Below are 60,948 nucleotides of genomic sequence, written 5' to 3'. Positions count from 1 at the left end.
TTAATTGAGAATGACATAACGAAGGAATTGCCCACACCTGCCCATGAAATAGCCTTTGAGTCAATTGTCCAATTACTTTTGGTCCCTTTAAAAACAGGGTGGCACATGTTAAGGAGCTGAAACTCCTAAACCCTTCATCCAATTTTAATGTGGATAGCCTCAAATGAAAGCTGAAAGTCTGGACTTTATGTCCATGTCCATTATATAACTATAATTTGAATATGTTTCAGTAAACAGGTAAAAAAAACAAAATTTGTGTCAGTGTCCAAATATATATGGACCTAACTGTATATAATCAGTAATATGGTCAAGTCAATATATTCCTGCTATAAGTTTTTTTTTATCTTATTTATTTATTTTAAATTAAAGTGGCTCTGTAGCGCAATGGATAGCGCATTGGACTTCTAAGTAATGCCTGGTGGAGAAATTCAAAGGTTGTAGGTTCGAGTCCCACCAGAGTCAATGCTTTTATGAAGAAGAGGTGGTTAAAGTGACGGACTGCTCTACGTGCGTGTTATTAGTACAATAGATAATATCTCTGCTTGTCATGTGGAATTACAGAATTGAAATGTCCGAGGAAGAATTAAATGTGTCTAAAGCTATTCTATACCTCAGCAAGATCGCACTTTGTACAAAAAAACAACTCTAAAGTCAATTCGTGCAGCCATCGATAGGATTTTAAGAAGTCCGCTGAAGCGGAAATTATTTTGTCGTATGTTTTGTATAAAGTTTTTATTTATGGAATTTGCAAAAAATTAAAATTAAAATGCTCTTTCTCAAAATCCAGTCAATGTGGATAGAATAAAACAGTTATTCCACTCAATCTCATAGTACCTTTTGACATGTTGAACCTTAATACGGAGCGAAAAGTGAAATCTCATCTCATTATCTCGAGCCACTTTATCCTTCTACAGGGTCGCAGGCAAGCTGGAGCCTATCCCAGCTGACTACGGGCGAAAGGCGGGGTACACCCTGGACAAGTCACCAGGTCATCACAGGGCTGACACATAGACACAGACAACCATTCACACTCACTTTAGAGTCACCAGTTAACCTAACCTGCATGTCTTTGGACTGTGGGGGAAACCGGAGCACCCGGAGGAAACCCACGCGGACACGGGGAGAACATGCAAACTCCACACAGAAAGGCCCTCGCCAGCCCCAGGGCTCGAACCCAGGACCTTCTTGCTGTGAGGCGACAGCGCTAACCACTACACCACCGTGCCGCCCACGAAAAGTGAAATATAAAGTGAAATGTTATAGTCTCGTGGGTTTATAGACTTAATGTGCTTGTTCTAATATATTATTGTTTCTATAGTAACAGCTGACACAGAGTATAGCAGATAATTGCACCACATAAGCTAAGCCGAATAAACAGATTAAAAAACCTGCTGTTATTTAACAACATAAAACATATACAGGTAGTCGCCGACTTACGACCTATGCGACTTACGACCGATCGACTTTACGACCGTCTGGTTATGACTGGCAAGTGTTTCCCAGCTGAGCTAGCTGAGCGTATGACAGTTTCCGCCCCAGGTCCCGGCAGCGCCTCTCACCGCGTACAACAGTTTCCGCCCCAGCTCCAGGCACATGCGCAGTCTCTCTCTCGCGGTCCCTCGCGCACTCCGTCATACAGTTTCCGCCCCAGCTCCTGGTTTATGAAACGAGCAAATGCTCCCGCCAGCCCGAGCGCTGCAACAGCTGATGATGATGTAGACGACCCACAGCCAAGCACTAGTGATGCCAGCGGTCACTAAATTTTGTATTTTGCTATGTTTTACATTTGTATTTTGGTATGTTTCAAACTAAAATGTTTTCTATTTTTCACACCTGTATTTCGTATTTTTTGTTTTGCACATACGGTATTAAACGAATTGTACTGTACGCAGTGTAGTATGCAGTGTTTGACTTAAACCAAATAATGAGCCAAGGTAATGAAATAAGAAAATGTTGATAAAATAAGACTTTAAGATGATTACAATATCATTACACATCACAATATACCGGTACTTACGTTCATTTAACATAGGCCGACTTACGACCAGATTGGTTTACGACCAGTCAGTCGTAACCAAACGCAGTCGTAAGTCGACGACTACCTGTAATCAGTAATATGGTGACGTCAAGTCAAGTTTATTTGTATAGCGCTTTTAACAATAGACATTGTCGCAAAGAAGCTTTACAGAATTTTAATGACTTTAAACATGAGCTAATTTTATCCCTAATCTTTCCCCAATGAGCAAGCCTATGGTGACAGTGGCAAGGAAAAACTCCCTCAGACGACATGAGGAAGAAACCTCGAGAGGAACCAGACTCAAAAGGGAACCCATCCTCATTTGGGTGATAACAGACAATGTGATTATAACAGTTTTAACATGAAGTCAGCTTCGTTGATGTTATAAACTCTTCACTGATGGAAACTCGAATGCAAATCTGTTCATGACAACTGCAGTCCTAAAGTTAGCAAGCCAACTGTAGTCCTCAGCTAATAAAGCTGTAAGTGTCCAGAGCGTCCTCCAGGTGTGACTTTCAACTGTTCACATGGGGCCGTCCTCTACAGGAGCAATGCGATGAGACTCCAGCCAGACACAGGGCATCAGGATGGATTAGGCAGGTCCGAGGAGCAGAAGAGATCAGCATCTCAATCTCAGGATTGACATGTAACTCGGGGGGGAGAGAAAGAGAGAGAAAGCAGAGGTTGTTAAGTATGCCCAGTGTCACCTGATGAGTAGGAACAGTATACATTTTGAAGTTTATGTACCGTACCATTTACGGAAGAGTCTCAAGTGTCAGTTTTTTGTAAGAGCCACTGCAGGAACTTTGCAGAACTTTGGAAACATGGCAAGCTTTACTGCACTGTGGCTCTGTAGCGCAATGGATAGCGCATTGGACTTCTAAGTAACACTTGGTGGAGTGATTCAAAGGTTGTGGGTTCGAGTCCCACCAGAGTCAAGGTTTTATGAAGTGGAGGTGGTTAAGGTGTTGAACAACTAGTTCATTGTGTTTGACTACCATCTTTGTCTTGCCTTCAACACCTTGTTGGTATAGTCAGCAATATCTCTTCCTGTGGAAGACCATAGTTTGATTCCTCCATGGGGATCTTTGGGACCAAAAGGTTGTTGGTTTGATTCCCTGGACCAATGGGAAAATATGTGAGTTGGGAGAGCGAGCATCCATGGCTGAGGTGCCCTTGAGCAAGGCACTAACCCCTAACTTCTCCCTGGGCACTGCAGCACTGCTGCCCACTGCTCTGGGTGTGTGTTCACTGCTTCAAATGGGTTAAATGGAGAGAAAGAATTTCATTGTGCTCTAATGTACATGTGACAAATAAAGGCTTATTCTTATTATTAGTCTGATTAAGTTGAAGAAATGCTGGTGAGGAAATGGTTCTTTATACCTCCAAAAATAGAAGTGATAGCAGGAAGTAATTTGTTTTATGGACAATCTGAGCAGTAGTCTGTGATTGATGCACCCGGTTGATGCCAATAATGAACAAACTGAATAAAGCCATTTAACCTTTTGACATGTTGAACCTTAATATGAAGTGAAAAGTGAAATATAAAGTGAAATGTTATATTCTCGTGGGCTTATGGCATTAATGAGCTTGTTCTAATATATTATTGTTTCTATAGTAACAGCTGACACAGAGAATAGCAGATGATTGCACCACATAAGCTAAGCCGAATAAACAGATTAAAAAAACCTGCGTTATTTAATGACATAAAATATATAATCAGTCATATGGTGAAGTTTACGTAACATTTTTGAAAGAGTCTCCAGTGCTGTTTTTTTGTAAGAGCCACTGCAGGAACTTTGCAGAACTTTGGAAACATGGCAAGCTTTTTGGCTCTGTAGTGCAATGGTTAGCGGAGCGCAAGTGGCCAAGTGGTTAGAGTGCTTGACCGCTAAGCGAATGGTCCCTGGTGCGAGCCTCGGCTCGATGGGGATCTGGGGCTTGCTCCCTGTCCACCCAGCAGTGAATGGGGACCTGGTGGAAACACTGGGGAAGTTAAAGGTGGCGAGGAAAGGAACTGGCCACCCTACCTCACTATGCTGATGGCCCAGGACAAGTGTGCTCTCTAACAGGCACTCCCCCAATGTACAAATTGTATATGGGACTCCCCTTTGCCTTTTGCAATGGTTAGTGCATTGGCCTTCTAAGTAATCTTTGGTAGAGTGATTCAAAGGTTGTGGGCTTGAGTCCCACCCGAGCCAGGGTTTTATTGGATGACTAATCCATTGCACATCTGTGTTTGAATCCCAGCTTCGTCTTGCCTTCGACACCTTGTTAGTATTGACCCTTCCCACTCACGTGACCTTCGTAAACGCGACCGCCATTTTGGACATGAAGTGGACTCTTAAGATCCTGACGTTGGTGAAACTTCTCAAGGCTGGTTTCTGCCCGTCATTTTTGTGGAGACGTCAGATACTTGAACACACTGGGCACGTAGTCCGGAGATAAGGGGTTGTTGCTTTTCTTGCCTGCAATAACAACAGTAATGACACATTAGCAATGCCGTACAGAAATAACGGTTTATGGCACAGACCCTTTCGGTTCTCGCTCATCTAGCTGCTACAATGACTGCTTAGACTGCAACAATAATACCTAACACACATTTAAGTATCCGTCGTAAAGACGTGAAACTCATCGAGTGACGAGTGTGTTCATTGATAAGCTAACACAATCTAAAAGTAGACATACCATCACACTGCCCTGGCGCTGTGTACAGTTTACCTTCTATGGTTTGTGCACTCACTATTTGCCATTACTTTCTCCAACCGTTGTTACAGATTACAGGGAACGGCCTGGATTTAAGAGACAAATACATGTTCCTCTTGTTTTGAACACTTATTTGTAGGACATTACCTCTGATCTGTCCTACAGTCTACCAACAGCAAAGGAACACAACGTTAGCTAATGTCGTTAGCTAATAGCTACTACAGAAGAACAAAGAGGTTACAATGGGTTATTTTAACCTATTTGGTTACACACTCGCCGCCACAAAATGTTAACAGCAATGTAATGCCTTTTCTGGCTAATTTTATTCATCTTACCTTCAACAAAGTGGTCACTACACAAGCGCTGGTATGCGGAGGGCTGCCAATCTTTCCTGTTAATAGCCGCTATCCATCTTCTCCGTCGGTCAGCATCTGTCGGGATCCGATAAAATGATAAATCTTGCCTTGTGTGTTGATGGTTACTACATCCAGGTGCACAACAATATAATGGCATGATGGAAGTCTTGCTGAAAGTAAAAACTTTCTTTGATGGCTATATTCCTTTCGATGCTTCGCCATTGTTCCTCGTTGTTGGCTGTGGTAGACTACTGGTAGTTCATGTCCAAAATGGCGGCCGCATTTGTCGTGATGTCACGTGGGATGGGTCAATAGTTGGCAATATCTCTTCCTGTCTTGTGGAAGACTAGGGTTTGAGTCTCCCATAGGCGAGATTAGCTACATTTTACAGGGTAGCCATGGCCTAAAGGTTCGCGAAGTAGCGTTGGGACCAAAAGGTTGTTGGTTTGATTCCCTGGACCAGCAGGAAAATATGTGGGGGGGAAGTGAATGAACAGCACTTTCCTGTCTCTCTAGGGCTGAAGTGCCCTTGAATTCCCCTCCCTGGGAGTTGCAGGTGCATATGTGTGTTTGTTCACTGCTTGAGACAGGTTAAATACAGAGAATGGATAGATGCCTTGCTTAAGGGCACTTGATCCATTCCTGTTGGTTCAGGGACTCAAACCAGAAACCATTTGGTCCCAAAGCTGCTTCTCTAACTATTATGCCATGGCTTCCCCCTTATTGTTTCAATAGTAACAGCTAACACAGAGACACAGAGTATAGCAGATAATTGCACCACATAAGCTAAGCCGAATAAACAGATTAAAAAAACTGCTGTTATTTAATGACATAAAATATATAATCAGTAATATGGTGAAGTTTATGTAGCATTTTTGAAAGAGTCTCCAGTGTTGTTCTTTGTAAGAGCCACTACGTTTTCCACCTCGGAAACATGGCAAGCGTTCGTGTTTTTTTTTCCCCTACACTTTTCTAAGCTTGCTTTCTCTTTATCACGGCTCTGTAGCGCAATGGATAGTGCATTGGACTTCTAAGTATCACTTTTTGGAGTGATTCAAAGGTTGTGGGTTCAAGTCCCACCAGAGTCAAGGTTTTATGAAGAGGTGGCTAAGGTGTTGGACAACTAATCCATTGTATGTGTGTTTGAATCCCATCTTCATCTTGCCTTCAACACCTTGTTAGCGTAGTCGGCAGTATCTCTTCCTGTAGAAGACCAGGGTTTAGTCCCACATGGGGAGCTTAGCTACCTTTTATAGAGCAGCCATGGCCTAAAAGTTAGAGAAGCAGCTTTGGTACCAAAAAGTTGTTGGTTTGATTCCCTGGACCAAAAAGTTGTTGGTTTGATTCCCTGGACCAACAGGGAAATATGTGGGTTGGGAGAGTGAGCATCCATGGCTGAGGTGCCCTTGAGCAAGGCACTAACCCCTAACTGCTCACTGGGCACTGCTGCCCACTGCTCTGGGTGTGTGTTCACTGCTTCAGATTGGTTAAATGCAGAGAAAGAACTTCACTGTGCTCTAATGTACATGTGACAAATAAAGGCTTATTATTCTTATTATTAGTCTGATTAAGTTGAAGAGAGGCTGGCGAGGAAATGTCTCTTTATAGCTCCAAAAATAGAAGTGATAGCAGGAAGTAATTTGTTTTATGGACAATCCACAAAGGGCAGCATGGTGGTGTAGTGGTTAGCGCTGTCACCTCACAGCAAGAAGGTCTGGGTTTGAGTCCCGTGGCCGGCGAGGGCCTTTCTGTGTAGAGTTTGCATGTTGTCCACGTGGGTTTCCTCCGGGTGCTCCAGTTTCCCCCACAGTCCAAAGACATGCAGGTTAGGTTAACTGGTGACTCTAAATTGACCGTAGGTGTGAATGGTTGTCTATGGTGGGGTTTACATTAGAGCAGATCATCAGATTAATGTTTTTAAAACGATTAGCGTGCACACAGCAACACCAATACACGATTCGCGTGCACACAGCAACACGGATACGCTCGGCTCCGCAGGCATCCTGCGCTCCAAATCACTCCGCCCTGAACAGCGAGTGCCCTCTGGAGGGTGCGCACTCCGGCCCTGCGCAGCTCACAGAGCGCGCGAGTATAGCGCACGAGCAGTGATTCGGGACTGAGCCGCTGTGTGTGTGATCTCAGTGCATATCACTTACCACTTGCAAGTGGAAGGATGGCAAGCCTAAAGACAATCATAACTACACAATGATCAGTATTTGCAGTATTTTCATACTTTTATACTCTTTAATGAAAGGTGATACAAGGCGGAAGTTTTTCAGCAGTCGCGTCACATGACCAACGCCAGCGAATCAGGAAGGTGGATGTCACAGTGACGTTGTCCAATGACGACGCCAGCTAGAGCTCAGCACAGCGTATCCGCATATTCTGAATGTCTACACAGCACCGGCTCAGACACGATCTGGATTGAATACGTGGACCCTGGCGGATTCATGTTTCCCGGCGTTTCCAGGCGTTTTAATGTAAACGGACAGTGCATCCGCGAAGAAAAAGAGACAGATACGGTCTAATGTAAACTTGGCCTATGTGTCAGCCCTGTGATGACCTGGTGACTTGTCCAGGGTGTACCCCGCCTTTCGCCCATAGTCAGCTGGGATAGGCTCCAGCTTGCCTGCGACCCTGTAGAACAGGATAAAGCGGCTACAGATAATGAGATGAGACAATCCACAACATCAAGTATAAGTGGATAAAACATGACATTATAAGCATTAGCAGACATTCTAATCTATTAGCACTACTGTTGCGTGGCTCTGTAGCGCAATGGATAGTGCACTAGACTACTTAGTGGAGTGATTCAAAGGTTGTGGGTTTGAGTCCCACCAGAGTAAAAGTTTTATGAAAAAGAGGTGTTTAAAGTGATGGCCTTCTACATGCATATGCTTGAATGCCATCTTCAGGAGACCTCACCAATGATTCCTTGTTAGTATAGTAGACAGTATCCCTGCTTGTCATGTGGAAGCCCAGGGATTGAGTCCATTCCTGTTAGTCCAGGGACTCAAACCACCAAACATTTGGTCCCAAAGCTGCTTCTCTAACTATTATGCCATGGCTTCCCCCTTATTGCTTTTAGAGTAACAGCTAACACAGAGACACAGAGTATAGCAGATAATTGCACCACATAAGCTAAGCCGAATAAACAGATTAAAACCGTGCTGTTATTTAATGACACAAAATATATAATCGGTAATATAGTGAAGTTTATGTAACATTTATGGAAGAGTCTCCAGTGGCATTCTTTGTAAGAGCCAATACATTTTCCACCACAGGAACTTTGGAAACATGGCAAGTGTTTCTTTTTTTTCTATGCTTTTCTAAGTTTTTTTTTTTTTCTAGCTTAGTGTAGTGCAATAGATAGTGCATTGGCCTTCTAAGTAACACTTGGTGGAATGATTTGAGTCCCACCAAAGTCTAGACTTTTTTGGATGACTAATCTATTACACATGTGTGTTTGAATCCCATTTGTCTTTTCTTCAACACCTTGCTAGTATAGTTGGCAATTTATTTTCCTGTGGGTTTGATTCCCCCATGGGGAGAGTACAGTCAAAAAGTCAAAGAGTCCCATATACATTTTCGTACATATGTTGGGGAGTGCCTGTTAGAGAGCACACTTGTCCTGGGCCATCGGCATGGTGAGGTAGGGTGGCCAGTTCCTTTCCTTGCCGCCTTAACTTCCCCAGTGTTTCCACCAGGTCCCCATTCACTGCTGGGTGGACAGGAGGCGAGCCCCAGATCACCGTCTGAGTCGAGGCTCGAACCAGGGACCGTTCGCTTAGCGGCCAAGCGCTCTAACCACTTGGCCACCTCGCGGAGAGTACAGTAGCTACCTTTTATAGGGCAGCCATGCCCTAAAGATTAGAGAAGTAGCTTTGGGACCAAAAAGTTGTTGATTTGATTCCCTGGACCAACAGAAAAATATGTGGGTGGGGAGAGTGAACATCCATGGCTGAGGTGCCCTTGAGCAAGGCACTAACCCCTAACGGCTCCCTGGGCACTGCAGCACAGCTGCCCACTGCTCTGGGTGTGTGTTCACTGCTTCAGATGGGTTAATTGCAGAGAAAGAATTTCACTGTGCTCTAATGTACATGTGACAAAGTCTTCTTTTTATTATTATTATTTTGTCTGATTAAGTTGACGACAGAACAAAGAGACGGTGGTGAGGATATGGCTGTTTATAGCGCCAAAAATAGAAGTGATAGCAGGAAGTAATTTGTTTCATGGACAAGCCACAACATTAAGTGTAACTGTAAATGGATAAAAAGTATGACATATCATTAACAGATTAAAAACTGGAATTGCAAGAGTATTGGGCGTTTGCATATAAGGGGAATAAAGTGCTTTGGGACAGACTGTTAGAAGGAAAATAATTCTTCAGGGCAGTGCATAATACAGTACCATCTTATTGCTGAATATTTTCTGATTAGTGTTTTAAACCTTTACAGCTTGTTCAAGCTCATGATTAGACTTCATCATCTGCTTGAAATGTCCCTCACTTGAGTCGATTTGGAAATATTCCAAATTAATTAACATAATGATATTGCAAAGGGACCATTTATAGGAATGCTTTAAAGCTTTAGGATGCTATAAAGATATAATGCTATGAAGATAGAAATCCCTTATATTTAGCTTACTCCAGGTTTCCATGTCAACTATGGTGGTGCAGTTAAATGACCAAAGTCTCATGACCCAGAGACCACACTGAACTTTTATTTAACATGTTGACATCTGGAGTTACGGTTATGAGTGATTGAGTTTCAGTTTGCTTCACACCACACAGGGGCATAAGCTATGCAGCCTTGGCTATAGAAGTGATTTCTAGATATAGCCAGTCAACTTGATTCTCGAAGAATGCAACGTGACACAGAGTGACAGCACTGGTCTCAGCACAGCAGCTGGCTACGCAAGGAACTTTGTGCTTGCTGGATTTTGTGGCCTGAATTTGCTTCCAGCTCTGAAGACGCCAGCAGGATAGGACAACAGAACAAGACAGAAAATGCCAGGTAAGTGCATGATTCAAGTAGAAATGGTTTACAGTTCATTTTTCTGATCTCAGACAATTCACGTGGTCCACAAAATAAGAAATGGAAGTCAAAAGACTGTACTCTCACTCATAGCGTATGTATCTAAGATCTAGAAGCTAACATCAATACAGTTAGGTCCATAAATATTTGGACAGAGACAACATTTTTCTAATTTTGGTTCTGTACATTACCACAATAAATTTTGAACAAAACAATCCAGATGCAGTTGAAGTTCAGACTTTCAGCTTTAATTCAGTGGGTTGAACAGAATGATTGCATACAAATGTGAGGAACTAAAGCATTTTTTAAACACAATCCCTTCATTTCAGGGGCTCAAAAGTAATTGGACAAATTAAATAATTGTAAATAAAATGTTCATTTCTAATACTTGGTTGAAAACCCTTTGTTGGCAATGACTGCCTGAAGTCTTGAACTCATGGACATCACCAGACGCTGTGTTTCCTCCTTTTTAATGCTCTGCCAGGCCTTTACTGCACCGGTTTTCAGGTGCTGTTTGTTTGTGGGCCTTTCTGTCTGAAGTTTAGTCTTTAACAAGTGAAATGCATGCTCAATTGGGTTGAGATCAGGTGACTGACTTGGCCATTCAAGAATATTCCACTTCTTTGCTTTTATAAATTCCTGGGTTGCTTTGGCTTTATGTTTTGGGTCATTGTCCATCTGTATTATGAAACACTGACCAATCAGTTTGGCTGGATTTGGCTGGATTTGAGCACACAGTATGTCTCTGAATACCTCAGAATTCATCCAGCTGCTTCTGTCCTGTGTCACATCATCAATAAACACTAGTGACCCAGTGCCACTGGCAGCCATGCATGCCCAAGCTATCACACTGCCTCCGCCGTGTTTTACAGATGATGTGGTATGCTTTGGATCATGAGCTGTACCACGCCTTCACCATACTTTTTTCTTTCCATCATTCTGGTAGAGGTTGATCTTGGTTTCATCTGTCCAAAGAATGTTCTTCCAGAACTGTGCTGGCTTTTTTAGATGTTTTTTAGCAAAGTCCAATCTAGCCTTTTTATTCTTGAGGCTTATGAGTGGCTTGCACCGTGCAGTGAACCCTCTGTATTTACTTTCATGCAGTCTTCTCTTTATAGTAGATTTGGATATTGATACGCCTACCTCCTGGAGAGTGTTGTTCACTTGGTTGGCTGTTGTGAGGGGGTTTCTCTTCACCATGGAAATTATTCTGCGATCATCCACCACTGTTGTCTTCTGTGGGCATCCAGGTCTTTTTGCATTGATGAGTTCACCAGTGCTTTCTTTCTTTCTCAGGATGTACCAAACTGTAGATTTTGCCACTCCTAATATTGTAGCAATTTCTCGGATGTTTTTTTTTCTGTTTTCGCAGCTTAAGGATGGCTTGTTTCACCTGCATGGAGAGCTCCTTTGACTGCATGTTTTCTTCACAGCAAAATCTTCCAAATGCAAACACCACACCTCAAATCAACTCCAGGCCTTTTATCTGCTTAATTGAGAATGACATAACGAAGGAATTGCCCACACCTGCCCATGAAATAGCCTTTGAGTCAATTGTCCAATTACTTTTGGTCCCTTTAAAAACAGGGTGGCACATGTTAAGGAGCTGAAACTCCTAAACCCTTCATCCAATTTTAATGTGGATACCCTCAAATGAAAGCTGAAAGTCTGGACTTTATGTCCATGTCCATTATATAACTATAACTTGAATATGTTTCAGTAAACAGGTAAAAAAAGAAAATTTGTGTCAGTGTCCAAATATATATGGACCCAACTGTATATCAACAAATGTATAAGAGTTTGTTCAAAGAATATCTTCATAGCAACTACTCCAAGTTCACAGAAGGCTAGTCTATTTTAATAACCTTTTTCATATAGCTTACTGAATGAAGTGTTGCTATTGAAAGCATGAACTATATAATTAGTTTTTAGTCTGCATGCCAACATAGATCTTCAGTTATTATGACCTTGATTGCCATCCAGTATTTGGTGACATTTCATTCATGTAGCAGCCATCTGTTTCTTTGGTCTGCTAGAGAGAAGATCAGAGAGACAAGACTGCCATTAAATTTCCAAAGACTTCAGACTCATCAAGCTTGCGTTAAAGGATATTTAACAGTTATTCCACGCAATCCAGTCGTACATGAGCTGATAGCCGACGAGTCGCGTCACACCAAGTTGGCTAAAACCCATGTATGACAAGATTGAGTGGAATAACTGTTTTATTCTTTCCACATTCACTGCATTTTGAGAAACAGAGCATTTTTATTTTTATTTGTTACAAATTCGATAAAGCCCTGTGATGACCTGAAGACTTGTCCAGGGTGTACCCCACCTTTCACCCGTAGTCAGCTGGGATAGGCTCCAGCTTGCCTGCGACCCTGTAGAACAGGATAAAGCGGCTAGAGATAATGAGATGAGATGAGACAAATTCGATAAATAAAACTTTATACAAAACGTCTGAAAAAATAATTTCCGCTTAGGCGGACTTCTTAAAAACCTATTGATGGCTGCAAGACTTGACTTTAGCGTTGTTTTTTTGTGGAAAGTGCCGTCTTGCTGTTGTGCCGAGGCATAGAATATCTTTATACATTTATTTAATTCTTCCTTGGCCATTTCAGTTCTCATCTCATCATCTCTAGCCACTTTATCCTGTTCTACAGGGTCGCAGGCAAGCTGGAGCCTATCCCAGCTGACTACGGGTGAAAGGCGGGGTACACCCTGGACAAGTCGCCAGGTCATCACAGGGCTGACACATAGACACAGACAACCATTCACACCTACGGTCAATTTAGAGTCACCAGTTAACCTAACCTGCATGTCTTTGGGGGAAACCGGAGCACCCAGAGGAAACCCACACAGACAACATGCAAACTCTGCACAGAAAGGCCCTCGCCGGCCACAGGGCTCAAACCCAGACCTTCTTGCTGTGAGGCGACAGCACTAACCACTACACCACCGTGCCGCCCCCATTTCAGTTCTGTAATTTTCAAACTTCTTTGAGCTTTTGAACCAGTCCAAAAAAATTCAACATAGTTTAATGCTGAAAGACAAAGAATGTAAACAAACCGTTGAAATGACAGTAAAAATTTGTCAAAAATGCAATAATAATAATAATTCTTAAAAAAAAAGATACGTTCTTACCATTAAATACTTTCGTTACATATTTTGCTGCTTTTTAAAAATTTTTTTAGGGTTTTGTTTTTGAGTTGAGTTTTTATTTCGTCCTCGGTTGGTTCAGCAACATGCTCCGCCATTTTGTTTTTCTCTACTCACGGTATATGAGCTGATATCCTAGTAGTAGAGTAGCCAATCAGAGCGCACAATTGCTCATATCCAGTGAATATGGATAGAATAATTTGTATTAATAAGCTATGGCAAGAGGCATTTGGACTTAATAAAGTATCGCTGACATTGTCATTTCTGTTCAACAATCCGCCTGGTATGAGAGAGCGGAGGAGAAAATACTGATGTTCTTACACAAGTATATTCTATCTAGATAATTAAAGGAGTAGTTCCAAGACCACAACTACAGGGATTTCACTAAAATATTGTCTGTGCATTGTCTGATGTATTTGTTGGCATCATTACAGTGATTGGATTTAAAATTTCCTGCTTCAAATGCAACCAATAACGTGACTCAATGCTAATTTGAAAAATTTCTTCTTGTTAACAGCTATCACTCCTCCCCCACCCCCTTCACACACACTGGTCTGGTCCTGGTCTTGACTCGGTCTCGCCCTGCCTTGGTCTTGGTCTTGACTTGATCTCAACCCCTCAAAGTCTTAGTCTTGTCTTGGTCTCGATACATTTTGGTCTTGGTCATGACTTGGTCTCAGTTTAGGTGATCTTGACTACAACACAAACTATGCTGTCCACCAAAAATCAGGGACCAAACAAATAGGGGATTAGTTAGAGAAACAGCCAAGAAGACAAGGGTAACTCTCAACAAAATGCTTCCACCACCGTGCTTCACTGTGCTTTCATGTTCTTGAGCAGTGTTGAGCAGAGCTTTGCACCGAGGCCAATAAGTTAAATTTTGGTTGCATTAGACTTCAAAAGCTTTTCCCACATTTGCCAAGTGTTCAATATTTATTTTGACAAACTCCAAATGATATTCCATAAGGCTCACCACTATTCTATAAAGCCCAGCTTTGTGGAGTGTCTGAGTTTTGGTTGTTGTATGCATACATGTCAACCTATACGGAATGTCCGTATTTTATACGGATTTGATTCAATAAACGTAGTATACGGGCGTATAAATAGTTATACGGATTCTTTAAAAAAACTTCAATATTTATTTAGAGCTATAATCAATTCCCACGATGATAAAAGAGCGCATAACATTTACAAACGTACTGTACACCACAGAAAGCACAAGACAGCCAGTAAAGAGTCTTATGAAATCACGCGTTATCTTGTGGTAGCGAGACTTCGTTCCACTTTTGATCATGCGCACACCGCATTGCGAGAATCCCGCCAACCGGGAAGTCATAGACATATAAACATAGACGCCGCCTTCTGCATAGAATCATACGTCATCCTCGCTGCCATATTGGATGTGGCAAAGTGGAGATTCTTCAACCATCTCTGGTATAGCGTCTAGACAGTAGCCGAGAATAAAGATGCCTCATTCATGTGCTGCGTTTAACTGTACCAACAGGTTTACCGTCCAAACGAGATCACATGGGATTACCTTTCACAGGTGAGACTGGAAAAATACTTTTCATTGTATTTGGTCATTATAACGTAATTTTACGAACAGATTTTTCTGACTTTGTGGCTAATATGAAGTCTCGCGCATAATATCCGCTTGGTGAAACCTGTCTCCAAACAACGAAGTATTTCCTTCATAACTACGCTGATAACACTGTGTGTTTTTGTCAAACATTGGAGCTTTGTATTCATTCTGAAGGTTTATTGTTATTAATATTGAATAAAAAGTAACTGGGATATATCATTGTTAATTATCATTCAAATTTTAGGTAAATTATTTTAATTTGCATCTTATACGGATTTTATAAGGGAAATACGGATTTTGGAGGTTGGTTATACAGGTTTGATTGACCAAAGGTTGACATGTATGTGTATGAACAGTTTCCTCTAACCGAGTTGTGGATCTCTCCAGTTTCTTCAGACTTACCCTTTTCATTTCATGCCTATTAACTATTTTCTTGTCTGTCATTCTGTATTAGAGGTTAACCAGGCCTTTGTGACCCTGGCTACTAGTGATGCCTACTGCATGGGGAGTCTAGTGGTGGGCAAGTGCTTGCGAAGGCATGGAACAACTCGAAAACTGGTGGTGATGGTTTCTCCCAGCATTAGCACAGAGGCACGGTAAGAGAGTACTTAAAGTGAAAATGGCTTCTTAATGAAAAAAAAAAGACAGTTAAAACCAGCGTTACTTCATTTGTGCGTGGTTAACTGGTGCCCGTTAGCTGCCAAACATTATTGTGTGCATTAAAAACAGGTGGAAACAAGTATAACTGAAAGAGGCCCTTATACTTTATAAAATGTGTTTTTGTAATGAAATCACTGGAGTATTTATGTGCATTCTTTTAAGAATCTGAAAGTGTTGAAACTCTGATTGAAAATATAATGTTGCATTGGGCATTTGACAAACGTTATTTGTGAAAGTTTTTTTGCATCATAAAACATTAGAGCAAATCCTGTTCTGGTATGCAAATGCAGGCCATGCAACTCCAGTTTACTATTTAAAAAATATCGATCCAGCACCTGAACTGGTTTGTCACTCTTGGAGAACTTCTATGTAGAGTTCCTTGAAGGGGAAGAAGAAGAAGCCTTTATTTGTCACACGCAAGCACAGTGAAATTCATCCTCTGCATTTAACCCATCTGAAGCAGTGAACCCCCCCAAAGCAGTGGGCAGCCATACTACAGCGCCCAGGGAGCAGTTAGGGGTTAAGTACCTTGCTCAAGGGCACTTCAGCCCAAGGCCACCCCATGTTAACCTACCTGCATGTCTTTGAACTGTGGGGGAAACCAGAGGAAACCCATGTAGACATGGGGAGAACATGCAAACTCCACACAGAAAGGCCCCCCTGTCAGCCACTGGGCACGAACCCAGAACCTTCTTGCTGTGAGGCGACAGCACTAACCACTACACCACCATTCCACCCAAGAACCCCCTACAGTAAAGAACCAACTTCCCCTTCCCGTGCGAGAACCTGCTCTTCCCAGGCAGTCTCCTGTCCCAGTACTAACCAGGCCCTTGAGGCACAATGGGTGGCATGGATCTCCCTTTCAGTAGCCTTCAGCCTCTCACCTATTATATAGCTAGGGTTACAGTGGGGGGCTGGTACTCTGGTAACCACGAGAGCTTGACTCCCTACTCATATCTGTATTGCAGCGTGCCTCATGGGTCTTTGATATGACCCAACCATGAGTAGAACTTGAGATCTCACTAACCACTAGGCCAGATCTCACTAACCACTAGGCCATCTCACAGTTAGGGTTCAACTTTCTGTATGGTACTACAACATCATGACTTGTCCAGGGTGTACCCAACCTCTTGCTCATAGTCAGCTGGGATAGCCTCCAGTTTCCTTGCGACCTTGTACAGGATAAGTGGCTATAGATAATGGATGGATGTCTGTCATGGACCCAAAGTGCCAGTATGCATCCACACACCAACTAAACTTTTGTGAAAGTTCTTCAGGAAACTTAAATCTGATACTAAATCTTGAAACTTACTTCAAACGGTGTTTTCCTTGTAGGCTATCTATACACTCTCCATACACATCTCCTTGTCTCAACGGCTCTGTCTTTGTTCTCAATTGACAGATGTCAAAATAAAAGCATCTTTCAACAGAGATGTCAATCAGCATCAACTGCCAGAAATAGCGAATTAAATTTTGGGGTGGCACCTGGGGTGGCCAGTTAGTCCAGTGCCACCCTGGACGCCCCTCTAGCGCTGCCACTGACTGTACCCTTATTGATACAACACGTTTAACAATGAACCTTAGTCAAAGGGAACTCAAAAATGTATATGGCTTTAAAATGTTACTTATCAAAGATATCAACAACTAGATTACAGCTGTTATGGGTTCTATAAAATAACACCAAAAGCCTGTACAATTTTGAGGTGCAAATATTCCCTTGGGTCAAATAAACACCTTTATGTCTTTAGAAGAAAAATTGCAACCTAGAATCAATAACTGTCCCAACAACCTAGCTCTTAGTATGCATGTTTTAGGGGGGAGTGTTTCTAATCAGTATATTCATACAATCTGAATTTCTTGATTCAGATTACATGATGCATGATGCACATGTCTTTTATTGTTGGCTAAAAATGGACCTGTGACTTTATTATTTAATATACAAGTAAATATACAAATAAAGACAAGTTCTGGGTGACTAATCATTCATGCACAGCTGCTGCCTTGTATTTGTGTCCAGTTTATCTTTAGAAGATGTCTTTGATGAGGTCATAGTGGTGGACATGTTGGACAGCAGGGACAGGACTCACCTCTTCTGGTTGGGACGTCCAGACCTGGGCGCCACTTTCACCAAGCTTCATTGTTGGACACTTACACAGTACACCAAATGTGTGTTCCTGGATGCTGATACACTTGTGAGTAGTCATTACCTCGCCCATGATGGAGTAAGTGGGGTGAGGTATTGTAATCAGTGCAGTTTGTTTGTGTGTCTGTCTGTTAACAATCTAGCATCTAGACGGTTGCACCAATTGACTTCAAATTTTCAGGATGGGTGGGCAATGGTCCATAGATTACCTGATTAAATTTTGGGGGTAACCGGGTCAGGCCACTGGAAAGGTCAATCTGTTGGTCAAAATAACATTTTCCATTATAACTCAAAAACGGTTTCCGATAGACAGATGTTTACAATTGTGAGCATATAGGAACTCCCATATGGCCTTTCATTTGGCACCATGACCTTTGACCTTGAGTGACCTTGAAAGGTCAAACTCAAGGTCATGGATTTTCAGAGGGCTGCAATTTGAAAACGGTTGATAGTAGACAGATCATCAACTTATAGAAAGTGCCATATGGGCTTTCATTTGGCACCATGACCTTTGACCTTGAGTGACCTTGAAAGGTCAAACTCAAGGTCATGGGTTTTCAAAGGGCTATAACTTTAAAATGGTTCATGATAGCCAGATGTTTACCATTACCAACATATAAGAAGTCCCATATGGGCTTTCAGTTGCTGCCATGACCTTTAACCTTGAATGACTTTGAAATGTCAAACTCAAGGTCATGGATTTTCATAGGACCATATCCTGACAGCTGATGATTGAGAAATATTACCATTATCAACATATAGGTATAAAATAAGTGCTGCCGGGTGAGGTTTGTTTTGTCTGGCAACATTTGTTATGAGATAATTTAATGCATCTGTGGATTGTATCGTTGAGTATTGACAATTTGGAAGAAAATAATTCAGGCAATGATAAACTCTTAAATTAGGTCTTTGTTTGGTTTATCTCTTGAAGAAAACAACATTATCGATTATCACAGTGGGAATTTAGACTCAAGGAGACTGCATTCACATGGATTAGTGATTTATGGTGAAGTTGGTACATTGTACCACTCAGTGCAAATATTCCAAGATACTGTATGGGGCCACCAGTTCATCTACGCAATGTTTATTCTAAAGAGATATGAAGTGCGATATGGGAATCAAGAATGATCATTCATGTACACAACGTCCCAAATACAGTTCCTTTGCCGACAAAGCAAACAGAGAGACATGACATTAGGATAGATCTGTGTTTATAAATCCATGACAAACCAGAAAGATGGTCTGAAATGCAGAGTTACTGTAAATGCATTGTTATATGGAAATGAGAACATATTTGAATGAGCACACTAATACAAACCTGTAATTTGCCTAGCAGCTGGAACTACTGTCAGACCTGCAATTATCTAAAATTAATCTACACCTTCAGACCAATCCGATTCAAGAATATCCAGGATTTATTCTGCCCACATTCACTGGATAAGAGCAATCAGGTGCTCTGATTGGCTACTCTACTACTAGGATATTAGCTCACATACTGTGAGTAGAGAAATACAAAATGGCGGAGTGCACCAAGACAGATATATCACTTTATCAAGTATTTAAAAGAAACAGAAATTTCCCTTAATATCTCCTGTTCCACACTCCAGTCCAGTTGGTGGCGGTAATGCACCTTTAAGTTGGTTTGCCAACCACTAAAAAAAACCTTAAAGAAGAAGAAGAAGAGGAAAATGTCGGACCATGTTACCGAACCAACTGAGGATGAAATAAAAACTCTACTCGAAAACAAAACCCCAAAAAATACAAAAAAAGGCAACTAAATATGGAATGAAAGTATTTCATGGTAAGAACGTATCTTTTTTAAAAATATTTTTCAAGAATTATTATTATAGCATTTTTCACAAATTGCTACTGTCATTTTGCCGGTTTGTTTACATTCTAAGCGGAAATGATTTTGTCAGATATTTTGTATAAAGTTTTTATTTATCGAATTTGCAAAAAAATACAAATAAAAATGCTCTGTTTCTCAAAATCCAGTGAATGTGGATAGAATAAAACAATTATTCCACTCAATCTCGTTGTACGTGGCTCATAGCTGACTCGGCGCTATGCACCTCGTCAACAATCAGCTCATGTACGACTTGATTTTGTGGAATAATTGTTCAATGTGCTCTTGCAGGTGCTGTGTAATGTCGATGAGTTGTTTGAACGAGAAGAGCTCTCTGCGGCTCCGGATCCAGGCTGGCCCGACTGTTTCAACTCTGGTGTGTTTGTATTCAGACCGTCACTGGAGACCCACTCACGCCTGCTGGAGCATGCCAAGATGTGTGGCAGCTTTGATGGTGAGGTTGAGGTAGAAACAGATGGAGTGGAGGAGAAAAAGAGAATCAGGAGTAGGATTAGAAGGATATACTATAGCCACAGGATATATAACTAGGGTAGTGGTTACTGAAGATAAAGGAATGAATGATTTTTTCATGCTTAGCGCTATTTAAGATTTTAAGGTTGAGAAAATATTATAAAACACCCATACAGTCACAAGTATGGTTTTAATATTGTGTTTTCTTGTTTGTTTGATTGACTTTAGGAGGTGATCAGGGACTTTTAAACACCTTTTTCAGTGACTGGGCAATAAAGGACATCAATAAGCATCTACCATTCATTTACAACCTTAGCACCAATGCAATCTATACCTATTTACCAGCTTTCCACAAGTACGTGTTCAACAGAATGATCATGAACCATTTTCTGTGGCTGTGAAAGCAAAATACTTGAGCAAACATGCTAAAGTATATCTTAAAGGAATATTCTTGCATTTATGCAATTACCATGGAGAAGAATTTCAATACATTTCTCTGTATTGAAAAAAAAATCACTAACTACAGAAGTCTAATGGCAGTTGTTGAATTTTATCAGAAAAGGAAAGGAAGAATTTTTTTGTCTGTGATTGTGTGCTGTTGTGTAGGTACGGGCATCAAACAAAGATCGTCCACTTCCTGGGAAGGAACAAGCCTTGGCATGTTCCATACAAGCAGCAACCATCCACTGATGTTCCTCAATGGGATTCCAACAGGAACTTGGAGAAATATGTGAATCTGTGGTGGGCGGAGTACTACGGTCCAACAAAAATGCATGCAGATGATGTAGATGAGCTTCAGGAATCTAAACCGATTGAGCAACTAGGCATGTTGACAGCTGCACCATGTTCCACCCATGTGGCCACTTCACCTCATGTAAGGCTACAATCTTGCATCAGTGTGAAACATTTAAATTTTTAAAAATGTAAGAAATGTTTTGAATGCCTTCCTTGCCATTATACCAAGCACTGCTGAATTCTTGATTCTGATTGGTCAGAAGGCATTCATTTATTTTCTATAACAGGGACTTGTATAGTGGCCATTACACATAAACAGATGAAAGAAATCAAAGTCAAAGTTCTTCCCATGCCAGGACCTGGTCTCCCCAGGCAGTCTCCTGTCCTAGTACTAACCAGGCCCTTAAGGTGCATTGGGCAGCACCGATCTCTGCTTCTATAATCCTTGGCCTCTTGCCTATACAGCTAGGGGTACAGTGGGGGACTAGTCCTCTGGTAACCTAGAAAGTCTGACTCCCCACTCACATTTGTATTGCAGCGTGCCTTGCCAGATAGCAGTAGGTACCATTTTAATGATTGTCTTTGGTATGACCCGACCACAAGTAGAACTCACGACCTCCCGATCAAGGGGTGGACACGCTAACCATTAGGCCAGCTCATGGTAGAATCAAGAAATATGTACATGTTTATACTATTGTGTGATTTTTTTTTTTGGAATGAGATATTTCTTGAGGCTATGGTCACACTACAGCTCACGATAGGTTTGTGAATACAACCCCGATTCCAAAAAAAGTTGGGACAAAGTACAAATTGTAAATAAAAACAGAATGCAATAGTTTACAAATCTCAAAAAGTGATATTGTATTCACAATAGAACATAGACAACATATCAAATGTCTAAAGTGAAACATTTTGAAATTTCATGCCAAATATTGGCTCATTTGAAATTTCATGACAGCAACACATCTCAAAAAAGTTGGGACAGGGGCAATAAGAGGCTGGAAAAGTTAAAGGTACAAAAAAGGAACAGCTGGAGGACCAAATTGCAACTCATTAGGTCAATTGGCAATAGGTCATTAACATGACTGGGTATAAAAAGAGCATCTTGGAGTGGCAGCGGCTCTCAGAAGTAAAGATGGGAAGAGGATCACCAATCCCGCTAATTCTGCGCCGACAAATAGTGGAGCAATATCAGAAAGCAGTTCGACAGTGTAAAATTGCAAAGAGTTTGAACATATCATCATCTACAGTGCATAATATCGTCAAAAGATTCAGAGAATCTGGAAGAATCTCTGTGCATAAGGGTCAAGGCCGGAAAACCATACTGGGTGCCCGTGATCTTCGGGCCCTTAGATGGCACTGCATCGCATACAGGCATGCTTCTGTATTGGAAATCACAAAATGGGCTCAGGAATATTTCCAGAGAACATTATCTGTGAACACAATTCACTGTGCCATCCGCCATTGCCAGCTAAAACTCTATAGTTCAAAGAAGAAGCCGTATCTAAACATGATCTAGAAGCGCAGACGTCTTCTCTGGGCCAAGGCTCATTTAAAATGGACTGTGGCAAAGTGGAAAACTGTTCTGTGGTCAGACGAATCAAAATTTGAAGTTCTTTATGGAAATCAGGGACGCCGTGTCATTCGGACTAAAGAGGAGAAGGACGACCCAAGTTGTTATCAGCGCTCAGTTCAGAAGCCTGCATCTCTGATAGTATGGGGTTGCATTAGTGCATGTGGCATGGGCAGCTTACACATCTGGAAAGACACCATCAATGCTGAAAGGTATATCCAGGTTCTAGAGCAACATATGCTCCCATCCAGACGACGTCTCTTTCAGGGAAGATCTTGCATTTTCCAACATGACAATGCCAAACCACATACTGCATCATGGCTGTGTAGAAGAAGGGTCCGGGTACTGAACTGGCCAGCCTGCAGTCCAGATCTTTCACCCATAGAAAACATTTGGCGCATCATAAAATGGAAGACAGGACAAAAAAAGACCTAAGACAGTTGAGCAACTAGAATCCTACATTAGACAAGAATGGGTTAACATTCCTATCCCTAAACTTGAGCAACTTGTCTCCTCAGTCCCCAGACGTTTACAGACTGTTGTAAAGAGAAAAGGGGATGTCTCACAGTGGTAAACATGGCCTTGTCCCAACTTTTTTGAGATGCGTTGTTGTCATGAAATTTAAAATCACCTAATTTTTCTCTTTAAATGATACATTTTCTCAGTTTAAACATTTGATATGTCATCTATGTTCTATTCTGAATAAAATATGGAATTTTGAAACTTGCACATCATTGCATTCCATTTTTATTTACAATTTGTACTTTGTCCCAACTTTTTTGGAATCGGGGTTGTACGTGGCGTTGAAAATTTGCTAGCATCGCCACCAATCATGCGATGCATGGTGAATGTTCTCCAAGCTTCACGAGTTGTTTTTTGGTGTATCTCCACCTTGTGAGTGGCCAAAAATGTCACGAAAAATTTCAGTGCATGCACTCAAATTTGGTGGTGATGTTTTTGTCGGCAAACTAATACTTGCAGATGGGTTTGGGAATACTTACCGAAACTCAGGGAAGCATCGCCACCAAACACCTCATTTTCATCGATAACCCATCGCAATGCATCGTTGCTGCAGTGTGACCATAACCTGAGCAATTTTGGAAGGATTCTCTCATTACAGAGATTTGTAACTGTAACTGTTATGCTTTTCGACAAGTCTTCCAAACAGACTTTCTCAATAATGAGAGAAAAAAGAGAGGCTGGTGAGGGGGTTTATACAGTGTCTTGCAAAAGTATTCATCCCGCTTGGTGTTTGTCCTGTTTTGTCACATTACAAGCTGGAATTAAAATGGATTTTTGGAGGGTTAGCGCCATTTGATTTACACAATATGCCTACCACTTTAAAGGTGCAGATTGTTGTTTTATTGTGACACAAACAATAATTAAGATGAAAAAACAGAAATCTTGAGTATGCATAGGTATTCACCCCCTTTCATATGAAACCCCTAAATAAGAGCTGGTCCAACCAATTCACTTCATAAGTCACATAATTAGTTAATTAAGATCCACCTGTGTGCAATCAAAGTGTCACATGATCTGTCACATGATGTCTGTATAAATCAACCTGTTCTGGAAGGACCCTGACTCTGCTACACTACTAAGCAAGCAACATGAAAACCAAGTAGCCTCCAAACAGGTCAGAGACAAAGTTGTGAAGAAGTATGGATCAGGGTTGGGTCATAAAAAATATCCCAAACTTTGAATATCCCACAGAGCACCATTAAATCCATTATAGCAAAATGGAAAGAATATGGGGGTGGCACGGTGGTGTAGTGGTTAGTACTGTTGCTTCACAGCAAGAAGGTCTTGGATTTGAGCCCAGTGGCTGATGAGGGCCTTTCTGTGTGGAGTTTGCATGTTCTCCCCGTGTCTGCGTGGGTTTCCTCTGGGTGCTCCGGTTTCCCCCACAGTCCAAAGTTAGGCTAATTGGTGGCTCTAATTTGACTGTAGGTGTGAATGTGAGTGTGAATGGTTGTTTGTCTCTATGTGTCAGCCCTGTGATGACCTGGCGACTTGTCCAGGGTGTACCCCGCCTCTTGCCCATAGTCAGCTGGGATAGGCTCCAGCTTGCCTGCGACCCTGTACAGCAGGGGTGTCAAACCTGATCCATAAAGGGCCGTGTGGCTGCAGGTTTTCATTCCAGCCATGCAGCAGCACCCTGATTTGGCTTATTCAATCAACTGACACACCCACCCTTTAATCAAGGGTGGGTGTGGCTGCAAGTATTTGACTGTGTGAAGACAGTTCAGTTGATTGAATGAGCCAAGTCAGGTGTGCTGCTGCATGGCTGGAATGAAAACCTGCAGCCACAAGGCCCTTTATGGATCAGGTTTGACACCCCTGCTGTACAGGATAAGCGGCTACAGATAATGGATAGAATATGGAAAGAATATGGCACCACTACAAACCTGACAATAGAAGGCCCCACCCACCAAAACTCACAGACCAGGCAAGGAGGGCATTAATCAGAGATGCAACAAAGACATCAAAGATAACACTGAAGGAGCTGCAAAGATCCACATCGGAGATGGGAGTATCTGTCCATAGGACCACTTTAAGCCGTACACTCCACAGAGTGGGGCTTTATGGAAAAGTGGCCAGAAAAATCCATTGCTTCAAGAAAAAAAATAAGAAAACATGTTTGGAGTTTGGCGGCACGGTGGTGTAGTGGTTAGCGCTGTCGCCTCACAGCAAGAAGGTCCGGGTTTGAGCCCCGTGGCCGGCGAGGGCCTTTCTGTGTAGAGTTTGCATGTTCTCCCCGTGTCCGCGTGGGTTTCCTCCAGGTGCTCCGGTTTCCCCCACAGTCCAAAGACATGCAGGTTAGGTTAACTGGTGACTCTAAATTGACCGTAGGTGTGAGTGTGAATGGTTGTCTGTGTCTATGTGTCAGCCCTGTGATGACCTGGCGACTTGTCCGGGGTGTACCCCGCCTTTCGCCCGTAGTCAGCTGGGATAGGCTCCAGCTTGCATGCAACCCTGTAGAACAGGATGAAGCGGCTAGAGATAATGAGATGAGATGTTTGGAGTTTGCCCAACAGCATGTGGCAGACTCCTCAAACACATGGAAGAAGATTCTCTGGTCAAATGAGACTAAAATTGAACTTTTTGGTCATCATGGGAAATGCCATGTGTGGCACAAACTCAACACTTCCCATCACCCTGAGTATACCTTTCCTACAGTGAAGCATGGTGGGGGCAATCAGGACTGAAGGAAAGATGAATGGCACTAAATACAGGGTAATTCTGAAAGGAAAACCTGTTTGAGTCAGCCAGAGGTTTGAGATTGGGACAAAGGTTCACATTCCAGCAGGACAATGACCCTAAACATACTGCTAAAGCTACACTGGAGTGGTTTAAAGGGAAACATTTAAATGTCTTGGAATGGCCTAGTCAAAGCCCAGACCTCAATCCAACTGAGAATCTGTGGCATAACTTGAAGATTGCTGTACACCAACGCAACCCATCTAACTTGAAGGAGTTGGAGCAGTTTTGCCTTGAGGAATGGGCAAAAATCCCAGTGGCTAGATGTGCTAAGCTACTGTAATAGAGACATACCCCAAGAGACTTGCAGCTGTAATTGCAGCAAAAGGTGGCTCGACAAAGTATTGATTTTTTTTGGGGTGGTGGTGGTGGTGGTGAATACCTATGCACACTCCAGATTTTTGTTTTTTCATCTTATTATTGTTTGTGTCACAATAAAACAACAATTTTCACCTTTAAAGTGGTATACATGTTGTGTAAATCAAATGGTGCTAACCCTCCAAATATCCATTTTAATTCCAGCTTGTAATGCAACAAAACAGGACAAACACCAAGGGGGATGAATACTTTTGCAAGACAATGTAGTTGCTATAGCATAAGTGATAACAAGAGCTAACTTCTTGGGACATTTGTCCACATTAACCATAACTATAAATGGATAATGATGTTATTTAATGAATAAAAATCGTAATTGTTGGTAAATTGCTGCTGTCTAAGAAGAATAAAATGCTTCGGGACATACTCTAATGTTGTCATTATTTTACTATCACAGCAGACTGCCATCGTGTTTTATTCCCTTATAATATGCCTTGAACTATGGTGGATGCTTATTTACTCATCAAAGGATTTCCTTTCAGAGCTGCTGGACTCTTTAAAAAAATATATGAAGAGTTGTGCAATTATTTGTCCTATACCAATATGTGCATAATATGTCCTAAACGCTGATTGACACAAAAGTCCTCTAGCCTCTAGAACATACATGTGCTCTGTATCCATATTTGCTCAGCATGCTTTAACATACAAGACAAGGTTAGAGTCCATTCCTGGGCATATGAGCGTAGATATCTGCTTACTTTCCTTTTTTTTTTACTGTAGAGATCACAGCCCTCTGCAGCTTCACCCACCACTCCTCATCCTCATAGGCGTGAGTCAGTCTCTCAGGCCGGGGACAGAGAAGAGAAAATACCCAGCGAATCACTCAGGAAGCTGACGTTGGATACACCGAGCTCAAGTACGTGTCATCAGCTGGAGGACATGGTGAGATGAGTGATTCTGAGCTGTTTACATTTACATTTATTCAAATGGAATACACTTTTATGCAAAATGACTTTCAATTGAGAATCCAACTCTACCGTATATGTGAGCATTTAAAGGTGTTTATCAAGGAGTGGTACTTTGGCTCTCTGTTAGATCTTAGATTTGAGATTACAAACTTTTGGTTAGTACCATAGATTAGAAATCAGATAGCATTGATTTACTGAAGTCACTCTCAAAAGCTGCATTTCGATTCAGTTCAAATGCCCAGTGTGTGCTTAAAATGAGAACTACTGAGTACAAGCTCTGGGTTGATGAAGTAAGGAGTGTGGTTCAAGCTCCAGGACTAGCAGGCTGCCTTCTTCTTCTACGTTGTACTGCAAACAATCTCCTCTGCGGGGATATACTGTAGCCCAAGAGCATTAGCTCAAAATTGAGTCCAACCCGGAACAAATTAGTAACAAGCTGAATTTTTCAGAATATGTTCAGAATACCTTTAGGAATAACATACTAAAAGTCCCCGGGAATCCACCTCGTGCTCTCTGAGAAATTCAAGATGGCGTCCAAAATGGCCGCCGATTGGAGATTTTTCAATATCTCAGGGATAAAACATAATATAAATGCAATTAAAATGTTAAATTATATGTTCTCTCATACAAGCAATGCAAATTCACCATTGTCACACTGTTAAAATTAAAATTAACCAAGATTACAAGGTCATTAATGTGGAAATTACATGGAATTTGATGGTTGACATGATTGACAGATTAGCTTAGTAGGCTACCTACATACATGAGCATAATGTAAGACAACAATTAGACATCAATTTCCTTAATATTTAGTGCATCTTTAAGCTTTGATAAAATATTAAAGGGAAATTAAATTTGAGAACTCTATCTTCTAAAACTACAATGGCAAGCTGTTTCAGTACACTTCTTCAACATTCCGGCGACTTTCATGACAAAAAGGTCTGCCTCAATAAAAGCTCTTGCTTATAAACAATGAGTAGACTTAAACACTTCTCAGTGCCTCAGTTGTAATGCTTGGACCTTTGTTGTACCATCAGTGAAGTAGGGAATTTATTCAAGCTTGTTTAAGGGTGGAAAAAAATTACTCTTTGAGTTTCTAGCGCCAGTCTTTACTACTAGCAATGCCAGTGTGTTCGGACAAAAAATGACTAAACTCAGCATGACCTTTTAACATGCCATTTTTCATTTTACACCACCAATTTACTTTAATTAATATTAATGAAAATAAGTGCTCCAACCCCTAGTAATTGTGTTTGTTGTTTTGTGAACAGAATAGGATGATACGGAGTGAACGAGTAACCAATGGATCCACACTATACACAAATATACTGTTATAATAATGTGTACATTGTTATTATATAATGTCAATACACAATGTAATTAATACACACATGTTGGAATTTACTCTCCTACCCTACAAAACATATATTCTGACCTTTTAATTGCATTAATATTTTGTTTTGGGCCTGAGATATGGGCAGATCTCCATTTGGCGGCCATTTTGGACGCCATCTTGAATTTCTCAAAGAGCACAAGGGGGATTTCCGGGGACTTTTAGTATGTTATTCCTAAAGGTATTCTGAAGATATTCTGAAATTTTCAGCTTGTTACTAATTTGTTCCGGGTATAACCCTATTACTCCTGGGCTACTGGTGCAGGTACATGGTGGCTAGGAGAAAGTTTCATAATGGGCAACTGGATCAAGGTAGACATGTTTATACTATTAAGTCCTATTTTAAATTTATCAATGGATATAGCTTATCATGGGTGGCACAGTGGTGTAGTGGCTAGCACTGTTGCCTCACAGCAAGAAGGTTCTGGGTTTGAGCCCAGTGACTGATGAGGGCCTTTCTGTGTGGAGTTTGCATGTTCTCCCCGTGTCTGCGTGGGTTTCCTCCGGGTGCTCCGTTTTCGCCCACAGTCCAAAGACATGCAATCAACGTGTCATGTTAATTGGTGGCTCTAAATTGACCGTAGGTGTGAATAGTTGTGTGTCTCTATGTGTCAACCCTGCGATGATCTGGCGACTTGTCTAACCACTACACCACCGTGCCGCCTATTCCCAGATCTCTATTATTTAATGTCATTCGTGCAGTAATGTGCACTCTGCTTATATCACGTTGATGTGAGTCTCGAAGCATGAGTAAGTTATCTTTGTATCGACCAGTACTGCTATCCGTGTATCTTTAGTAAAAGTACCTGCATCTGTATACACTCATCCCCCCCCCCCCCCCCCCCCCCCCCCCCCCCCCCCCCCATATATAGAAAATCCATCAAAACATTTAGAGGATGACTCAAGGGTGAGAATGGACCTCATCAGCCTGAGCGGTAATGGGCTTGCTTTGTGTGAAAGACTCTTCAGCAACAATATTAGCTCTGCAATGACCCTCAGGCTGAGATACACTGTGACAAAGTCGCAGAGGCTGCATCATGCTCCTCTTCGAAAAGTTATTGTAATTTTTCATTTTCTGTTAACTGGAGGACATCTGGCATGAGGGCTGTAATTTTATCAAACATCATTTCCCTTGTGTCCTCGATATTTCTCGCAATATAGATGAAGATGAAATTCTCTCTGGTTACACGTAACCGCTGGTCAAATAAAACCTGTACTCAGTTTGGATCCAATAATCTTGAATACCTATTCATTTAGAGTCCAAATCTCGGAGTGCTTTACATATAAATGGACTAACATGTCAAAACTAAGTATTTACAATAAGCAGGCATTGAAATGAAGCCGTATTACTGATACCACCCCAAAGCAGATTATTTTAGAAAGGCACCACATCCTGTAGTGATTTATTCCTCTCATATCACAGCAAATTGCCAATGACGATCATCAGAACTGCTGTTATAGAAATGAAATCAACACCTTCTGACCAATCAGATTCGAGAATTCAGCAGCACTGCGGGACAAGGAAGCAATATGCAGGCATTAATAAATTGAACTATAAATTTACTCGATGTCAATAATTTCAAAGGAAGTACAGAAAAGAAACAATATGCATAAAAAACAATATAAAAGATGAGAAGAGCACTCGGTAGAGCTCATACCGCCACCAAGACTCAGATTTGCATCAAAATCTAATCAATTGTTCCTTGGCCCATGGATCACCTTTCCTCCAAATTTCATCAAAATCCGTGCACTACATTTTGAGTTACAGTGGGAACAGACCAACAAACAAACAAATGGAGGTGAAAACATAACCTCCTCCAACAAAGATGGTGGAGATAACAAGAACTAAAGGCACAACACCGACAACTATAACTGCAACTATAAATAAATCAATCCCCTGCAGTTTATGTGGTTGGTGGTCACACCAGACTGATAACGATACCTATAGCCGAGGCTTGGGTTTATCCGTATCTGTGAAATTGCTTCTGGAGCGATTTTTCCAGGCCTGGACCTGATCCGATAAAACATCTAACCAATCAGGTAATTGTTTACGTGTGACATTGTCTGAGCACATGCTATTTTCCCCGGGCATCTTTGTACATCCTTGTTGCATCATGAAGTCACGGAATACGGATTCACGGAAAATAAAAAATATAATACAAAGCACGGATCTTTTATTCATGGATATAAGAGAGCACAACTTTATTCATCACACACTTGTGAAATTCCTCTCTGCATTTAACCCATCTGAAGCAGTGAACACACACATACACACACACACACGTGAGCAATGAGCACACACACACATACCCAGAGCAGTGGGCAGCCATGCTAACAGCAGCCGGGGAGCAGCTGGAAGTTAGGTGCCTCGCTCAAGGGCACCTCAGCCCAAGGCCGTCCCATATTAACCTAACTGCATGTCTTTGAACTGTGATATTTCAATGCTGTAGTATGCTCTGGCCCCATCCCAATGCGGCGTGGCGATGTAGCTTACAGCAGGTTATGGTCGCTGAACTGCTGGCTGTCCAGGTGGTGCTCTGAAAACAGTGTGGGCTTCATAGATAATTGGGCTAATTTTGAGGGCACTGCTGGCCTGTTAGGGCGGGACGGTATCCATACCACTCGGGAAGGTGCTGCTCTCATTTCCTGTAGCATAGGTCATAGTCTCAGAACAGACCTAGTTAATTTCTGACAATCCAGAGCCAAGGCCAGGGAGCAGACGAACAGGCTAAACCAACTGTCTGCTAGCTGCACAGAGTCGTCACTCAGGGTCCACTACATCGAGACTGTGTCTGTTCCCCGAGCTCAACAAAAAGGTAGAAATATTCAGAGAGTTTGTTCCAGTAACCTAATCAATATAAAATTAGATCATACTGACTGTACAGCCGCTGCCAGCACCTTTGATCTAAAGGTGGGGCTATTAAATATTAGATCTCTTACATCTAAAGCGCTAATGGTTAATGAACTCATTACTGATCAGGAGTTTAATGTACTTTGTTTAACTGAAACATGGATTAAGCCAAATGAATATATAGCATTAAATGAAGCGAGTCCTCCTGGATACAGTTATATACACCAGCCTCGTCTAACTGGTAGAGGAGGTGGTGGCATGGTTATTTATAATGATTATCTAGGTGTAACACAAAAACCTGGTTATAAATTTAATACATTTGAAGTTCTTCATACTCATATAATGTATGTAGCCTCAAAAAAAAAAAAAAGTCTACCCAGTTAATTCCATTACTTATTATTTACAGGCCCCCGGGGCCATATTCTGAGTTTCTTTCTGAATTTGCAGATTTTATCTCAGACTTGGTTATTTCCTTAGACAAAGCTTTAGTTGCCTGAGATTTTAATATTCACTTCGATAACCCAGAAGACCCTTTAAAAACAGCGTTTGTGTCCATCTTAGATTCAGTAGGGGTTAATCAGAATGTCATAGGACCGACCCATAATGGTGGTCACACCCTCGATCTAATACTAACATTCAGGTTAAACGTAGAAAATATAGTCACACTTCCACAGTCTGAAGTTCTCTCAGATCATTCAAAATATGTCTGAGTAATAATATATGCACCTCACCACGCTACTGTATTAAACGTACATTCACGTCAACTACTGCACAGAGCTTTATAAATGATCTCCCAGAGTTATCAGCTTTGATTGGGTCACTGTCAGCCCCTGCAGAACCTGATCAGGCAACTGAATGCTTAGAGTCAGTGTTCCACCATACTTTAGATAATGTAGCTCCTCTTAAAAGGAAAATGGTCAGACAAAAAATTAGCACCCTGGTATAATGATGACACTCGCACTTTAAAACAGACCACTCGAAAACTGGAACATAAATGGCGTCAAACAAAATTGGTAGCATTCAAATTAGCATGGAAGGAGAGCTTCCTGAAGTATAGAAAAGCTCTTAGTGCGGCGAGATCAACATATCTCTCCTCCCTAATAGAAGATAACAAAAATAATCCTAGATTCCTATTTAATACTGTAGCAAAATTAACCAGGAATAAGTCCACTATAGACACATGCATACCTGCAGTATGTAATAGTAACGATTTCATGAATTTTTTTAATGACAAAATTGAGAATATCCGACAAAAAATTTAAACTACTAATTTAAGGTCAGGCAATGTAAGTGACCTTGTAGTTAACAATATAACTGTATCAGATCATTGATTAGAATGTTTTACTCCCCTTAAAGAAACTGAATTACTTTCATTAATCTCGGCATCAAAAGCCTCAACTTATGTACTAGATCCCTTACCTACACGCGTATTCAAACAGATAACAACTGAAGTAATTGAACCGCTTCTAAAAATAATAAATTATTCTCTCACGATTGGCTATGTACCCAAATCCTTTAAACTAGCAGTGATCAAACCCCTGATTAAAAAACCTGACCTTGATCCCTGTCAGCTGTCCAATTATCGGCCAATATCAAACCTCCCCTTTATCTCAAGATCCTTGAAAAAGCTGTGGCACAACAGTTATGCTCATATTTACATAGGAATAACATCCATGAAATGTATCAGTCAGGATTTAGACCTCATCATAGCACAGAGACAGCACTGGTTAAAGTAGTAAACGACCTACTGTTGGCGTCTGATCAGGGCTGTGTCTCGCTACTTGTGTTGCTTGACCTTAGTGCAGCATTTGATACCACTGATCATTCCATTCTCCTGGATAGACTAGAAAATGTTGTGGGAGTTAAGGGAACGGCCCTTTCCTGGCTCAGGTCTTATTTAACTGATCGCTATCAGTATGTTGATATAAATGGCGATATTTCTGGATGTACTGAGGTAAAGTTTGGTGTTCCACAAGGTTCTGTCTTGGATCCACTGCTTTTTTCTTTATACATGTTCCCTCTGGGTGATATTATTCGTAAACATTGTATTAGTTTCCACTGTTATGCTGATGACACACAGTTGTATGTTTCTGCAAAACCTGATGAGAGACACCAGCTTAATAGAATTGAGGAATGTGTTAAGGACATTAGACACTGGATGTTTATTAACTTCCTTCTGCTTAACTCAGATAAGACTGAAGTACTTGTACTCGGACCACATGCAGCTAGAAGTAAGTTTTCTGATTACACAGTAACTCTGGATGGCCTTTCTGTTTCTTCACGTGCAGCAGTAAAAGACCTCGGGGTGATTATTGACCCCAGTCTTTCATTCGAAACTCACATTGATAACATTACCCAGATAGTTTTCTTTCATCTCAGAAATATTGCTAAGATAAGAAATTTAATGTCACTACATGATGCGGAAAAACTAGTTCATGCTTTTGTTACCTCCAGGTTGGATTATTGTAATGCCTTACTGTCTGGATGTTCCAATAAGTGCATAAACAAGCTCCAGTTAGTTCAAAATACAGCAGCAAGAGTCTTTACTAGAACTAGAAAATATGACCACATCACCCCTGTCTTATCCACACTGCATTGGCTCCCAATGTCCTTGACCTGTGGTGTCCCCCAGGGGTCAATCCTTGGACCATTACTATTCAACCTTTATATGCTCCCACTTGGACAAATTATCAAGAACAACTCAATTTTGTATCACTGCTATGCAGATGACACCCAAATTTATTTTGCTCTATCACCTAATGATTATGCCCCCCTTGAATGTCTCTACCAGTGTATCGACCATATCAACAACTGGATGTCACAAAATTTTCTCCAGCTGAACACAGATAAAACAGAAGTAATTCTATTTGGGAAAAAAGATGAAAGACTCAGGATTACCACTGTTCTTGACACAAAGGGGATTAAAACAAAAGATATGGTTAAAAATCTTGGTGTTTTCATTGACAGCGAGCTAAACTTTGACAGTCACATGAAAGCAATCACTAAATCGGCATTTTATCACCTAAAAAACATTTCCAAACTAAGAGGACTTATGTCAAAAAATGATCTGGAAAAACTTGTACATGCCTTCATCTCTAGTAGGGTTGATTACTGCAATGGCCTTTTCACAGGCCTGCCAAAAAAGACCATCAAACGACTTCAGGTGATTCAAAATGCAGTGGCTAGGGTTCTCACACGAACAAAAAGAACAGAGCACATTACTCCAATTCTAAGGTCCCTTCACTGGCTTCCAGTCAGCTACAGAATTGACTTTAAAGCATTGCTGCTGGTGTACAAATCTCTAAATGGTACAGGGCCCAATTACCTCTCTGATATGTTGCAGCGGCCTAACCCAATCAGATCTACCAGATCGCAGCAGCAAAATTTACTGGTAAAACCTGTTGTTAAAACAAAGTGTGGTGAAGCAGCTTTTAGCTACTATGCAGTACAGCTATGGAACCAACTGCCAGAGGACATCAAAAATGCTCCTGCTGCTGGCAGCTTCAAATCTAGACTAAAGACCAAGCTGTTCTCAGATGCTTTCTGCTAACTGATAAATATCATCTTTACATGTTTTAAACTTTACTTAACTTTTACAGTCTTTGCATGTTTTAAACTTTACTTAACTTTTATTTTATTCTGCTGTTTTTACTGAAATTTTACTTCATTTTATTACTTTATTTCTACTATTGTTTAATTCTCATTTTTATTTTTCTCTCTTCTTCCCCCTTTATTTTATGTAATTTTATTTTCTATTGTTTACTGTTTTGCCTTTACCTCTGTAAAGCACACTGAACTGCCACTGTGTATGAAATGCGCTATAGAAATAAACTTGCCTTGCCAATCAAATTTCGTACTGATTATAAAATACTACTATTGACCTTTAAAGCACTGAATGGTCTCGCACCACAGTACCTGAGTGAACTTCTGCTCTTCTATGACCCGCCACGCCTACTTAAATCAAAAGGTGCAGGCTATCTGCTGGTACCTCGTACAGTGAAGGCTGCATCAGGGGGCGGAGCCTTTTCTTACAAAGCCCCACGGTTATGGAACAGCCTTCCAAGTAATGTTCGGGAATCAGACACAGTCTCAGCGTTTAAGTCGAGGCTGAAAACATATCTGTTTAGTCAAGCCTTTTGTTAATGCTGTTTATGAGGTAAAGGAGTAGATCTGGAGGATCCTCAGACAGAATGTTCTGGTAAACTGGGATGTATGGATGCTGTCAGTCCCCCACTCGCTTGCTCACTCGAGTTTGTTGACGGTGTAGTGGCTGCTGCTTTATGTCCCGGGGCTCCCTCATGCCTGTGTTACCTTCTGGCTCTCCCCTTTTAGTTATGCTGTCATAGTTAGTTGCCGGAGTCCCTGCTTGTACTCAGTGCAATATATATATACTGTTCCTACTTATTCAGGTGACATTGGGCATACCTAACAACCTGTGTTTTCTCTCTCTCTCTCTCCCTCCCTCCCCCCAAATCTGTCCCTCTGAGTTACATGGAGTCAACAGGAAATCTTTTGGTGGAGAGGGTGGAGACCTTGACTGGCTCTCGTAGCCTGCAGGGAATCGGCCGTCAGACATTCTGTTGCATGTCCCAGACCCGGTGAAATGTAACTGAATTGTCTTGGCCAGCCCTAAGGGTCCCATCTGCATCCCATCATTGCTGAGGAGTGTGCTCCCATCACCCAATCAAGCATCCAGCCAGAGCAGGTCATGATATTTTTTAACCATATTAACATGCCATTGTTGTGTATTATGCCTGATGTCAGGACTCTCGTCTCTGCGAACCTACCACACAGACTTAATACTTGTGTCATTTTTGGGGCATACCTAACAACCTGTGTTCCTCCCCCCCCAAAAAAAATCTGTCCCTCTGGGTTACATGTCGGTCCTGGGATCGAGATGCTGACTTCTTCTGCTCCTCGGACCTGCCTGATCCATCCTGGTGCCCTGTGTCTGGTTGGAGTCTTATCGCATCGCTCCTGTGGAGGACGGCCCCATGTGGACAGTTGAAAGTCACACCTGGAGGACGCTCTGGACTCTTACAGTAATGGTTTTATGGCTGAGGACTACAGTTGACTTGCTAACTTAGGACTGCATTTGTCATGAACAGTTTTGCACTCAAGTTTCCATCAATGAAGAGTTTATAACATCAATGAAGCTGACTTCATGTTAAAACTGTTAATGTTATAGTCATGTTTAGCCTAGTAAACTAGACCCACCCGCCTAGCGGGCAAAAATATTTTTGCCTACGAGTGGGTCTAGCCTTGCACCATATAAACAAAAACACCCCGGGCATCAAATCGTGCCCGCCAATCACAACGCAAGGTTTTTGTTTGGATTCTTTGGGCCGGCTTTTGCAGGAGTGACGACAAGGCTGTGCGACGCTGGAGAAAGCACAACAGGAAAGATGGCTACGGCTATTGAACAGCGCTAGTTTGACTCCACTTTGGAATCAGTTTTAGAAGAATTAGACTTGGAGTTTTCGTTGAAACATGAGCAGGAAGAGGCTCTCCACTCATTCCTTTTCAAGAAGGACGTTTTCGCTGTTTTGCCGACCGGCTATGGCAAAAGTCTGATCTACCAGCTGGCTCCGCTCATAGCCAAAAGGATGGGGCTAGTTTGTGCAGTACGAAGAATTAATAAACAGCTTTGAAACATTACTTCTTGATTGTTTCTTATTTTCCCGTTATTTTAAATTTAAGGGAAATTATTTCACCAAACACCACTAAATAAAAACTCTCAAAAACAGTTTAAGCAAACACTTGAAAAAAAATAAGTTATGTGGTACAGACTCCAAACTTGTGGTCATTATCTCCAAACTTCTTAATATCTAGAACCTGTTTATTAATTAATACGCATTTTGAAAAATTATTTATTTCAAGGTCTCCCCCATTGCTTTCTGTCGCTCTGACTACATCACAGTCACTGTTGCGCTGATTGGTCAGAGCGTTGGCCTATACGCACAGAGACAGTTTGAAAGACAGCGGGTTGTTCCACCCCCACCCGTCAGAAATGTCTACGGATCGAGGCCAGACTAAATATTCACATTTAGTCTGGCTTGCCAGGTTAAGTCATGTTGTCTGGTGTTGCCCAAATGAGGATGGGTTCCCTTTTCAGTCTGGTTCCTCTCGGTTTCTTCCTCATGTCGTCTGAGAGAGTTTTTCCTTGCCACCGTCGCCACAGGCTTGCTCATTGGGGCTAGATTAGGGATAAATTAGCTCATGTTTAAAGTCGTTCAAATTCTCTAAAGCTGCTTTGCGACAATGTTTATTGTTAAAAGCGCTATACAAATAAACTTGACTTGATATTTTATGTGAAATATCAATAGTAAATTAATAAAGTAAACATATAAATGCAGGTAAGATATTTTAATTATGGACTTTGGCAGTCCAAACATTTAATTGTTTCAAACTTCTTAATTTTTTCTCCATGATGCATCATCCGTATGAAATCAGTAAGCAATCTGTAATATACCGAAACGTCTGTGACCAATCCGTAAATTATTAGCATCCGTGATGCATCCGTATTAAAATCTGTAACCACTCTGTATTTTGTATCCTTTTTAAATATATTTCTGTAGTCTGTGACCTGTATTCTATCAACCACCGGAGTGTGTACATGGGTTGTTTTGAAGTCCAAGCTGTACAGTCTGACCCGGAATAATGTGCTACTACTTGGAAAAAACTCCCATGACTATTCCTAAGTTGCATGCGTTTATTTCCCTGAGTGTCAGGACCAAGCGATATTATAGTCGGGATTATAGTTGTGGTGTTTCTGCTCCAGACTGCAACTAAATTCAGGCATAGACATAGTCAAAGTTGGAGTTATAGGTATAGTCATAGTTATTGGTTGTGGGACCAGGGCCTAAGAATAGTCAATGTTAAACAAGTACAATTTTAATTTGGATTTAAAAACACATATAGAGTGTTTTTAATATTCCTAGTAATCTATTCATATATGAAATATTGCCAATTCAGTGTAATTTGAGCTTTGATATCCTCCAGTTTATATTTAATTGCTTTCTTTGGTAATTTGGTGTACTCTGATTCTTTTTTTAAAAGAATGATGTGTTTAGGTCTTTAGTTTGAAATGCATTATATTTGAGAAACATCTCATTATCTCTAGCCGCTTCATCCTGTTCTACAGGGTCGCAGGAGCCTATCCTAGCTGACTACGGGCAAGAGGCAGGGTACACTCTGGACAAGTCGCTAGGTCATCACAGGGCTGACACAGACAACCATTCACACTCAATTTAGAGTCACCAGTTAACCTAACCTGCATGTCTTTGGGGGAAACCGGAGCACCCGGAGGAAACCCACGCGGAGAACATGCAAACTCCACACAGACAGGCCCTCGCCGGCCACGGGGCTCGAACCCGGACCTTCTTGCTGTGAGGCAACAGCGCTAACCACTACACCACCGTGCCGCCTGTTTGAGAAACATGCAGGTTGTTAAAGATCTTTAGAACCTTTTAGATCCTTTGGGGAAACTATTAGGGAATCTCTCTCTCTGACTCATAATAAACTGACTCCTTCTTGGACACCAGCAGTAAACCCTCAGGCATTTTTCAACTCACTGATAAAGAATTTAGACACGCCTTGTGAAAAACACATCAATCCCTGCCCCACAGAGCTAGTTACAAAACTGAACTAAAGTGTAGGATTCACCCTCGAGCATTCATTCACAGGAAATAACCCTGAGAATGTGTTAAACGAGTGCCTTGAACATCCTACAGTTACCGAAGCACAACGTTTGTTATTAGTAATATATTTGAAGCAGCCATGCAAATTTATTTCACAGTTGTTTCCTCCCGACCCCCAAGTAATTCAAATTACTTGTCTAATGTGTCAGTTGTACTGATGTGTTCTCATTTTGTATCCCAAACCCTCCAGTGTTCTACTCCTGATGTTGTATCTGGTTTCGATCCTGAGGATTTGGAACAGTCTGAGCTTCAAGAACCACCCGTTGAACAAAAACAGGAAGAAGGCGTCTCAGGACCAGAAGCTTCCCTCTCAGAAACCGCAACAGACAACGTAGGTCTCAAAGATGTTTTGAAGAAAGTGGGATGGAAAATGGATGCCTTCATATTGTCAGTCATTTTGGCTTTGAAGTTTTGCAGACCAGTCAAATAATATGACCAGTTTTATTTTTAGCTGTACATAAGCAAATGATTACATTTTTTCCACTGGAACTGGAAACCTTAAGGATTTTCCTTGCTCTTTGCTCATGAGTAGAGATTTTCTAAAATCAGTTCATCTACTGCCATCTATTGGGGGAAAAAGGAGCTACTGCTTAACTGCCTCAGTCTGTAGCACTGAGTATTTTTTGAGAGTACAAAAAACAAGGCATTTTCTGTGAGTATCCGAGTCATGCTGTTGGTCCCTTAGGTCAAAATCTTCATAATAAAAACGAGCTTTACCAAAATAAGTTACCAAATTATAGCCGACAAATTTTGCGAGCTGAAATTAACAGTATGAATAATTTACTAGATATGAAATGACGTACGGTTTGGAGATCAGTTTGTCCAAAATGATATTCACAAACACCAGTAAGTAACTAGAAAGAGACTGTGACTAAAGTTACAGTGATTTGCGCTAGCTGTTACAAACCCGGACGTCTGGTCACTGTACCCTATAGATCCAGAACAGTAAGAGATTAAGAATGACGCTTCGTGAAGAAAAAAGCCTGTTTTTCATGGATCATTCCAATTCAGTGATCCAGATCAGCACCAAAAGTCCTAGCAACTTAATTCAGCCCAGACGTATTTTTCATGTGAAATTTGGTGATGATTGGTTGAAAACTGAGGGAGAAATAGTGTCCTAAAAATGTTAGGAGAATAAGTGTTGCCAGGCAAAACAAACCTCACCTGGCCTTTCTGGTGACCTTGACCTTCACCTTGACCCGATTACCGCCAAAACTGAATCAGGTAATCTAAGGGCCATTACCCACCTACCCTGAAAATTAGAAGTCAAGTGGTGCAACCATGTAGATGCTAGATTGTTAACAGACAGACACACAAACGAACCACACTCATTACAATGCCTCACCCTGCTTACTCCGTCACGGGCAAGGTAATATAATAAGAATAAAGTAGAAAGCTCCTGAGTGAGAGTAACAATTGGCGTTACCACTGCTGGCCCAAATTAACTAGTTACTATTTAAGACTGCAACAGGTTAAGTTGGAAGTGAAAACCAACTGCTGAAACAGTAAGTGCTGCCAGGAAAAACAAACCTCTCCTGGCAGCACTTATTTTATACCTATATGGTGATAATGGTAATATTTCTCAACCATTAGCTGTCAGGTTCTCATCTCATCTCATTATCTCTAGCCGCTTTATCTTGTTCTACAGGGTCGCAGGCAAGCTGGAGCCTATCCCAGCTGACTATTGGTGAAAGGCGGGGCATGCCCTGGACAAGTCGCCAGGTCATCACAGGGCTGACACATAGACACAGACAACCATTCACACTCACACCTACGGTCAATTTAGAGTCATCAGTTAACCTAACCTGCATGTCTTTGGACTGTGGGGGGAAACCGGAGCACCCGGAGGAAACACACACGGACACGGGGAGAACATGCAAACTCCGTACAGAAAGGCCCTCGCCGGCCACGGGGCTCGAACCCAGGACCTTCTTGCTGTGAGGCGACAGCGCTAACCACTACACCACCATGCCGCCCCATTATCAACATCTCATCTCATTATCTCTAGCCGCTTTATCCTGTTCTACAGGGTCGCAGGCAAGCTGGAGCCTATCCCAGCTGACTACGGGCGAAAGGCGGGGTACACCCTGGACAAGTCGCCAGGTCATCACAGGGCTGACACATAGACACAGACAACCATTCACACTCACATTCACACCTACGCTCAATTTAGAGTCACCAGTTAACCTAACCTGCATGTCTTTGGACTGTGGGGGAAACCGGAGCACCCGGAGGAAACCCACGCGGACACGGGGAGAACATGCAAACTCCACACAGAAAGGCCCTCGCCGGCCACAGGGCTCGAACCCAGACCTTCTTGCTGTGAGGCGACAGCGCTAACCACTACACCACCGTGCCGCCCCATTATCAACATATAGGTATAAAATAAGTGCTGCCGGGCGAGGTTTGTTTTTCCTGGTAACGCTTGCTTCCTGCTTCAAACACATCAACTTCAAGAACTGACTGTTCTCTTGCTCTAATATATCCCACCCCTTGACAGGTGCCATAGTAATGAGATAATCAATGTTATTCATGTCACCTCTCAGTGGTTATAATGTTATGGTTGATTGGTGTACATCTAAACAGAACTCTACAAACTTTTTTTTTTCTTCTATATGTCACTTTTTCAGGACACACTGGAGGCTTTAAAAGAGAATTTGAAGCATCAGAAGAGATGGGAAGAGGGACATATTGATTACCTGGGCAAAGATGCCTTTGAAAACATCCAGATAAAGCTCGATCAATTTCTCAATTAACATCTTGTGTTATGTGTGTGAGCGAATAAGTAACAAGTGTTCATTGTCATTTCACTATGTCTACCTCTATTATTTTTACCCTACAGATAATCAAAGGGGCCCCTGAGTGGTGCAAAAAAAAAAAAGAGTCAAGAGAGCAAAATTGGCTATGCTGTCTGGGGGAAAGGAATGGCATACTCGTCTGTCAGAGCAACACCAGCATGAAAACATGGTGGCTGTGAGATCATGTATGCAGAGGAGGGCAAATCGCACTTTTCACGTTATGGTGTCTTGTGACGAAACATGAAAAACAATTCGAAAGGAAGGAGAAAGAACATATTATGCGAGAGGGGAGAGTTAGGTAGTGGGTGGGAACAGGCAGATGACCAAATTGGGGAGAGGGCAGAACCCTTTGGTTGTTAAAAGGTACAGAAAAAAAAAATTCAGAAACACTTGTTTTGACTTTATTTGTACCTTATTTAGATTTTCTAAATGTAGAGGAGTAAATATGAACTCACTGCTCATTAAATCAGAAATACTAAAACAAAAAATTTATTCTGTTATTTCAATTTATTACGTTAAGTTCCTATGAAATTTAGAGGACCACAGTCTGAGTGCTTGTGATTCAGTGGTTAATATCATGGTGCCAAATTAGTTTTTTATATGGTTTTTAAAGAAATGTTAAGTGTGAGGGGCGGCACGGTGGTGTAGTGGTTAGCGCTGTCGCCTCACAGCAAGAAGGTCCGGGTTCGAGCCCCGTGGCCGGCGAGGGCCTTTCTGTGTGGAGTTTGCATGTTCTCCCCGTGTCCGCGTGGGTTTCCTCTGGGTGCTCCGGTTTCCCCCACAGTCCAAAGACATGCAGGTTAGGTTAACTGGTGACTCTAAATTGACTGTAGGTGTGAATGGTTGTCTGTGTCAGCCCTGTGATGACCTGGCGACTTGTCCAGGGTGTACCCCGCCTTTCACCTGTAGGCAGCTGGGATAGGCTCCAGCTTGCCTGTGACCCTGTAGAACAGGATAAAGTGGCTAGAGATGGTGAAATGAGGTTAAGTGTGAGAATGCAAGAATATTTAATTTTTTATGGTCCTTTGCAATGAGCACTGCTCCAACTGACCTTAGTCCGACACTAGGGGGTGCGCTTTCTGCAATTTGCAAATGTTTCAGCCTTCCAGATAGATTTCAGTATTTCAGATTGCTTATTCGGAGTAATATTAGACCTCATCTCATCTCATTATCTGTAGCCGCTTTATCCTGTTCTACAGGGTTTCAGGCAAGCTGGAGCCTATCCCAGCTGACTACGGGTGAAAGGCGGGGTACACCCTGGACAAGTCGCCAGGTCATCACAGGGCTGACACATAGACACAGACAACCATTCACACTCACATTCACACCTACGGTCAATTTAGAGTCACCAGTTAACCTAACCTGCATGTCTTTGGACTGTGGGGGAAACCGGAGCACCCGGAGGAAACCCACGTGGACACGGGGAGAACATGCAAACTCCACACAGAAAGGCCCTTGCCGGCCATGGGGCTTGAACCCGGACCTTCTTCCTGTGAGGCGACAGCACTAACCACTACACCACCGTGCTGCCTAATATTAGACCTATTTTGAATAAAAAGTGCACTGTGGCTGACAACAGTAGTGCTTCTGTTTTACCTTTGGACGATGGTTGTTTGCAGATAATGGCAGTCATAAGCACATCCTTGTGCTGCTTCTTATTCAATAAATCAACAACACACTCACTTGTTTCCCTGCAGGAAACTCCTTAAACTTTAACAGATGTTACCTACAAACATCCTGACTCACTTCTAACTTTCCTCCAAGATTGAGGTATATTTTTGTCCATTTGGATGTGCCCCTTGTTTTAGATTAGAAATAGCATTTTGCTCTAAATGCAACACATTATTTTTGATTGACCCACGGAGCAGGTGTCATTTCTAATGAAATAAACTCTTCAGTTAGACTAGAATGTCTGTGCTGCTGAGTTGGAAAGATGCTGAGTGTAGGGTTATGAGGTTTTTTTTTCAGTGATGAAATGCTCTATCATTATTTCAACTTTCTCTCTCATTCTTGAAAGATAGTATGCCAGTATTTTCACTTATACCATAGCTTTGTAGAATTTTCAAATATGGTTGGTCAGAAGGTGTTGATTAATAATCTATAACTGCAGTGCCAACTGTAGTTCTGTCTTTTTTAAAGTCATAGATTTATATTAATGTATTTATTCCACAAACCCCATTTCCAGAAAAGTTGGAATATTTTCCAAAATGCAATAAAAACAAAAATCTCTGATTTGTTAATTCCCATGAACTTTTATTGAACTGAGGAAAGTACAAAGAAAAGATTTTCAAAAGTTTTACTCACCAACATAATTGGATTTTGTTAATGCAATTAATTCTGCACGGGCTACAACAGTGTGGCTTCATAGACACAGAGTAAGTGCGCTTGACTGGCCTGCTGCCAGTCCAGATCTATGGCACATCATGAAGAGGAGAATCAGATAACAGTGACCATGGATTGTTGAGCAACTGAAGTCAAGCCAGAATGGACAAAAATTCCACCTGCAATAATTAGTATCCTCAGATCCCATATGATTTAAAAAGTGTTATTAAAGGAAAGGTGATGTAACACAACGGTAATAATGCCTCTGTCCCAACTTTTTTTTTTTTTGAGTGTGTTGCAGGCATCAAATTATAACTTGGTTTATATTTACAAAATACAATAAAGTTGGTTAGTAAAACTATTGAAAATATTTTCCTTGTACTTTTGTCAGTTAAATAAATATTCACATGAATGAACAAATCACAGATTTTTGTTTTTATTGCATTTTGGAAAATATCCTAACTTTTCTGGAAATGGGGTTAGTGATACGTTATAGGTTTGATCTACATTATTTAATGCTAATAATGAGTGGATAAAAAAAACCCTGTTGTTGGTTAACAAAGATCATCATCCTCATTTTATTGTCAAGAATACATATTGTATTATAATACCAAAAAATATATGTACAAGATTCTTGACAGTAAGGACTAGAAGCCTAATGGCATATGTGCCCTATACTTATTTACATAAACATAATTTTCAGTACAACAGAGGCCGCAGGAGAAAATATAGCAAAACAGCAAAAATGAACAACAAGAAAATAAACAATGGAAAAATACAACTTTACAAAAAAAAAAATTATATAAAAATGTAAAAAATCATATTCCCTAGACAAACAGTTTCTATTTTGTTTAACTTCATAAAATAACAAAGATTTTTTAAGGTTACGTTTGTAAGATGATATAGAGCAGTTGGTATCTATTTTGTCAATTAATATGTTCTTTTTTACAGGATAAGTATAATTTTGATATACCACTTTCTGGAAGGATATGTTTTTAGCTAACATTTATGGAAGGAGTCTCCAGTGTCAGTGTGTTTCTGCCATGGGAGAGACTTCAGGACAGTCAACTTTGTGCTTTGGGTTTGTTTTTGCATTACTTTATTAATAAACAAACAAACTGCTGGCAACTGTGGTATGAGAGGAATAAAACACTTTGGATTTTGGATGTGCCGTTATCAGAAAATAATCAAATTTGGGGTAGTAACAGTAACTCACATCACACTGTTCTATAAAGGCATATCCCTAATGTTTTAATTAAAAGTACTGACTGCAAAGTCATCTGAAATTTTTAATTTTTTTTTTTATTCTGCATGGCGTTTTCCTGTGTCCCACAAGAACAATATCATGCAGCCAAAATGTGATCATTTTGATGTCCTGATGGTCGTGTTTCTCCGTTTTGGGACCGTTTTCCTACGTTTTGAGGTAAACAATATGGCCCTGCGGAAAGAGCTGAACATGAGGAGCTTTAACTAATTAGCATAACTATGGAACTGCGTCACACCAAGATGGCGATGCGCGGAAAACATCGTGGCTTTGCATCGACCTTGGAGAGTTTTGAGTCGCAGGGATGTAATTTGTGGTTGACATTCGCGAATAGAACCATGAAACAAAATACGAATATTTATATCTTTTCTCCATTACTGCTTTTGTGTTCTCGTTTCTTTCTCTGTAAGATCAAAAGATTAGGTGTATAATTCCATACTTGCTACTGCGGAGTCGAGCCCATGCATTCTAAGGCTAAGATAGCTAAGTGCTAGCTAGAATGATTTAGTTATCTGTCCAGAAAAATGACATGTCCTCTAACCTCTATCTTGTAGTTGCACTCACTATGCAGGCTCCAGTGGCGGCTGCTGGTTTTTAAAACAGGGGAAGCCCATTTTACGCATTCATCGTAAAACCTGTAGGCCGGATATCAAAGCATAGAAAGGTGTGCCCCATTAGCATAGTGAACTAGACAACCCCACCTAGTGGCAGAAAGTATTTTTGCTTGTACATTTCATGTTATAGTCTGGCTTGCCAGGCTAGTGCCTCATATCCTTAATCAAAAATATCAAACATCCAAAAATCACTGGCTATTCAACGAAGAGCCTTGAACATCATACCCTGATATGCAGGGCCGGAGTGGGCCCTGTTTTCAGTCCGGGAGTTTAATTCACATTCAGGCCACTTTGAAATGGAGGAGGAATTTGAGTACATTAAAAAAGATAAAACAAATAACTGTTCTTTCACAATGCTTTTTATTTGGTTTAAATTCAGGTAAACTTCACTTCACTTCACTTTAACAATATAGGTTATAATTCAAATTAACATAAAACGAAAGATAAAAATTAAGAATAAAAGTTGTTTGTACTGACGAACGATTTCATCTAGTATGAGACGGGGCTCCACTTAAAATTGGATGGTGTGTGGCCGCGTGTCTAATCCGCATATACATTTATCTGTGTCACCAACATGTCCCAAAGTTCCTTCGTGAAAATATTTGAAAACACATCCAAAGGACATGCATCTTCAGAAATCGGCATCTTCGGCCCGGGTGTGGGAATGAACTTTTGCGTCGGGGGCGAAATCCAGCTGACTGCCACTCCAAATAGCAAAGCAGCGAGTATGGCTGATTGTTTCGTGTTATTTAAGATGAATTACACAACACATTTTTAGTCACATAGTCTTAAAATAACGAAAGCACCCATCTCGCGTGCATTTGAACCAATGCTTGTGCGTTACATGCCGCATACGCCTCGAAAATAATGGCAAATCAACAATGCTGGGTACTCAGCAACCGGCAGATAAAGCGTGAGGGCGCATTAGGCAACTCAGAAATGGTTAAATGAAATGTAGGCTAAAGCAAGTGTTCGATTCTGCTTAGAATATTGGCATACGCATACACCTCTTCTAAGTTATATATTTAACAACAATTATTTAACATCAAATATGACTTCTAGGCCTATGTGTTCATAACCACAATGTGCGCACACCTGTGGAAATGCACGGTGTGACAGCGAGATGAAATAGGCTGGATGAGGAAATAACGCGCAACAGCACATTTGGGACCTGTTCATCTAAAATTGTTAATAACTGGGATGTAAAGCAATGTCCGGTTCTTCTTAGAATTAAGACATACACCACATCTATACCGTGTAAATTGCGAGATTTCACATGACATCAAAAAGCTGAATTGACATCGCAAACTATCGACACATTATAGGCCTAGCATAGACTGATAAAATCGACAAACAGGGTTATCATACTCCATATCTTTCGTAACCTACCAGCTGGTCTTGAGAACATATCTGTCAATTTGGCACATTTTGCTGCCACCTCCTTCCTTTTTTTAAGCTTCGCCCTTTCGGTTCCACCTGGCCTCTTTCTGCCCTCCATCACTGACGCGCGCTGTTTCGCGCCAATGTTGTTTAAGTTCCCCGCAATACAGAGGAGGAGTCTTGGACCAAACCAACTGCAATAGAGGGGAGGGGAGAATTTCCTTATTTGGTAGCGCCTATTTAATCTGCTGCGATGCTGTCGGCGTCTGGGCTGCCATGTGAAAATGCAGAGTGCAGTTGAATTGATGATTAATGCAAGAATAAGATCAGTGACCAAAATTAATGAAAATTATTTTCCCCATGCTCCAAGCAGGCCACCATTGATGGTTTGGGCCGGGGATGGTCCCGGCTAAATATAGGGCCACCCCGGCATTGCTGATATGCAACACAGAGTCTTTAACACAACACCCAGCTGTGCAACACATCCTTGAACATCTTCTGCAACACAGTCTGGAAATTCATAACCAGGTAGGCTATGCAACACACAGAACCTTGAATATTATACCCAGGTATAACCTATAACACAGAGCCCACCATTCTCTTAACATTACTGAACAATATACACACTTCAGATTCATGAACATGAACACTATTTATACACAAATTCTGCCCACCGCTCCTTTTCCAGAAAATGGTCTGTGACCCTGTCATACCAGCTGGTTGTGCTTTCCAGAGACTTCACCAATTTCTGTTAGCAGCTAGCACTGCAGATCCCAATAAGGCTCAAGCTAGCCTACAACCAGATTGAACTACAAATGAAATAAACAAGTGAATTCACGAATGATCAAACTGATAGAATGGATGAAAGTTAATGGAGCACAACGAGTAATATTTACATTTATTTACAGAGTAATGTACAGAGACATCAATGAGAAGAAACGTTTATATGAAAAGAAATTCGGACAGCACTTTGGCACACGACTACACTTTCTCGACATCCGCTAGGGACTGATCATGCTTCCGTGTTCCTCGCTGAAGTACCGCCCTCCTCATGTCTTTCAAACACTACCTCCAATAATCCTTTATCAGCCCGGCTTCTTGTCCCTCCCACTGTCTCGTTTAGTCCCAGAGAAGCCCGGCTTCCCTGGAAGTGATGATTTTGTTGATTTTAACCAATAACAACTAGCCGAAATTGGCTGTTCAGAGCCGTCTCGTAGACTGCAACAGATACCCAGCTGCCAGTCAGTGTTGCCAGATACTGCTGACGTTTTCCATCCCAAAATATGTTCAAAACCCGCCAAAATGCACTTAAAACCACCCAATCTGGCAACACTGCTGCCAGTCCATAGAGCCCATTGAAATAAGAAAGGTTACAGCCTGGCAGCAAAGGTGATTCTCGTAGCGAACTGCAAGTTCGTCAGGCATCACTCAAATAAGTTACAGGATAGTTATGAACATAAATACAATCTTGGGCATATATTATGTTATGGAAGTTATTGTTTTAATGAGAATTCAACATCGTAGACGCCGCAGTTTGGGGAGAGAATTTTAGGGGAAGCTCGGCTTCCCTTGTTGTCTCTGAGAAATCGCCCCTGGCAGGCTCCCTTTTCTTTTCCGCTGGTGGGAAAGCCGAGTCCGCCATGTTTGCCCATGCTGATTTTGTTTTGATTAAAAGTAGGTCAAACGCCCCATGGTGGTCATGGGATATTGTTGCTCACTTGCTTTGGCAATCTCCGGAATCATAAAATGCGGGACACTTTTCAGCTCGGCAAAACATTTACACACAGGATGTGTGGTGTGTGTGTGTGGAGCAGTGAAACATCTCGAAACTCCAACAGCATACATATCAACCCCTTTGGGCGTCCACCTGTAGTATCAGAGGAAGAAATCCATAAAATCAACATAAAATCCTTATAGCCTTCGAATCGCACCAAACTTAATAAATAAATAAGTAAATATAACTTGCCTGAGAACTTCGTCCAGCATGTCGAAAATCGCCTCGCCCGTGCCGATATTGCACACGGGCATGTCTATGATTCTTGACTTTGCCCCTCTGTTTATGTCGAAGATCTGCACCAAAACGGCCAGTCGCTTATCCGTCTTTTTGTCATTGGATTCATCGATCATCAAGGAAAATGGCGACGTCCAGCAGTGCTGGATGATCGGTAGTGTAGCTTGGGGGCCAAGCTCTTTTTGATTATTTGCATTGTTTTGGTGCGCCTACAGCTGATAGATTTCGCAATTGTACTGTCCATGCAAATTTGCAGCAACAGTTCTGTCAGGTGGTCCGCAACGGCTAGCGGCAAATTGTGCTAAGCAATAAAATTACAGATCCTAACTTCTGCTCTTATTACACTTGTTGGTTGATCATCGGTCTTAGGCTTTGCAAACATCGTCATTTGCGGCCGATTCTGTTTCTGGTGCAAATTTCGCTGATGTAGTTTGGACCTCATGTGTTCCCTCACGTCGTAAACTCCAGACGCCGCAACTTTTATATCTCGCACACAAACTGTGCAGCGCGCGTACTCCTCATTTTTCGCCTGAACAATGACACCATTATATGTCTCCTTCCATTCAGGAAGATACCGCCCGCCGTATCTCATTTTCTTTCTCGGTGTTCCCATTCTTTCACTCAGCAGCCGCTATTCAAAATCTCTCAGGTGTAAACAATGTCGCTCTGCACAATGAGAAAATCGTTCGAACAATGACCGTTTGGTGCGTTTAAATGCAGATCGTGTGCATGACCGGAACGAGCGAAGTCTCGCAGTCGCGATACTGCACGAGGCTTGAGGAATAAACATCCGGTTTCACATAGTCTGGGTTATCTGCCCCTGCATACACGCTGTTCTTTGTCTCTAAATTGAGCTTTTGTATGTTTTTGCGATGATCAGCTGACGATGTTCAAGTAAGATACACAAAATAAATTTAGGTCAGAAAATACTGAAAATCGAGGGTGGCACGGTGGTGTAGTGGTTAGCGCTGTCGCCTCACAGCAAGAAGGTCCGGGTTCGAGCCCCGTGGCCGGCGAGGGCCTTTCTGTGTGGAGTTTGCATGTTCTCCCCGTGTCCGCGTGGGTTTCCTCCGGGTGCTCCGGTTTCCCCCACAGTCCAAAGACATGCAGGTTAGGTTAACTGGTGACTCTAAATTGACCGTAGGTGTGAGTGTGAATGGTTGTCTGTGTCTATGTGTCAGCCCTGTGATGACCTGGCGACTTGTCCAGGGTGTACCCCGCCTTTCGCCCGTAGTCAGCTGGGATAGGCTCCAGCTTGCCTGCGACCCTGTAGAAGGATAAAGCAGCTAGAGATAATGAGATGAATACTGAAAATCCATAAGACTTTGTTTATACGCCCTTGAAATGAGCTAAAATCCGTATAATTTCCGGACAATCTGTATAGGTTGACATGTATGCAACAGCAATCAAAATGGAACATTTTACCCAGAATTCAACTTTGCAGCCAGAACCTTGAAATAAGAAGGAAAACACTTAATATGTTGGTATTTGAATGAATGACTATAATATTAGCTCATCTGATCATAAGGCTGAGGAGTTATTCTCATGGCGTGGCGTCCGTCGTCCATCATCCACAATTCAGTTAAATCGTATCTCCTCTGTCGATTCCCCACGGATTTCCATTCTGATTATTTTGTATGAAAGAACTCATCACTCTGCACAAAACTTGGTTGTTGTATTGTTAATTTTTTTGCTAACGAGTTACAAATTAACAAATTTTCCAGGCCTCTCACTAGAATTTGATCTCCTCACTCATTTCTCATCCGTTTTCAGTTCTGATCAATGTTTTGGGTCGATCTTCCTTTGAGGAACAAAACTTGATATGTTGATTTTCCTGTTGTACACAATTTGTTTCCAACGTTCTTTATTTTCAGTTAAATCGTGTCTCCTCCTTCCTTCAGTTCTCAATGGATTTCGGTTTTGATCGTTTTATTTGAAAGAACTAGACCTTCTGCGCAAAACTTGGTTATTGTATTGTCAAATTTTTGGCGAACAAATTAGTAATTAGGTCAACTTAATACATTTTCTTCTGACTAGAATTGTATCTCCTCCCTCATTTATCATGCGAATTCAGTTCTGATCGATGTTTTTAGTCAATCTTCTTTTGGAGATCAAAATTTAGTCCTTTGTTGATTTTCCTGTTGTAAACAATTTGTCGTGGAGGTTGGTCCTCTCTCACATTGTCACATTTCAGTTGTGTTTGATGGTTTGGTTGTTCTGATGGCAGGCCAGATGACCTACTACATCCTTGATGTTCTCGTTATCAAAACCTTGAGTTTGAGCTTGTCACATTTTAATGGTCACTCGATTTATTATATCTATCTCAAGATAATGAGATATGACAATGTCTTGAAACAACAAGTTATTACATGGAAATAATAAGATATAAAGTAGAAATAATGACAGAACACTTACTTATGGGTTTCCTGACCTGAAACTGCATTTTCTTCATGTATGTATTAGCAACTTAAGATGTATGAAGAATGAACTGATACTTATTCTGTTTGACTTTATTTTAAAGGTTGGGTTTATTCTTTCCCTTGACTATGTAAATATTTCTATTCAGTTCAACTCTGCACAATCAAAACATAGGAAGCAGCACAAGTTGTCAGTTCTAGTTTGTTTGCAGAGGCAATAAACTGAAGCCGTTTGTCGATGTTGTAAATATTTGGGCTGAATCATGAATATTATTCAACAGATTTCCCTGACTTTCACATACAAAGCTATGAAAATGTTGCCTCCTATGACCCTTGTACTGTAGTTTCACATCCAACAACATCTGCCATTTAATATATACAGTAATGTGCAAACGCCCTAGGCATCCTATTCTTTTTTTTTTCATACAAACTTTGTTATACAGTGGTGCTTGAAAGTTTGTGAACCCTTTAGAATTTGCTATATTTCTGCATAAATATGACCTAAAACATCATCAGATTTTCACACAAGTCCTAAAAGTAGATAAAGAGAACCCAGTTAAACAAATGAGACAAAAATATTATACTGGGTCATTTATTTATTGAGGAAAATGATCCAATATTACATATCTGTGAGTGGCAAAAGTATGTGAACCTTTGCTTTCAGTATCTGGTGTGACCCCCTTGTGCAGCAATAACTGCAACTAAATGTTTCCGGTAACTGTTGATCAGTCCTGCACACCGGCTTGGAGGAATTTTAGCCCGTTCCTCCGTACAGAACAGCTTCAACTCTGGGATGTTGGTGGGTTTCCTCACATGAACTGCTCGCTTCAGGTCCTTCCACAACATTTCCATTGGATTAAGGTCAGGACTTTGACTTAGCCATTCCAAAACATTAACTTTATCCTTCTTTAACCATTCTTTGGTAGAACGACTTGTGTGCTTAGGGTCGCTGTCTTGCTGCATGACCCACCTTCTCTTGAGATTCAGTTCATGGACAGATGTCCTCACATTTTCCTTTAGAATCCGCTGGTATAATTCAGAATTCATTGTTCCATCAATGATGGCAAGCCATCCTGGCCCAGATGCAGCAAAACAGGCCCAAACCATAATGCTACCACCACCATGTTTCACAGATGGAATAAGGTTCTTATGCTGGAATGCAGTGTTTTCCTTTCACCAAACATAATGCTTCTCATTTAAACCAAAATGTTCTATTTTGGTCTCATCCATCCACAAAACATTTTTCCAATAGCCTCCTGGCTTGTCCACATGATCTTTAGCAAACTGCAGACAAGCAGCAATGTTCTTTTTGGAGAGCAGTGGCTTTCTCCTTGCAACTCTGCCATGCACACCATTGTTGTTCAGTGTTCTCCTGATGGTGGACTCATGAACATTAGCCAATGTGAGAGAGGCCTTCAGTTGCTTAAAAGTTACCCTGGGGTCTTTTGTGACCTCACCGACTATTACACACCTTGCTCTTGGAGTGATCTTTGTTGGTCGACCGCTCCTGGGGAGGGTAACAATGGTCTTGAATTTTCTCCATTTGTACACAGTCTGTCAGACTGTGGATTGGTGGAGTCCAAACTCTTTAGAGATGGTTTTGTAACCTTTTCCAGCCTGATGAGCATCAACAATGCTTTTTCTGAGGTCCTCAGAAATCTCCTTTGTTCGTGCCATGATACACTTCCACAAACGTGTGTTGTGAAGATCAGACTTTGATAGATCCCTGTTCTTTAAATAAAACAGGGTGCCACTCACACCTGATTGTCATCCCATTGATTGAAAACACCTGACTCTAATTTCACCTTCAAATTAACTGCTATGTCAGCCCTGCGATGACCTGGTGACTTGTCCAGGGTGTACCCTGCCTCTCGCCCATAGTCTGCTGGGATATAGGCCGTAAGGTGAACCCCGTTTTTGTTTCATCTCGCTCCGACGTCTCCGAACTACGAAATATTTATTTTAAAACTAAGAATGAGTACTAGAAAGCAGGGCTTTGAACCGGTTCAAGGAACGAAAACGAAAACCGGGAACTTTTTCTATTTCACATGGAACAGAAACGAAACCAGAAACTTTATTATTTTTTATGTTCCGGAACAGAAACGCTTATTAAAAATAATGGTAACCGGTTAATACCGGTTTTTATTTCGTTCCTCAAAGTTTCTGTAGCCTACAAATAGTCATTCTTCTCCTGCGCAAGTTTCTATGACCCGCTGGGGTTCACTTCCTGTGTGACGTTCGCTGACTGAATGGAGAGAGCGGGAAGGTGGACTACTAGTGAGTAATTGCATTACTGAGTGTCTGAGCAAAGAAGAGCCTGAACGTTGCAACCTCCCTATTGGCTGTTTGTAAAAATGTATCAATTGTTGCCCCTCCCACGGGAATCATCGCGGGCTCGAGAGACGAGACCTGACGAGTTAGTTCGTTGGTAGCAGAACAAAATGTCTGGACACAAATCGGGTTTTCAGAAAAGGAAAGAAAATAAACGGAGGGTCGAAAATACAAAAAAGGAGGCAGAAAATGCAAAACGAGTTTTAAGGTAGGACAAATGGTTACTTTTTAAGGCAGCCCGCCGTGGCTGCAGGCTTTCAGTTGTGTCATTGAATGGTTACTTTTCTGAGGCAGCCCGCCGTGGCTGCCTGCAGGCTGATTTATTATAGCCCATTTAGTTAAAATAGTTGATATAAAATGTTTATAGTTATAGTTATGTGATGGTTGTCCTGATTTAGACTGGTGTTTTTTTGGGGGGGGGGGGTTGCGCGATGTTGCACCCGGGTCCAGATTAGGGCAGATCCGGCCCTGGCTACATTTCAGGTGTAGTTTGTTTTATGTATGTACTTGCATAGATGTGTACTTGGTCTTCCAATATGGCACCTAACAAAATCTCACGGCGCGGTGACGTCATGCGGTAGCCCTCTATAGGGCCTGACTAGCCTTTGGTAACACACTAAACGAATTATCTTTCATTTTTGGCACTTTTTCTGTTTGTGTAGATGGGAAGACATACTGAGAATCCAAATCGCCAACATTTGAAATAATAATTGTTTTGAATTATTTCTTGTCTTATTTAATGAAGGTTGTAATAGAATTAGCCTACATTTGGCTTAAGCTGGATGAGACAGAGACATAATTTTATAGCCATTTGTTAAACAGCTGACAGGGAACGTAATTAACCGTTCCGGGAACGAAATTTTTTTTGTTCTAACCGGTTCGGGAACGTCTATTTAATGGTGGAACCCAAAACCGGAAACGTTAAAATTCTGTTTCTGTTCGGAACGAACCAATAGGAAAAAAATTCCGGTTCAAAGCCCTGCTAGAAAGTGTGGCAAAAAAAGTTCTCACCTTATAATCCTGTCAATTCCTCGCACCTAGCGATCGCGTGGCGAAGTATTTTCCTCTAAAAATGACGTGTCGGGACATCACGTGACCGGTCTGGACCAATCGCGTTGCCGATTTTTGACCACAGATCAGCTGACAGCTTGCGTAATTACAGTCACATTAATAGAAAAAGTCTCCAAAACACCCTCCAAAGTGGGTGAAATGTCTTCTAAGTCCTAAATAGTGCTTTAAATACATCACTAAGACAATATTGCATATATGTGGTATATTGAAGTGTTTATATTATTATTAGAATAAAAATAATTTTTATTATCACCATTATTATAGTACAAAATATGGTGTAATGGTCTATGACTACACTGTAAAAAAAAATAATTGAGAATACTTGAAATTTCAAGGCAACCGTCTGCATTAAGAATTTTATGTTTTGCCAACGATGTGCCCATGATAATCCAAACTATGATAAAACTGTTATCTTTATTAAGAATTCTTAATTAAGTCAATTTTCAATTCCTCATTCTGCCAACATAGATTTCTCTTTTTGCTGAACAGTGGCATTCACAGTAGTACAAAAAGGCAATTGAGGTTATCAGACTTTTTTGACCTCTATTTGGATAGGACAGCGTAGAGACAGGAAATGAGCAGGAGACAGGGAGGGATCGGGAAATGACCTCGGGTTGGAACTGAACCCAGGTCCCTGGATTTATGGCATGGCGCCTTATCCACCTGAGCCACGACGCCCCTGAAGTTATCACAATTTATCATTAAACTATACATGCCTTTTTTCATTGTGCTACACAATTACAAAACTTCAATATTGAAATAAAGTTTTTAATGCCCACATCGTGGGTGTGGCTCAGGTGGATAAGGCGCCATACCATAAATCCGGGGACCCGGGTTCGATTCCGACCTGAGGTCATTTCTCTCCCCGTCCCTCTCTCCTGCTCATTTCCTGTCTCTACACTGTCCTATCCAAATAAAGGTGGAAAAAAGCCCCCCAAAAAAGTCTGATAACCTCAATTGCCTTTTTGTACTATTGTGAATGCCACTGTTCAGCAAAAAGAGAAATCTATGTTGGCAGAATGAGGAATTGAAAATTGACTTAATTAAGAATTCTTAATAAAGATAACAGTTTTATCATAGTTTGGATTATCATGGGCACATCATTGGCAAAACATAAAATTCTTAATGCAGACTGTTGCCTTGAAATTTCAAGTATTCTCAACTATTCTTTTTTTACAGTGTAGGACCATTCATGTATTCATTCTCTTAGGTTATTAACTATAAAGTACTGATCAACCATAAAACAATTTGCTTGAAAAACAGACCTACAATGTTACACAGGCAGTAATGGAATAGAGTATTGACTCGTCATTGTGGGCTACACTCTTAAAACACGTGTTGAAAATAACACAACTTGCGTTGTTTTTTAACACATCTCTATGTCCAGATTGGGACAACAGAACTTTTGTTCATTTTAACACATTATTTGTTATTTGTGCAATTTTGGTGTTAAACATTTCTGAAATATAACACAACTCTTGTTGAAATTAAACTTGCACAAAAGATGTGTTGATTTCCAACACATTCGTTTTAAGAGTGTATACACACCATGGATTAGCCATAAAATGGCATATATAATATATAGGCAATGCGTGTGATTTCAGATCAAGATTTAAGAAATTGTGCAGGAAGGAGAAGAGTCCATAGGAATAATAATACACAATAATAATAATAATAATAATAATACAACCTATATATAATATTGCAGTTCTATTGCTCAGTTCAGAGGCACAATGGCAGGGATTCAAGTATTCACTACCTATGCAGCGGCACAGTAGAGGTAGGTAAATGCACTAGGCAGCACTATGCACCTGCAGCAGCGGCAACAAAGAAGATGCAAGACTGAGTCATCATACAACACACAACAGAACTGTGTGGCAAATTGCAAACTTTAATAGAAAATGTAAACAACAAAACAGTGATATATACACATTACAAATGCAAATTTATATATACACAAAAAACCTGGAACCTGTTCTGTAGCAAAATCTTATTCCGCGGTGCCAAAATATCGTTCCGCGCCGATGACATTAGTTCGCTTTTTCAAGCCTTCGTGCGAAAAATTGACAGCATTACAAGGTGAGAACTTTTTGATGACATCATTTCATAATGCGTCCATTTTTAAGAATTGGATATTATGTAGTTCGGAGACGTCGGAGTGGAATCTTGTTTCTGAAAGACTTTTCGGGGTTCACCTTACGGCCTAATAGGCTCCAGCTTGCCTGCGACCCTGTAGGACAGGATAAGCGGTTACAGATAATGAATGGATGGATGAATTAACTGCTAATCCTAGAGGTTCGCATACTTTTGCCACTCACAGATATGTAATATTGGATCATTTTCCTCAATAAATAAATGATCAAGTATACTATTTTTGTCTTGTTTGTTTAACTGGGTTCTCTTTATCTACATTTAATGATGCTTTAGATCATATTTATGCAGAAATATAGAAAATTCTAAAGGGTTCACAAACTTTCAAGCACCACTGTAATTTTCTATTTTATGACTTCAACATTATCGAGCCAATACGAAAAACATTTGAGTTCCAAACGTTCGTTTTCCAGCACAAAATTAAATGTTACAGGGAAAAAATATGTTTTTATTTGAGCAGCATATTACACAAGAGAACACTTTTCAGATGAAAAAAGAAAACATAATGAAGGCTACTGGGTTTTGGTGCAAAATGAAGACGCGAGTGTGACAGTTAAAGTGTCCAGAAGAACTGTGGCTGGTTCTGTAAGATGCTCAGTAAAACCTACAGCTCATTTCCGCATAAAACTGCACTCACTGGACCTGAGACTACCATTTTTTTTCTTCAAGCAAAGGGTCGTCTCACACCAAATATTGACTTTGTTTCATGTATTATGGCTTACTGCTTCCTGTTTACAGCATTTTTTAATGTTGAAACATTTAATTTCCTTATTTTAATGTCATTTTTGGTCTACAAAAATGGCTTAAATATATATACCTACTGTATATATATTTTGAGCTCATCATTCATCGTGACATTTTTCTCATCCTGTAAGAATATAATTCCAGACAGTACTCGCTGTCAGAAATGCAAACGTGGTCTGTTACCGTATACTAAGATCGTAGCTGTGTGCTTTGAAAACTAGCTGTCTGGTGAAAGTAAACAGAAACACTGAAGAGGACAGCAGATGTCAACTGGGTAAAGGAGTACTGTGAGTTTAACATCTGTCCAGCATTGCTCGCTTGTATTTCACATTGTACATACATTACAAATGTCCACTCTTTCAGGGCTGGGGTCAGATTTCTACCCTGTTCACCATGATTTCAAGGATAGAGGTTTAGTGATCCAAAATGATGAATCCTACTCTGTGATCATCCATTATCCATAACCACTTATCCTGTGCAGGGTCGTGGGCAAGCTGGAGCCTATCCCAGCTGACTACGGGCGAAAGGCGGGGTACACCCTGGACAAGTCGCCAGGTCATCACAGGGCTGACACATAGACACAGACAACCATTCACACTCACATTCACACCTACGGTCAATTTAGAGTCACCAGTTAACCTAACCTGCATGTCTTTGGACTGTGGAGGAAACTGGAGCACCAGGAGGAAATCCACGCGGACACGGGGAGAACATGCAAACTCCACACAGAAAGGCCCCTGTTGGCCACTGGGCTCGAACCCAGAACCTTCTTGCTGTGACACAACAGTGCTAACTACTACACCACCATGCTTCTTCTTCTTCTTTGTATTGGTCTTTAAATTGCTTGTTTTTTTCTTTTCACCTCAATTAACCTACATAGTCAGTCTCATAATTATTGGCACCCTTCATGAGAATTTTTGAAAATGAACTAAAAAAAATGCATGAAAAACATGCAATAAGTGATGTGATATTTTGAGATTAAATATATGGGTCGCTGTATAGATATATTTGAACACACTTTTTTTGGTTTTGTTTTCCCCATTAAGACAGATAACACAATATTTTAAATATGTGCAAGTTCTCAAAATGAGTATTTTTCTAAAGGACAGTATTTTGTTTGTAACATATTTTTAGATAAAGATGATTTTTTTTTCAAATAGTAAGTAGATAGATACTGTGACTAAAGTCACAGTGATTTGTGCTCACTCTTATAAACCGGGATGTCTGGTCACCGTACCCTATAGATCCGGAACAATAAGAGATAGAGAATGATGCTAAGTGAGGAAAAAAAGCCTGTTTTTCATGGCTCATTCTGGTTCAGTGATCCAGATCAGTACCAAAAGTCATAGCAACTTAATTCAGCCCAGAAGTATTCTTCTTGTGAAATTTGGTGATAATTGGTTGAAAACTGAGGGATAAATAGCATCCTAAAACATAATAATAATAATAATAATAATCAGTCATCATCATCATATCTTGTCACACCAATGTCTAATCCACGCGATGGCAGCACTGTTGCAAGATTTAAGGTCCTCTTCTGAACATGTAGGTCCTTGGGGACAATCATGGAGGATGTGATGCATGGTCTGAGGAGTTACGCTGCAAGGGCAGCCAGCATCTGTGGAGAAACCCCATCTATGGAGGGAGTCCCCAGTCTTCCCCACTCCTGCTCATGCCCTATTTAAGGTCACCCACTCCTTTCTCCCTATGACTGACTCACTGGACTGATTTCACTTGGACTTGGCAGGGCTTTGTTGTGGGGGTATTGGTCAGTTTGTCCCCACCTGTCCAATCTGTAAGCCACTGCCTGTGCTTTATCCAAGCCCTCAACCATCATAAAGCTTCTGCATGATCTTAATCGCTGTGTAGCTTTTTGGTGACTATAGAGAGGGTGTCTTGGGTCGTTTGCTTGTTTGTGTTTCTCGACTTTCATGATGGTTTCATGTTGAATATTTGGTGGTGGTATTCCAGCGAGTCTATATTATGCTGATGTTGGTGTAGCTTATAATAATAAGCTACAATAATAATAATAATAATAATAATAAAGTAGCAAGATCCTGAGTGAAATTAACAATTTACGCCAGTGCTGTTAGCACAAATTAAATAGTTGTTTGAGGATAAAAGTTGAAACGTTGTGCATAATGTATAGTTCATGCAATCACTTTTACCTTTTCTCATGAAGTCATGCCATTAAATTTGCAGACAGCAGTAGCAACAGAGTTAATAAAGATCATTCATTTTGTGTATGTTATGTCTTCTTGGACTAGCCTGCTGGGCTACCAGCGTCAGCGGGTTTTTTGGTCCTCATAATAGCTCTGAAAAATGAGAAACAATGCAGCTCCTACGCAGCCTAAAGTATCTCCATATGGCTGAAGCCAACATCCATCATTCTCCATACTATGCATGGTGAACGAACCATATCCACATTCTGATGAGAACACATCTGCTATACGGCAATGGAGTTTGTAGTTTACAACATATAAAAACCTAGAAAATGGACCTTCACACCAGGATATCACAAAATGAATCCAAATGTTGCTCGGTTTGAAAGATGAAGGCGGTTAATTCAGTAATGAAGTGATAAATAAAGGAAAAAGTCACTACGGAAGCAAATCCCTCACCAAATGCATGCTGCTGACTCAGCTCATAAGAATTGAATGCTTTAAACCAAATAAAGGGCAAGTGTTTTGCTAGCACGTGAAAATTTTGGTGGGTCACATCAACAAGCATACCATGCTAATTACCAACATCTACAAAATACAAAATCAAACTTGATAGCCTCAAATTGAACCAACTCTTTAATTATGGCAGAAACCACCACACATTACAGCCTAATTAGGCTTTAATTCCACGTCTAACACTCATTACTAGTAAAGAATGTGAATATATCGGAAGCTATCTTGGCAACTTGGGTGGTTGCAGGTCTCTTATCTTTCAATGCAATTAAAGCGATTAACCAGGAAAATTTTAAATTACGGGATTATGAAATGGCATCATTATACATTAATACAAGATGTTCTGGACAAAAAAAATTAAGTGGACTTTAGTTTAAAAAACATGTTAAAGTTGTAAC

General features: G+C 41.1%; 1 protein-coding gene and 3 non-coding genes across 4 annotated transcripts; all 4 read left to right on the top strand.

The window, feature by feature from the left end:
- Positions 1–370: 370 nt before the first annotated feature.
- trnar-ucu (transfer RNA arginine (anticodon UCU)) lies at positions 371–462 on the top strand. Its single transcript is given in 2 exon segments — positions 371–407; positions 427–462. It is a non-coding gene; the product is annotated as a tRNA-Arg (tRNA).
- A 2,401-nt stretch (positions 463–2,863) lies between these two features.
- On the top strand, positions 2,864–2,955 carry trnar-ucu (transfer RNA arginine (anticodon UCU)). Its single transcript is given in 2 exon segments — positions 2,864–2,900; positions 2,920–2,955. It is a non-coding gene; the product is annotated as a tRNA-Arg (tRNA).
- A 3,120-nt stretch (positions 2,956–6,075) lies between these two features.
- Positions 6,076–6,167, top strand: trnar-ucu (transfer RNA arginine (anticodon UCU)). The gene is given in 2 exon segments: positions 6,076–6,112; positions 6,132–6,167. It is a non-coding gene; the product is annotated as a tRNA-Arg (tRNA).
- Positions 6,168–10,015: 3,848 nt separating this feature from the next.
- Positions 10,016–42,022, top strand: gyg2 (glycogenin 2). Its single transcript, XM_060899553.1, has 9 exons — positions 10,016–10,094; positions 15,311–15,452; positions 17,534–17,708; positions 19,797–19,959; positions 20,205–20,331; positions 20,583–20,850; positions 26,641–26,802; positions 38,963–39,103; positions 41,403–42,022. The coding sequence occupies exons 1-9, from the start codon at positions 10,088–10,090 to the stop codon at positions 41,526–41,528; spliced, it is 1,311 nt and encodes a 436-aa protein (XP_060755536.1). The 5' UTR covers positions 10,016–10,087; the 3' UTR covers positions 41,529–42,022.
- Positions 42,023–60,948: the final 18,926 nt, after the last annotated feature.

Source organism: Neoarius graeffei, chromosome 18 (genome assembly GCF_027579695.1).
Source record: "Neoarius graeffei isolate fNeoGra1 chromosome 18, fNeoGra1.pri, whole genome shotgun sequence".
Lineage (NCBI taxonomy): Eukaryota > Metazoa > Chordata > Actinopteri > Siluriformes > Ariidae > Neoarius > Neoarius graeffei.
The sequence above is the reverse complement of the archived record's forward strand: the minus strand, read 5'-3'. Positions and strand labels throughout refer to the sequence as shown.

What these genes read in the sequence shown, in the direction of transcription:
- gyg2 (XM_060899553.1), top strand. An exon ending in TATTTACCAGCTTTCCACAA is followed by an intron (nt 20,332 to 20,582) that starts GTACGTGTTCAA and finishes GCTGTTGTGTAG; the next exon opens with GTACGGGCATCAAACAAAGA. An exon ending in CAGAAACCGCAACAGACAAC is followed by an intron (nt 39,104 to 41,402) that starts GTAGGTCTCAAA and finishes TCACTTTTTCAG; the next exon opens with GACACACTGGAGGCTTTAAA.